Genomic DNA, 72,089 nt, shown 5'->3' on the forward strand with positions numbered 1-72,089 from the left:
TATAGCACATAAATAAAAGAAATTTACTAGCATTGATGATGAAAGTTATTTAATAAGATCATCTTTAATGTTGTGTATAATGTTAAGATAAATTTTTAATCTTTTAAAATTAGAAAAATGATCAAAAAACCCACAAAAAAGATAAATAGTTTTGGAGGCCTCTAAGACATGCCACATAGTATTGTCTAAAAGTCTCCTATATAAATATTTTTTAAAATATTCATATATATATATATATATATATATATATATATATATATATTGATAATACACTCACTTACTATCTATGTATACTACTATTGTTAAATCTCATACTATTATTTAACTGTTAAATTATACCTTATACATAAATATGTTACGTGCTAACATTGTGTACACAACCTGTTTTCTCAAACTTTAAAATGATATATTAAAAGTCCATAATTCACATAAATGTTTAATGAACCCTTATACATTAGTTTGTAGCATTAATGAAACTTTTTACTTAATCATTATTATATCAGATTTTGTACTTTATTCAAATTTAACATATATTAAAAATTAAATATGCTAACATTTTACATTAGCTGGATGATTATACATTGTCATAATAATGATCTTATACATCACCGCCTACAAATTTGTAACCTTACACATAAAACTGTATTGTATTAAGTGTAACACTGAAACATTTGATCAATACATACATTTCACTACATGTACATTAATATAGCATAAATCCTTATATATGCTACATTATACAATCATTTACTATCTATTTATACTACTATTGTTAAATCACATATTATTATTCAATTGTTAAATTATACCTTATACATAAATATGTTACTAACATTGTGTACAGTTAATACCTTACACAATCATTTTTATTTATCTTTACAATGATAGAGTGAAAAATCCATATTTATATCTAATGTATAATAAACACTTATACATTAAATTGTAAGATTAATAAAACTTACTCATTAAATATTATACAATTAAATCTCACTTACTAAATTTAATTATGTCCGTGGTGTGTGTATTCTCTTGTGATTTACTAACTTTGGTGTTGTAAATTCACTCACAAAAGCTGTTATAGCAACCATTTTTTTCAGAATTTTATCACTAACTCGACATGTATGTTCTGATCCAAATCGGCAAATTACGAAAACATCCGATTCATTCATACAAGATGTCTCGAGGATCCATTTGTAATCTTTATTACTACAATGAAGGATATAACTGTAACAAAAATAATCAAAACGCAAAGTATGAAAACATACTTTTAAAATCATTTTTGATTTACAGGATAATTATTCACGTTACAAGTACCCCTATACATAACATTACTACTATAATGGAAACATGTGTGCTTGAAGTCCATAAAATTCAATTCAAGGATATTTTTGTCATTCTCACTTGAGCTCAGTACATGTTACAAGGAAAAATGTGACGTATCAAAAGCTTAAGCTATTCCTTTTCCTTCCAAAGTCAAACTCCAGTCCTTTCTTTTCCTTCAACACACAAAAAGTAAAAACACCAGTTCCCTTTGATGTGGCTTTCATCCTCTTCTACACCTTCGTTCTTGAGTTGTGTCCTCCTTCAAGTATAGGTTTGTGATTCTTCTTCCTCTATCTTTTTTTTTAAGGATTTTGTGCTTTTCCTTTATGTCAAATCTAATGATGATGTTCAATTTTGATGTTGCTTTGGGTTTTCTCACGAATTTGAATCGCTAAAACTTTAATTATGATTTTTTTATTTTGTGTTTTTGGTGTCCGATTTTGCATTTTGAAGATGCTACTCTCTGTGTTTTTTCAGATTGTTTGGGACTGAAGACCAAGACTTCATATTGAGACAAGATAAGGGAAATTTAAGCTAAAACTTCGTAGGCTGGGAATCAGCGCCCTTAACCCCTACCATTAGGCTCATGAAAGAAGAGGTTCCTGCTTTTGGGGATAGAAGATGATTCTAAAAATGAAAATGAGATTTTTTATCTCTTGACAGAGGTATGTGTTATATCTTAACGTTAACCAGTTTTGGCGACACCTATAACATGAGATAGGACTATAGGGTTGTGCTTAATTTGATGACTAATAGCAGCTGATAATTTCCTTGAGAGAACTTAAAGTCGAACAGTTCTATAAGTTATGAACTTCTTTAAATATTTTGATGGTGGATCAGTTCACTGGTAATAGTGTTGCATAGCGCAAAATACTCCAACTAAATGGCTTAACTGGATGAAATTGGTCATATCTCAGATATTAGCAAGAGCTTTATTTCTTATTTTTCTTCAGATATTGCTCTTTTACAGCTTGCAAATGACAAAAGGTCTTCTTTCATCAAGGCATGAGAAAATAGCCAAAAAAAAAAAAGCAAAGCGGACAATAAGTAGGAATTTCAACTTTCTATATATACGTGTGTATTATGTTCTATTCAAGCATTGAACAATTGCCCTATTTTTTTGCTTGTGTATTAACTTAAGTAAATGATAGTTACCCGTACTTCCTTTCACTATATTGGAGATCCCATTGTTCTTAATTAAGTTTTTAGAAGTTTCAATTATTTTTATAATAAGACACAAAGTATTCTTTACAGATTTACCTGGTACCTATTACAGGTGACAGGTATACTGTGGATTGTGGAATTAGTTGAGGTGTGTACAAGCTAGTTCAGACACTACGGTTAATAAAAAAAAAACTAGCATCTTTTGCTGTTTCTATTTCTTTTCATTGACCTCAGTTGGTAGGATATCTTCTGTAAATTGTTTGGAGTTGCAGGGGTTCGAAAATATTTCCTACCTTTGTCTCAATTCTAAAGAGCAAAGATTCTAGTGACGGTACTGAGCAAGCTCTGCTAGATGAACTAAAGGCTTTGGAAAAGCATCTCAAGGCTTATGTATGTTGTTTTTCACAGAACTGTCTGATATGTTTAACTGTAGCTATGCGTCTCTCATTTTTACCACGATGTTAACTTCTATTGGTTGCGAATTTCATCAGGGACCATATGTCAAATGGGCAAAATATTTGTTCAGTTGATATGATCTTGGCACCAAAACTGTACCATCTCCAGGTGGCTCATGGCCACTTCAAGAAGTGTGGTATGACTGAAAGCTTGAGTCACATACATAATTACATGAAGGTATGCATTCTGTTTCTCTGTGTGAGCGTCAGTGGGCGCTGAAAATATTTTTTGTGCTGGAGTAGTGGTTATATGGAAATAATTGAGCATATTGTTATAATGGAAGTAGAGACTTAGTGGATTTGATTGTTTGAGATGGGGGTCCTTCAGAAATAACCTCTCTACCTGACAAATGTAGAGGTAAGGTGTGTATACAATCTATGCTCTCCAGACCTCAACGTGTGGGATTATACTATGTATGCCGTCGTTGCTGCTTTTAAGTGTGTGTTCTATAATAAGTGTGCAATTTGGTTCTCTGTTTTCTATTTTGTATATGAAAACTACTTATGTTGAATAAAATATCGATGATATTGAGTCCTCTTTGAAAACCTTCAGAAATAATTCATATAGAGGGAATCTATTTTGAAGTTTGTGAAATCCAATATATTGAAAAATCTAGAGCCAAAACATGTAGTAGCTTTTACTGCAGCTGGAGGTACTAAAAATACAACCAGCAAAAAGACGTAAAAAACGAGACGTGATAGTTATTTGAAGGATTCTAACTTCATGTTATGTGGAAAAAGAGTTCATCCAGCTTTAACTCAAAAAGGCAGGGTTGCGCAAGCTGCATGGATTGTCATGTCCTAAAAAGCTCATGTCATTGTTACTATTGAGGAAATCCAAGAGAAGTTGCAGTGCTAATTTAGAATCTTCTTCCAAATCATCTAAGCTACTACGTGGTTTGCAATTCTTCTACTCTACATCTCCATCTTGATTGCTCTCTTCAGCCGACGAACCAGTAAGAGTGTCTATTTCTGTTGTGATTCTTGAGATTGATTCGTATTTTGCAAATGAGGACATTTAAGAGGTTAGACTTTGACAAGCAGTATTGTCTACTTTATTCAACTTATTAAATGTTTCTCTTGTTTCTGAATTCCATATGCGTAAAAAGTAATCGCTTATGGAATTAGACCTTCATGATGGAATCAGTGCCAGCTTTTAGCTTAACACTCTCTCTTTGTGTCTTGTGATGGGCTGAAGGTGGTGCAGGCGAGCCCTGCACCAGTGCCATAGATGCAAGTGATGGCTCATGAGGGTGAGGATCAATACCTATGAAAAATAAGCGGTGTATCAGGTAAGTACTCTATAAGTTCTTAATCTCATTGTCCGTCCTTCCAGGAAGTTGTAACACGATTGTAGTCCATCTGGATAGAGGCCATTTATGAATATCTGAATTATTAGAAGTACATCAATACAGGCAAAGGATGGAAAGAGACTATATCTCACCTGATCCCTACTCATGGTCGCTCTACGGGAAATAACCACTAGGAGACGAAGCAAGTAGAGGATGCAGTGTGAATAATGTAGTCATAACTGTAAACAATTATTGCCATTTGCCAACCATACAATACCTATGTGTAAATTATAGTGTTTAGCTCACAAAAATCTTTCAATGTTGGGCCCGTGCGAGCACAGACCATCACTACATAGTTTTTATGTATAAGCAGTTATAATAAGTAACAATATTCATTACTGCATTATAAAAAAAGTGTGTAAGAAAAAATCAAAATTATAACTAACACATCCCTCATACATAACATACTTATGTATAAGCAATTTTAATACATTACTTCTGTCTACTTAAGTAAGAACATACAAAAAAACTATTAACGTATAGGAGAATTATATTAACATATACAAAATTTTAAAACTTTTAACTTACAGTTGTATTAACGTATAGGAACATTTGCAACAAATAACTTATAAACACTATTAGCGTATAAGAAATTTTACAACTATAATTTTTTCGTACCTTTGTTAGTCAGAATGTTTAGCTTTAATATTGAAGTCATTCACTAATGCATATTTGTCTATTAAAGCAACTAGAGTAGTTTTATCCTTGTAGAGCTGATCCACCTTTATTTCAATATTCTTGCAATCAGTAAAGAAGTTTTTTACTTCAAATTCTGGAACGTATAACGAATACGATTTTGAGTTTTAACTACTGTTAACGCGAGAGTGTTAGATTCAGTTCCTTCAATGCAAAGGACAACCCCAATTTCACGATCAAACTCTAACTCTTTACTTGACTTGTCTAAAGTCGAAATGCACAAAGAATAATTGACAAATCCTGAAAAACTCTTCTTCAACTCAACATACACCCTCACTCCATTATTGTTCCTTCTAATAATTGGTGAAGAATTATCTTCCACGATATAGTTTACTTCTATTTTTAAGACGTTTATCAGTATCTAGTTCTAAAGCAATCGTCGAGATTAACCTCGAGAATGGTATACTTTTCGAAACAACAATATCATCACTTTTGTATTGTTCATATACAGTTTCAAACTGCCAAATACCCAAATGCCTCAACAAAATTACGATGTTTATATTGAAGTTGGAGGTTGGAATAAATCAGATCTTCAAAAAAACAATCGCAGAGAATTGTTTGTGGGGGAAATTACAAGATCGATCAAATCAATTGTTGTGAAGTTTCAGATTTTTTTCAGTTTAAATTATTGTTACTGATTTTAAGGTTCCACTAAATCAGTAAATTAATAATTATCGTTAATTAAGTTAGAGAATAATGGTTGCTGATTTGATTTTCTTAAATATATGAAAATGATTTACCTTTTACATTCCGTTAATGTATAATGTGAGATCGACATGTATATGTACTTTTCCAAATTAGGAAGAGAGAAAAGAAATCTGGTATACAATGCAATTAAGTAGCCGTTTGGCCATGAAACTAATTTTTTTTGGAGTTGGAGTTGAAGTTGGAGTTGTGTTTGACCATGACTTTTTTGATTATTTTTTTTACTTTTGATTTTTTTTTTTAAAATATGATTTTATGCCCCAACTTTTACAAACTATCAAAATCACCCAACTAAAATTTACCTACTAACGAAAAAGGAACATAATTAGCCACTTTTATTAAAACTAGTCCATTGTACGTGCTTTGCACGTGTATATTGCGTCAGTTAGTATATAATAATAAAAATAACAATTTATTTTTAAAAAACTTAATAATGTTACATGAAATGCAATATTAGTTAAATAGTGGAAATTAATGTTATTATACAGATATAATGATTGGATTATCTTTTGAATGTGTAAACATGACATGTTTATCTTGGCATATAAGGTTTTATGCCCCCTTCTTTATAAAGTTTTTTCGTCGATTAGCAATATACTTTGAGATTTGGTGTCTCTAAAATTACCAAATTTAAAAGACACGTGAATGATAATAAATTAATAAAGTTGGTTTTGATTTATTTATATAGTAATAAGTCTTTTAGTTATTTTATTATTTTTTGGCCTTTTTGAACTTTACACAATGTTAACTTCTTCAAAAAGAATGTTTTTTCTTTGCCGAAAAAAGTGTATTATTAATTTTCTTAATAATTCTTACCATATCTTTTAGTACTCCTTAATTTATAAAACTTACCATAAGAACTCTTTACTTTAAATTATAATAAATATAATTAAAATAATAATTTTTAAAAAGTGAAAAGACGATTTTGTCTATTGCATAGTATTTTAGTGAAGGGCAAAAAATTCAAATCACTTTTCTAAGGGTCTTCACACTTTTAACATATTATAGATTATAGATAATTACATATACATGGCCATATTTAATGAATTTCAATTACATATATAATATTTACATTAATAGCCGTTTTCTCATATTTGAAGATTTTAAATATGGATGTTATATTAACAGATCACTGCTTCCTATGTTTTAGGTAACAAATATTATCTTTCAAACAAATTTATTTTTTTTAGAAATTTATTTAATTTATTTTCCGTTTCTAAAAAATAGGAAATTATGAGTTGTTATTAAGTTTTAGGATGCCACTAATTTATTTTTTTAATTTTCTTATACATGAAAGATTTTATTGTGTGTGAATAAATAATTTCTATGTAAAACATACTTTGCATATTTATGGTATATTATATCATACACCATAAATATATAAATATGCTTAGTATGTTTCTTTATACTTTGTATATTTATATATGTGTGTATATGGTATATACATGGTATGAACTTCATATATAACATACTTTGTATATTTATGTTATAAATATGCTTAGTATGTTTCTTAATACTTTGTATATTTATATATGTGTGTATATGGTATGTACATGGTATAAACTTTATATATAACATACTTTGTATATTTCTGTTATAAATATAATACTTTATATATTTATGGGTATAAATATAATACTTTGTGTATAAAGATACCAAGTATTATGTTATATAAAGGTAGCAGTTGCAGTTTAAGGTATAAATTTGTTAAATTAGACATTTTTTTTAATGAAAAATATGTATCACCGATTTATATTTTTAGCATATATATGGTATAAACTATTTATATTTGAATAGTATAATAAAGATGTATACAATATAATATATATAATCAAATTGAAAATGAGAATAATTTGTAGCAGCGGTAAACAATCTGCTACAATTTTATTAATTCCATAAATATAGAAAACGATTATCCATTATTAATTACACGACTATAATTCCTTAAACGTCCGTGTCACAACAGAAAAATTATTATTATTATTATATTATAGTAATTAGGATCATTAGCAGCAAAATAATGTCTTAAATAAGGGCGAAAATTAAATAAGGAGAAAAATAATGATGAGAGAGAAAAAGAGATATATATTAATTAGGATAACATTAAGTTTGAAATTATAATTATCTTATTCTTTAAAACTGCTATATACATAATATTGAAAAAGTAATGTATAAGGAGAGTTTTATGTAAAAATTTAAAAAATTGGAGTAATATGTAATAATAATAATAAAAGTTGGAATTGGAATTGGAAAATTGTGAAAACATCAAAAACTTGTTTTCCCTTTTTATAATTTTTTTTTGGAATTATTTTTCGAATTTTCATGGCCAAACACCATAATTTTCAACTTCGAAAAAAAATTCCTAAAAAAAGGAAAAATTTTTCATGCCAAACGGGTCCTAAGTTCATTAATCCTGAAATTTCTATTGTTTATACTAATATTTATACTCAAACATCACTATTTTCACTTTTATTATTAAAGTGAAATAATTTTTTTGAGTGAAAAAGTTTTTCATAGCCAAATGCCTACTAAGATCGAGAGAATAAATTTACACAACTATTTAGTAGTAGAGAGGCAAATATATATATTTTATATGATTTTTTAATTTAAAAATAAATTATTATTATATATGAACAAAATTGTTACAACTTATAATTAATTTCATAATCATACAGTAAAATATTTTTCAACTTAATACTATTAATTTACCAAAAGTACAATAAACACAACTTCATAACCAATCCATCACCACGTCTACAATTTTGCCTTTGAAATCCTACGTTCAAGATTTCACGGTCCCGGTTGGAAATTAGTCAATTACTACATTGACAAAGTAGCTGACTTCCCGTCCGGCAAACAAATTGATTGGTAATTACACATAGTATTTCACTGCTTCACTTCACTTCACTCATCCTCCCGCCAAACCCCATAACAAAGGTTTAAAGCATTTTCCCCAAATAAACCCTAGCCGGCTAGCCCCCAATTAACGGCTGCCGTAGAATCTTTAAGATGAGTTTCGCTGCGTGTAAGACAATGCATTGCCCTACCGGCATCGAGAATTGCGCGGCCGGCTTCATCACTCACTCAGCCGCCGATATCACCCCGCAAATTCAAACAGCTGACATCGACTCCGATTGGCCAGCCACTAAGCCACTTGGTCCCATCCCCAACCTTATTGTCTCTGCTGGAAACGTCCTTGAAGTTTACATGATTAGGGTTGAACGAGATGCTGCCGAAGTGAAACGTGGTGGCCTCATGGCTGGTATTTCTGCTGCTTCACTTGAGCTCGTTTGCAATTACAGGTATTTTTTCACTTTGAAATATCATTAAAAAGATGGTTTTTGGATATTTTCAAAAGGGCAGCCTTGTGCACTAAAGCTCTGGTTCAGGCCGGGTGAACCACAAGTGTTTATGCCACAACTATACTAGTTACCAGTTTTGGATATTTTTACTGTTTCAACAAAAGTTGTCTTTTTTGTTGTGTAACATGTGTGTAGGTTACATGGAAATATATATTCAGTGGGCGTGTTAACAGCAGGAGGAGTTGATGGTGGGAGAAGGAGAGATTCAATTATTTTATCTTTTGAAGATGCTAAAATATCCATTCTTGAGTTTGATGATGCCACACATGGGCTTCGGACGAGGTAAACAGCAGCTAATGCATTGAATAAGAGATGTGCCAAAACAACTGAAAAAGATGTCTAGTGGAATAGCCAAAACTGGCCAGGCACCACAGTTGTTAAATGAAAAAATTCGAACAAGAAAAGATAAAGTTATTGTTAATGTCTTGTCAAGGTGGTGAACTTTGTTAGCTTTAAGCAGTTATTGTGTTTTAGTAAACTCTGGGAGCTCCCCGATTTTCATGTCTATATGCATATCTTAATGGGCTCTTTAATAAAGATTCCAATCTCTGCAATTTTTCTATATTGCTACCTATAACTTGAGTTCATTGTTATACTTGCGCTTAAATTTTCTGCCTTTTTTTGGTTGGAGAAATTATAACTTTATTATTTTTATCAAAATTGTAATTTATGGGCTCTTTAATAAAAATTCCAAGCTCTGCAAATTTCTTATATTGCTACCTATAACTTGAGTTCAGTGTTATACTTGTTCTTTTCTGCAATTTTTAGTTGGAGAAATTATAAATTTATTATTTTATCAAAATTGTAATTAATACGTCTACCCTATGATTTCTCAAACCATTCAATTAAAAATGAAGTATGTTTGCCCATTATTTCCTGTTTCTTTACTATTTAAGCATGAAAAACTGAGAACTACATTGGAATTTCCTTTTCTTACCTTGTTCCAGCTCAATGCACTGTTTTGAAGGTCCAGACTGGTTCCATTTAAAAAGAGGACGAGAGTCATTTGACAAAGGTCCGATTATCAAAGTTGATCCACAGGGGAGATGTGCTGGTGTATTTGCTTATGAACAACAGATGATAATACTCAAGGCTGCTGAGGTTTTCTTTTGCTGTTTTCTCTCTCCTTTCCTTAGCTGACCTGAATGTTTTAAATTATCTAACATTTTGGATGATGCATCTATCCCATTTAATCCTCCTGAAACCCTAACTGTTCTGGATTAATCATGCTCACACCATTTACTTGCGGATATTGCTGGCATGCCTTCTTCCAATTTTCTTATTTGGAAGTTTCCATTATAGGCTAGTATGTCCAATCACCTGCTGAAATTTGAATCAAATTCCTGTATAATGTATTTTAACTGATTATTTTATTGGATTTTGCAAAGGGGCAGTTTGACCGATATTATTTATGAAGTTAGCTGTTTAATCTTCATACACAATACTAACAAAGAACTGTTTCAATCAAGTCAAAAAGAAACATATCTGGTGTTAGTTACTTTTGTTTTGTCAATGATCTGTATATTATTGATATTTGCTAGTAATTGAATGTATTGTTTTGTGTTTAGCATAGTCACCAAGGGGATGATGTAGTGGTTGAAGCATAAGAGTAATAATTTGGAGATCCCAAGTTTGAATACTATCTGCTATACTGGATGTGAGCCCATCTGCTCTAGTTTGGTGAGCAAGATTACTTGGGCAACCTGCTGCATGGTATTTAACTGAAAAGGGTAGAGGGGAGGGCCCATTATCCACCGCGTTTCGAACCGTGCTCCACGGCCCACGGGGATTTCTAGGCTTAAAGATAAGATCACTTGGGCAACTTGTGTTAGTTTATTGGACTTGTTGCCTGGTGGAGTAATCTTGGTGCACACAAGTTGGTCCAGATTCACCAATATAAAATTATGAATATCGTATTGAAGTGCTGTAATGTGCGGGAAATTTGTGGGTTCTTTTTGGTTAATTGAAAAGATCAAATCAATATGTCTGGATTATTCCTCTTTCTATCGTTGTGGTTTGGATTGTTGCAATTTGCTTATATTTTCGAGTGATGTATTCTGATTTCAGGTCAACTCTAGCTTAGTTGGTGAGGACAGTGCTTTTAGTGCTGGAGGGGCCTCAGCTCGCATTGAATCATCATATATCATCACCTTGCGAGATCTTGATGTGAGGCATGTCAAAGATTTCACATTTCTTCATGGTAGATATACCCTAGCTGCTTCTCCTGTATCATTTTGTATAATTGACTTTTTGGCTTCCCCATTGATTCTTATTGATGTGTAGAGAGCAATAGGGCAAAGTTGTGATTTTGCTAGCATTAAGAATAAAAATGAGTTTGAAAATTAGACAATCTTGGAGTTTTGTTTTTCCACAATGTATATAGTAATGCTCATTGTACATCTAATAAACTTTGTTATAACCTGTTGTAACTTCTTAACAGATACAGCAACTGGTCCAGCGTTTTTGTAATAGAATGATATATCTTGGCTGTGAAAGTTACTTCCATAGGCCCCTGGGTTTTGCTTAGTCATAAGAGTGCAACTTGTGATGTGTGGGTTAGGTGCATGTCACAAGAGTCTCAACCCTACTGCGAACCAAAAACATGGCATTTGAGTGGAAGAGGATAGAAGGGTGAATCCAATATCCTCTGAATTTAAAATTGTGTGCCAGCTGGCCATCGGAGATTACTTGGTCATAAGCTTTTTTCTTTTGATTGTTGTTGTCACAATGGAAATTGATTCAGATGAACTCTATTTGTCGAGAAGTAGAGTAATTGACTTCTATTTCTTTCATAATCTTGTTTTTTCCTATCTAATTATTTTATTGGCCAAATTCATTGCCCCCTAAACTTGTCCAGGTATTTCATTTAGACACCTCAACTAAAGACCCGACCTATTAAACACCTAAATTATACTCAAAATGTGCCAATCGAACACATATTTTCGAACTCTAAACAACATAAATTGCGTGAACGCCACTCACTATGATGTGGCAAAACCAACGAATAATAAAAGGCAGGTCAACAAAGGGAAAAAGTCAAAATTTGAAAAGAAAAAAAAAAAGGAAATGAGTTGAGCGAAAAAAAATCCGGTGCTCTTCCTTTCTGTCAAAGTTGCAGATCCGTAGAGATCAAAGGAACGTGTAAAGAAATTTTTGACAGTTAAGGCAGCAGCTAAAAATGGCTGAATAAAAAACTCTTGGTAAAATTCAGCCATTTTGAAACATGGGATGGTCCTCAAAACTCAAAATCTTCTTTGTCGACAAATTTCTTGTCGGAAAATTTGGCATGTTCAGCCATTCTGATAACAATGTGGGCCATACAATTCAAGCTCCACCATTTAATAACCCACCCACAAAACTCTATGTGCTTTCACAATGGAACATATTGAATCTTCAAAATCCTTTTTCCCAGCAGGCTTCGAGCAGATGATATGGCCAATCCAGTCATGCTGAGAAAACACCTCTTATTCATCTCTTTCTTACCCTCTCTACGACCCTCACCCATACAGTAAAATCATGTCTGAACTTAGGCCGGAATTTTGGAGAAGACCAGCAAAATTAAAATATTTTTAGCTAAATTTAAGTTTTCCTCAAGGTTATGCGCTCAAGCTCAGGTACATTACACGATATTTGCCATGTCACAGAAGTTTGCTCGATTGGTACAATTCAGGTGTTTAATAGGTCGAGTATTTCGTTGAGGTGTCTAAATGAAATATCTGAACAAGTTTGTGGAGCTGCCTATGTATTTGGCCTATTTTATTTTTCAACAGAAATCCATGTTGCCCTTCAAGTCTAAAGTTTGTCTTTTGTTTCCACCACCTTTAGTTACCCTTGTCGCCAGTTTGAACTTTGAAATGTGTCTTTATGCAGGTTATATTGAGCCTGTCATGGTTATCCTTCATGAACGGGAACTCACTTGGGCTGGGCGCGTCTCTTGGAAACACCATACTTGTATGGTCTCTGCCTTTAGTATTAGTACAACGTTGAAGCAACATCCCCTGATATGGTCAGCCGTTGTAAGTTGCAGTGATCTTGGTTTCCAGCATTGTTTATATATATTTTATTAGCTTGAAGTAGAGATAAAAGAGGCAACACAAAAAGGAGATTACTTCAGTAAGAGCTATTTCCCGATGATGACTGTATCAGAGTTCTTTCTTTTTGGGTTTTGGTGGGGGGGGAAATAAGGTCAATAATGCTGCTAAAAGATAAAAAGGCCTACCTCTTGTATTTCAGTGAGGTATCACTATAATTACACTTTGATGACGTTCTTCAACTCATAGTACTTATTTTGATATTGTTTGTCTTCCTCCTCCTTTATTTTGTTTTCTTTTTCTCCGTCTCCTTACATTTCCTTCCCTCAAAATATATTCCTCACATCAACAACTTAATAGAAGAGCTTTTGAGGGGACAAAGATGAACTTTGTAAAATCAGGAAGCAGTTTATTATCCCTTATTTCTTTTCGGCGCATCCATCAAGTACCAGTTTGTATAGAAGATTGGGTGAAGTTAGTAGGAAACCATTTTGTTTTGTAGTTTTCTATCTTTGGCGGTATACCTCTTGTATACAGATGCTTGTTTGTGCAAATGTTAATAAAACTTATTACCTTGTCAAAAGAAAAAGGGAAAAAACCTAAACCTGGGAGTAACTATGTTGTTGCCACCGATTAATCATTTTAACAACAACAACAAACCCAGCGTATGCCCACATAGTGGGGTTTGGGGAGGGTAAAATGTATGCTGTCCATACCACTACCTCCGAAGAAGTAGAGATGTTGTTTACGATAGACCCCTAGCTCAAGACAAAGGACAGTAAATAAAGTCGTAATAAAACATGAAACAAGATGGAATAACAGAAATAAGACACCACAAAGTAATACTATCCACTAACAAACCAAAGGCACCCACCACACTCAAACCCCCCTAACTAGAAGCTCCAACCTGTGGACACAACCCTAAGAGGCTAAGACTACTAACCCAGCTACACTAAAGCTTTCCTAACTACTGACTACTGACTACGACTCACCCACACACACTAGCCCTCTAATCTAATTCGCGTCCTCCTTCTAATCTAATTCGCGTCCTCCATACCTTCCTATGTAAGGTCATTTCCTCAGTAAGCTATAACTGCTCCATGTCACGTCTAATCACCTCCCTCTAGTATTTCTTCGGCCTGCCTCTACCTCTCCTGAAACCATCCAACTCTAACCTTTCACACCTACGAATTGGGGCATCTGTGCCCCTCCTCATCACATGCCCAAACCATCCCAGCCTCACTTCTTGCATCTTCTTCTCCGTCGAAGGCACTCCCACCTTCTCCCGGATAGTCTCATTCCTAACCCTATCTCCCCTAGTAAGTCCACACATCCAACACAACATCCTCAATTCCGCCACCTTTAATTTTTGATTTTTGAATATGGGAGTTCTTGATTGGCCAACACTCCGCTCCATACAGCATGGTTGGACGGACGACCACCCTGTAGAATTTGCCTTTAAGTTTGGGAGACACCTTCTTATCACACAAAACTTCCGAGGCGAGCCTTCAGTTTAACCATCCTGTCTTAATCTCGTCAATCTCTCCATTCCCTTGAATCATAGATCTAAGATACTTAAAATTATCCCTCTTACAAACAACCCGGGAATCCAACCTCATTACTACCTCATCCTCCCGCTTTAATTCATTAAACTTGCATTCCATGTACTCCGTCCTAGCCCTACTCAACCTGAACCCCTTGACTTAAGGGTTTGTCTCCAAACCTCCAATTTATCATCCCCCTCTCCATGTCTCATCAATCAGAACTACATCATCCGCAAACATCATACACCAAGGCACCTTTTCTTAAATACTCTGCGTCAACACATCCATCACCAAGGCAAACAAAGAGGGGCCAAGAGTCGATCCCTGATGCAACCCTGTTCCCTGAATCTCCTCCCACCGTCCTCACCCGAGTCTTTGCTCCCTCATACATGTCCTTAATCGATCTGATGTAAGCCACCGAGACCCCTCTCACCTCCCAGCATCTCCAAAGAACCTCCTTGGAGACTTTGTCGTATGCCTTCTCCAGGTCGATGAGCACCATGTTTAAGTCCTTCTTCCTCTCCCTATACTGCTCCACCAGTTTCCGCACTAGTTGAATTGCCTTTGTCGTCGATCGATCGAGCATAATCCAAATTGATTCTCAGAAATTAACATGATCCTTCTCAACCTTCGCTCGACCACCCTCTCCCAAATCTTTATAGTGTGACTCAACAACTTAATACCTCTGTAGTTGTTGCAACTCTGGATGTCACCTTTGTTCTTATATAAAGGAATCATAGTACTCCATCTCCAAGCCTCGGGCATTTTCCCCTTTTTGGAAATGCCGTTAAGCAATTCGGTCAACCACCTTAAACCCGCCCAGCCAATATACTTCCGAAAATCCACCAGAATCTTGTCAGGTCTCGTCACCCTACCTTTTCACATCCTGCGAATAGCCTCTCTAACCTCCTCAACCTTAAAATGTCTACAATCACTGAAATCCTGACACTCCTCTGTGTGCTCCAGCTCCCTAATACAATGTCGCTGCCTCATCATTCAAGAGTCTATGAAAATACTACTGCCATCTTCTCTTAATGTGAACGTCCTCCACCAGTACTCTGCCATCCTCCCCCTTAATGCACTTCACTTGGTCGAGGTCACGATCCTTCCGCTCCCTACCCTTAGCAAGCCTATACAACCTCTTTTCTCCGCCTCTCTCCTCTAATCTCGCATGCAAGCTCTCAAACGCTGCTAAATTAGCCACAAAAGTAAACCACATTTACGTAGCAATAGAACAATGAATTTGTTTTATTTTTGATTTGTTTCCCTTTATTTTAATTTTATTAAGTCTGTTAAACAGTAATTTTGAGATAAAGGTTCTACAGTGTGGACCACAAGATGATGCAACATGGCCTTGTAATGAAAATGTGATTCCAATATATCACGAGAGAGTTGATTTGGACAGAGGGTACTCAAAGGATGATGATTCAAATATATAACATGATACTTCACAAAAATATTTAAAGAGAATAATGCAAATGTACGTTACCTCTTTAAAGTGATTGTTTGGAATGTGGGATGGTATAAGCAAGGATATCCCATGAGATTATTTTATCCCACCTTCTATGTGGCACAGTAATCCCACCAATTTAGTACAAATGGTGGGATAAAATAATCCCAGGAGTAACAAATACCTCAAACCAAACATGGTTAAAGTCAATCCCCAAATTTTAATGTCCCGAAATTATTATCCTTTATCCCATGTACCAAATCATCCTTAACAGTACCATGGCATTTTTGTTCGGCAACTTTAGAAAATGTATAAAGGTGAACCTGCTGTTTCATTTTGTAAAGAGAACTTCAGCCTGCTGTTGGTTTCACAACATTTAATGCTGAGTTAAATGTCATATTAACTTTTAGTTTCTTTTATCGTTATTGCTTGCCATTTTCATTAAGTTTTTCTTCCCTCATGCAGTTTCAAAAAAAAAAAAAAAAAGAAGAAGGTTTTCCTCCCTCATTTTCTTCTTGCCTCTTCGACCCACACTGAACTTTGTCAATATGTTGTAATATCTCTTTTCAAAACTTTGAACATGCTCATTTTTGGTAACTGTCAAAGTTTGCTTGAACCTTACTCATTATAATTATATATTTCCTACAATGGACTTCATTTACTTTTTTTCTTCAGAATCTCCCTCATGATGCATATAAACTTCTTGCTGTGCCATCTCCTATTGGTGGAGTACTTGCAATTGGTGCAAACACTATCCATTATCATAGCCAGGTCTGTTATCTTCATGAGATTTATGCTCTGCTTATCCCTTCATGATATTTTTACAGCTTTTTTGGCTACTATGTTTCATGTTCTGACTTTGATCTGTCTATTTGCAGTCATCTTCTTGTTCGTTGGCATTGAACAATTTTGCCTTCATTGGTGATAGCAGGTTTTTCCTTGAGCTCTCACCTCTCAGTATCTATTCCCTCTCCCTCACTTTCCTTTTCCTTACAAAATCATCCACCCAAGCTTTCACTTCCCTTGGTGGTGAGGGGGGTTTGTCGTGGCCCATTCCATGCTTAAAATGAGAGGTTTTGAGTGGGAGTGGGACATAATGCCAAAATACCTCCATAACAAGGTGGCTTTATACAATGAAGATTCAAGATTTAATACTATACAAGCACCTCCCCCTCACCGCTTGCTGCAACTTCAGTCTATTCTAAAAATATATCCAGTTTTAGCTTCAGTTCTGTCTATTAGGGTCATAAATAACAGACAATCATGCATGATATATTTTGGTTGTTCATAAAAATGGAAAATAGAAAAAGGTTTTTCTTTCTGTCCATCTGAATACAATTGATATATGAGATTGTTAAGAAAATGGACTGTGGGCTAACTCGATCCCATAAAATAGCTCATGAGATGAGGGTTTTCACATGACCCAATTTCTGATCCTGTGCACCGGCACCTGTGCCTTAACTTGACCAAGCCGACCATCTTGGCTTTTCTTTCCTTCTTACATGTGAAACACTTTACACCCTAGTGTAGTTCTTAAAAAAACCTAAATATAATTTGATAAAATTATGTAATAATATAAAACTGCTTGTTCTTTCTCTTTTGAAATTGTAGCACTTTAGGTCAAAATATAAGTTATTCATATTCTATGCAACACTTCATGGAGAGCATAACCTAATTGACACTTGTCTATAAAGACTTTAACAAGAAACTGCCGGATTGCACAGTACTATGACTTCCTGTCTGAAAAGAATGCATCTTGGGCATAACTCAACCCCAAAAGCTAGCTCATGAGGGGGGATTGCCCAAGTCCATATAATGAGATGAAGGACCCTTTAACCCATTGATGTGGGACTCCAATACCCCCACACGTCCAGTATTGAACATTGAACATCTGGAGCTTGGACAATATAAAATGGGGGCCCAACATCGAAAACGATGAATTGGGTGGGGCCGATTCTGATACCATGTAAAGAATGGATCTTGGACCTAACTCAACCTCGAAACCTAGCTCATGATGGGAGAATTGCCCAAGTTCATATAAGGAGACCAAGGACCTTTAACCTACTAATGTGGGACTCCAATACTGTCTAATCTCCTCAAAATAAACAACAACATACCCCGTGTATTCCCACAAAGTGGGTTTTTCTTGGAGGGTAAAATGTACGTAGTCCATATCACTACCTCAAATGAAGTAGAGGCTGTTTTCGATATCACTACCTCAGTAAATAGATAAAAGAATATGAAGAAACATGAAATACTCCAACAAAAAAAGCAACACTCACCAACCAATATCTGCTGGAGTGAGGGAATGTCTTGACTTGTAGCCTGGTTGTTTGCAAATCCTGTATCTACATTGACATAAGCCAATGTAAGTCCCAAGTAAATGGTAAACATATACCGTCTGTTATACTTTGGGTACGTATATGCCCCCGCAGCCTATGTTTTGGGCTGCATATGTCCTTTACCCAAACAACGGGACACATGGCTTAATCATATGGATTTACCCTATTTTTATTTATTTTATTCGAATTTAAATAACCCACCCAATTTAGACCCGAAATTAAATTGGGTTTAAATTTAATTTAATGTATTAAGTTCGAATGCATAAATTTTGGATTAATGTATCCCTTTTACAAAAGAACAACCACCACCTACTTGAAAACCCATCTCCGGTAAAACCACACCCCTAATGCTAACCCATCTCCGGTGAAACCACACCCCCAACGCTGCCTTTCTCCCTCTTTCCGGTGAAACAACCAACTACCACCCCTCTCTTCTCCTTCTTTACGTCGGAGAGCCACCGTCTCCTCCGTTCATCGCCACCGGAGCTCCAAGCTCTGGTTAACAGTTGGCCAAACAGCTCCACCACCACCACCTCAAACAATAGCTCCGACGAGCTCGTTGAACCTCCAAACCACCACATTGCCTCCATCCTCCATCTTATCCCACAAACAAAAGCAATCAGATCCACAACAACAACCACCTGAAATTTAGACCCAATAGCTTAATTTAATGTATTAATTTCGGGTCTAAATTGGGTGGGTTATTTAAATTCGGATAAAATAAATAAAAATGGGGTAAATGCACATGATTAAGCCACGTGTCCTGCCGTTTGGATAAAGGGTATATACAACCCAAAACATAGACGCTAGGGGCATATACGTACCCAAAGTATAACGGAGGTATATCCGTACCATTTATGATAGTTCAGGGGTATATTTATCCTTTTTCCGTATCTATAAATCTCTTGTTCATCCTTCTTTACTCAAGAATCTCAAGTTTATTAATTCTGGGTTTCATGTAAGATTCTAACTTTGTAGTGTTTTTCATATCCTAACACAATTTATTATCTCAACTCATAACAACGTTTAAATATGGAGTGAGGACATTGCCTTTTGGTTCAAAATCCTAGCTTTGCTCCTTTTTCCAAGGATTCTAATGTTAGGGCTAGTATTAGAGCATTGTAATTACATCAAAACGCCATTAAAAACTTACCTCGATGATTGGAAAAGTTTTGGGATGAAAGAATGACTTCCAAATCGTGCCCTAACCCCAAAGTTTAGTTTTTGATCCAAAAATCCCGGTTCAACACTTATATATACTTTCCCAGGTGCGCTGTTGCACAGTTTTGGCAGAGAGCTGCCTCTGATGCTCTCTCTTGTGCGCTATAGCGGAGTCAGTGCGCAGAATGGTTAGTGTCTGGTAAAATAACCATAATTTTCATCGGAATGCCCAAATAATGAACGTTTTGAACCGTTGGAACTAAACTTCAAGGTCTATAATTTGCATATATCATCCATAGCCATATTCTTTCTATTATTAGAGTAGTACTAGTTTAAAGGTAGGTCGTATGCGATCTTGAACATTTTTTTTCCATATTTTGTTTCCGTTGACCTTCCTACCACTCCAAATGTCTTGCAACACACATAATATTGTTTTTCACATACTCCAAAGTCTTTGATACCCTTGTGTGGCTCTCATACACCTCCAGGCTTCCTTTATCACTTTATTAAAGTTATATTTAGCTTGAAAAACATCCAAAATTATGGGGCTTTACAAGGATTGCCAAAAACTATATAAGAAGACACCAATCCATGGTGTTGACCAATATGGTACTCTTTGACATACTCCATGCACTTATAGGCATGGAAATCTTCAGTATGGGCAACATAGCATAGGGGCCCAACATTGGGTCAACCAAGAACATGGATTTGTAGGGATGGGTCTAGCTTTGCCACCAAGTAATGAATTAAATCTTGAGCATAACTCAGCAATAAGCTAGCTCATCAGGTGATGATTGTCCAAAACCATTCGATCGTTGTATCCTCAACAGATGTGGGACTCTAAAAGATATAATGGTCTTGAAAATGGCGGTTTTTTGTTTATTTGCTGCACATAAGGCCTAATTCTCATAGCTAGTGTATGCATTGGTCACATTTGAATTAATCTTTGAATTGTTAAATAAATCAGATTCATTGTTTTGTTTGTCAGACATCCAAACTACCCATTTTACAACTTAACTTTATTTTCTATGTGCTTGCTGTTTTCTGATTCACAACTTTCTTTTTATAGTTAATTTGATTTCATTTGTACTCTATTATAAGTGTGATCTTTGATGCCATTTTCATCTTGTTTACCTTTTCTTTAGTAAAGGCGCACGGATCCACTCCCTTGATTGCTCAGTCAAGGCAGTATGTTGATTTGATTAGTTCCTACAATGAGAATGGGTCCCAAAACTGTATCTAATTTTTGTAATACGTCCTTATGATTACTTTCAGTCAAGACATGCCAAGATCATCTTTTAATGTGGAGTTAGATGCAGCTAATGCAAATTGGTTAACAAATGATGTGGCAATGCTGTCGACAAAAACAGGGGAACTACTTCTTCTAACGATTATATATGATGGGAGGTAATGTCTTTTCATCCAGTTATCCACTAATTTTAGGAGTGGGAAATCATGAATTCATCACTATTTTATTTTTCGAGTATAGTTTCTTTTGTTGATTTGAGAGTTGAGACGACATACTTTCTTATCCTGACACATTGAATCTAAGTGGTACTTTTGTTGAATATATACAGTTTGTTATTACCTATCGTCAGGAGTCTATAAATTTTCTGTCTTTCCAATATTTTTACATGGTTAATTTTCTATTACCTAGACTTTGAAGAGATGAACTCGGATTTTAATTTAATTTTACTGTTTCTGCAGAATCGTACAAAAGCTCGACCTTTCAAAATCAAAAGCTTCAGTACTTACATCGGTTGGCTACCTCTTGAATTCTAGATAATTTTAATTTTTGTTCATTGACAAAGCAAACTCTCTCTTATTTCTTTTTCTCTCTCTCTCTCTCTCTCTCTCTCTCTCTATATATATATATATATATCTAGTATCCATACATACATATATTATCTAGGGTGTTTAGATGTGTGTGTATATATATTTATTTATTTGAACGGTTTCCTCGTATTTTTAGGGAATTACAACAATTGGAGACTCATTATTCTTTTTGGGCAGTCGCCTTGGAGATAGTTTGCTCGTGCAATTTACTTGTGGTCTTGGAGAGTCAAATTTGCCTCCTGGGATGCAGGAAGAGGTTTGTGTACTGATTTTTGCTGAAGTAGCTTCCTGATCTTTTAGCTGGTATTTCACAGGTCTTTTTTTTTGTTTCTGCATCTTCCTTTTTTATGTGCACTCTGTTTTGTCATAATCTACATTATAAATATGTACCCCTTTGATTAGCTATCTCCGTTCATTGTTTTTTCCTGAATGCCTATACCTCAGCTTGAGCCCATGATCCCACTGCCGTCATAAAAAAGTAACAGGGATCATTAATCCTGCAGTTCCTACCTTTTACACACTCTCTCTTATTACTAGTTTAATAATGCTTGGTGCAAATTTGCTCCTCAGCCCATGGGGTATTAGCAGCCTTTTCCAGTTGTTCTTCCTCTACTAAGGGAAGGTTCTATGTGTTGCTTGCTTTTCTGCCTCTCTTCTTGTGGTACTGACTTTTCTTTCTGGAAACCTATTGCTATTTTACATGTGTAGGTTGGAGATATTGAAAATGATGCTCCTTCTGCAAAGAGGCTAAGAATATCATCCTCGGATGCATTGCAAGACATGATTAATGGCGAAGAGCTTTCTTTGTATGGTACAGCTCCAAATAATGCACAATCAGCACAGGTGAATTATATTCTGTGACGACTAGTTTGTTATGATATATGATTTTAGTTGAGAATAATTTGTAAAATGACAAGAACGTGCTTTTTGTGTCTAGTATATTTTTGCACTTCGTTGACATCATATGATATTTCGGCAAGGATAAGCTATAAAAAAGGATCTTTTGCAGATTTCATAGTATTGGTTGAAGAGACACTTGGTGGAGTTAATGATAAGCTGAAAGTTGCGAGAGAGGCCCTAGAGTCTAAAGGTTTCAGGTTAAGCAGGCCTAAGACAGAGTATCGGGATTACGAGTTCAATGAGGTGAAGCATGAGGCAGAGGTGGAAGTTAAGATCGATGCACTATTCATACCCAAGAGAGATCTTCAAGTATCTTGGGTTCATAATTCAAGGAGATGTGGCTATTGATAATGATGTCGCACTCCGTGTTCGAGTAGGTTTGGTGAAATGGAGGCTCGCCTCTGTGGTACTGTGCGATACGAATGTGTCGCCAAGGCTTAAAGGTATGTTCTACAGAGTAGTGGTTAGACCAGTACTATTGTATGAGGTAGAGTGCTGGTCAGTCAAGAATGCCCACATTCAAAAGAGGAGAGTAGCGGAGATGAGGATGCTCAAATGGATGTGTGGGTATTCTAAGAGAGACGATTAAGAATGAAGTTATACAGAACAAGGTGGGAGTGGCCTTTATGGTAGACAAGATGCGGGAAGTGAGAATGATATGGTTTAGACATGTGAGAGGAGGTGTGGCCAATGCGGAGGTGTGAGAGATTGACTGTGGCACGAGTTAGTAGAGGTAGAGATAGGCCGAAGAAGTATTGGGGGAGGTGAGTAGATAGGACATGACTTTAGATAGGAAGATATGGAGGTTGAGAATTAGGGTAGAAGGTTAGTAGGTAGTCGAGTGTTGTCGTACTTCTAGTAGTATGATTTAGGTATCGCGTAGTTTCTTTTTCTCCAATGTGTATTGTGAGTAAAGGGTCTATCAAAAACAACCTCTACCACACAAAGGTAGAGGTAAAATTTGCGTACGTCTTACCCTTCTAAGAACCCACTTGTGAGATTACATTGGATATGTTGTTGTTTGATAAGTTTAAAAAAAAGAAAAGTCTTGGACTATGCATGGTAAGGTTTTAGAGGCACTCAAGAGCTGGGAGAAAGTAGGTCTGCAGGCAAAGATAAAAGTAGATGGAGAATTGTCCCTACTTGCATTTGGTGGACAATCTAGAAAGAAAGGAACTACTCTAGATTTGAGAATGTAGAGAATAGTATGTAGAAAATCAAGCTAAATTGTCTCTTGATCCTGTGTTTTGGTCTAATCTGATATACTCAAATAATACTGTTTGATGTTTAGATTCCAATATTCAATTTAGTCATAACTCAATAGGACAGTAGAATTCGGGAGCTCTTTTGTACATATGGTTTCGGTATGACACATATACTACAACAACAACAACAAACCCAGTGTTTTCCCACATAGTGAGGTCTGGGGAGGGTAAGATGTACGCAGTCCATACCACTGCCTCCGGAGAAGTAGCAAGGTTACACATGTACTGTTTTAATTTTTTTTTTAATACACAGCAACAGACCCAGTGTATTCCCACAAAGTGAGGTCTGGGGAGGGTAAAATGTATGCAGTCCATACCGCTACCTCCGAAGAAGTAGAGAGGCTGTTTTCGATAGACCCCCGGCTCAAGAATGAGAATAGTATACCAAGGCCGTAATGAAACATGAGACATGATGGATAACATAACAGAGATAAGAGATAAGAAATAATAACAATAAATATCAGAGAAATCTGAAATAAGGGAAAATACGAGCAATTCAAAATAAAAATAAGAAAACGGATACTCACCTAGTAGTGACATACTCTCACAATACCTAAGACACCCACCACACCCAAACTCTTCTAACCCCTAGCCACAACCCATACACTCACACTAGACTTCTACCCTAATCCGCGACCTCCACACCTTCCTGTTTAGGGTCATGTCCTCAGTAAGCTTAAGCTGCTCCATGTCAAAAATGAAAAAGAAAAAGGGAGACATGTTCTGAAACATGGTGTCAGTTGATGGAAGTTTGTAATGTTGAATTATATTATTATATTATTATTACTACTTTGAGGATATACTATGCTGAAGTTGCATATAGCTTGTCTCTTCATGTCTGTGTATCCAATTTTTAGAGGTCTCTGCATGACTTGTTTTTGTTGCTTAACATGTCTATGTTTTCTTCATCATATCCATGTTTTCTTCATTTTCCTGTACTATCATGTATTAATGAGACAATGCCTACTAAAAAAGATCATGACGCCCTAGTATACTTTCCGAATTTTTGAAGCTTTGCGTCTAAATATGGGAGAACATGAAGTTGCCGGTATTTAAGTGGAGAAGGATAGAGGGGCAGTCCCATCCTCCGTTTGTTTAGAAGACTACGGTTGGTCCCATATGGATTTCTTGGTCATAAAATAAATTGTCTATGAAACTTTATTGTAACTCTTTTCTTGAAACTTTTGCTATTTCTCAGGATTTATGATTGCAGAATGGCTTGGCTATTTTGTTCCATCGTATGTATCACTAATATCATCCTTTGTTATTACTCATCATATTGCATGATTTCTGTGGTTGCAGAAGACATTCTCATTTGCAGTGAGGGATTCGCTGATCAATGTTGGCCCTCTAAAAGATTTCTCTTATGGTATGAGAATTAATGCTGACCTGACTGCTGCTGGAATCGCTAAGCAAAGTAATTATGAACTGGTTAGTTCTCTTGTTGACAGCACACCTAACTTGAATGCAGTTAATGGTGGAGGTTTAACTTGTTTTTTCTTTGCTTGGAGATATGCACTTACAAATGTTCTGCTAAACACTAAAATATCCTACCATCTTGTTGTCTCTCTACCATTTTGTATTACTAGCGGAAATCCGTCTTAAATGTAATGTTGAATGATCAGAAAACCAGCATAAACTTAAGCATTTGGTGGTATTCATGAATTGCGTTTTCATAGGGGAAAATATTGACTTCTTGTGGGTTTGAACAAAATTTTGAAAAATCTCTGTTTATAAGCTAGGATTACTTTTTGTTTAAAAGTAATAATTTCATTGATGGCAAGAGTGTTAGATCTTGATGGCATGATTGACCATCTCTATTCATTGTAGAACTTATAATGCTCGTAAACTTTCTGATGTGCTGTTAACCAGCACTTTCCTGGCATACATTAATAAGCTTTTATCTTACCTTTTAATTTAAGAGATTGGGAGAAAACCTAGATATACATTAGTTAGTCAAGTAGTAGTTACAAGATTGTAGGAGGTTTTACATTAGTAAGTTGTGTATAAGAAGTGCTAGAACCTTACAAAACATGATTCTCCACAAAATACCCAATCATCAGTACTCCCTGGAATCATGTGGATGCTCAAAAATTGACTCAAACCAGGAAATATGACCTGATATGTACAAGTTTATTCTCAACCTTCTCAAGAGATCTCTTGTTTCTCTCGTCACAAAGGATCCAAATCCGTGCCAAAGGAACGTTCTCACATGCTTTCTTTCTGTTTCTCCTACTTTTCCATTTGATGATCCTGCTGGTCAGGATATCGTTCACTATCCCCAGCGTAAGGTTTGAAACTGTTTTGAAACTGTTCACCATTAGTGGTTTGCTGCTTGATGATGGATCAGTAGTCATGTTATCTCCCGACTTTCTTACACATGTTGGTCCAAGTATGTGCAGACTTTGCCTCTTCTTGAGATAACCTATTGCGTGGATATATGCTAACTTCCAGCCACATGAAGAAACACATGTCTGTTGGAGCTTTGGTTATCCAAGTTGTGATATGCGGGAGCAATTCCCCTTCTTTCACAAGGAGCCTCAAATAAAAAGATATCATGGAAAAAACTCCTCTGATATGCCTGTTCCACCTCTAAGTGCACTTTAGGGAGGATTTATATCTATGTCATCCCTCAATTAATAAACAACTCTACCCTGAATATATATTTGATAAGTTTTGGTAATGATATTTGGAAGAAAATTATGATGAGATTAATGTTGTTCATTCCTCTAGAGCTCTTGGATAACAACTGATCGATCCTTGTTTATTTTTGATCAATTAAGTGAACAACTGATACTGGGTTTGTTGTTGTTGTTGTTGTTGAAGTGAACAACTGATCCTTGGTTGCTGTTATCTTTCTTCACACAGTAGACTTACACATTTGCTTTCATGTTGTGACATGTAAAAGAGGATTTTAAGAATTATATGTAAAATGTTTCTGTCTGATTCAAATAGAACAACAGAATCAAGTTGTGCTCACAATGCTCACAGTTGTGCTAAGCGCGCAGAACATGATGTGTGGATCGGACGCACTTCACAGGTTTAGATCTTGCCGCAACCAAAAGCCTTGTATCTAAGTGGAGAAAGGTAGAGGGATGGACCCATTATCCACCGAGTTCTGATCCTTGGGCCCCTGTCCTCAGGGATTTTCTCAGTTATAAAAGAATGAGAAATAGAAATTGAAATTATCTTGTGGTAATAGATTTTAGGTTTTGGAACTCATAACAGTTGATAATTGTTTTTTTTTTGTTGAAGTCCTTTTGCTGGAGTTCGTGGAACAATCAAATGTCCAGAATACAACAACAACAACAACAACAAACCCAGTGTATTCCCACCTAGTGGGGTCTGGGGGGAGTAAGATGTACGTAGTCCATACTTCTACCTCTGATGAAGTAGAAAGGCTGTTTCCGAAAGACCCCCGGCTCAAGGCACGAGATACCACACAAACACATAGTAAAGCAGATTAGCAGATAGAAGCAGATTACATAACATAAATACGGCACCCATAAGTAATATAAAACAGAGGAAAGCAGTGGAAAGCACACAGATTTGTAATAAAACATGGAACACGGAACACGGAATCATAACAGGAATAAAACCCCCACCACGTAATTCCCTACACTAGCGACCCAAACTGGCCCTAATCCTCTGCCGTAATTCGCGTCTTCCAGACCTTCCTATCTAGGGTCATGTCCTCGGTGAGCTGTAACTGTCCAGAATACAGAAAACCTAAAATATGATATCTTAAAATTTTATCAGCTTTGGATGCTCTATTACTTGTTTTCGGGTCCAGTGTGAATTCTTATTAATCTCTTTGGGACATTGTCAGGTGTGCTGTTCAGGGCATGGAAAGAATGGTTCTCTGTGTGTGCTTCAACAATCAATCCGCCCAGAAATGATCACCCAAGTATGTCTGCTCTCTACTCCTGTTTTTTTTCTGATTTTAAAGCTCCGTGAAACTTCGCTAGCACTTACATCACATCACATCATTGTGGAAAGTGATAATAAGTCTTGTCGTTGCATGTTATTTGCTCAACTTCAAAGCTTGTATTTAACTTTATAATTTCTTCCCTTTTTTGTTATGCTCATTTACCATGAGCTTCGAATGTTTCTCGTGCATTCAGCTATATGGTAAGAATGGCTATGTGGATGCCGTTTGTATCTTATGGTGTGTTTTTCTTTTGCTAAAATGCTAAGACATCCTCTGTTTCTGCCATCCACACACACTCATTTACATTTGTTTATTGTTCTTTGAAGAGTTAATGATCTGAGTCTAGTCGCATACTTTGTGAAGTAAGCTTTGTAATATGGTGTATTTAGCTTGAACAGTTAAGAGGTTCATATATACTAGAAACAACTAGTAAGACCTTCTTTTGTTATCTACATGGCAGCTTCTTTCCATTATTTCCTATTTCTGTAGAGAGTTAGTTTTACTTGCTGATGTAAAAATAGAAGAAAGAAAAATACTTTTACTATTGAATGACAATGTAAAAGAAGAGCTCCTTATATATATTCTCTTTCTCTCTCTTATCTTCTCTTTGGCGTGGCCTCTCTGTGGCTCAACAATCCTTTAGAATGGGAGCTAAAGTGGTTAATTCTTCGAGCAACAAATCTTTTGAGATGAACATTATCAGTGAAGGCCAAAGGCAGTTTTTTTTTAATTTAAAGAATCAAGCAGGTGTCTCTCCAACAAAATTAAAATTGAAGAAGACAGGTTGCAATGGGTCTGCAATGTAATGAAACAAGCTTCCAGGGGCACAGGGGATCTTTACAAAAGCTGGGGAAAATTACAGTATGACTACTTGTATAGTGACGCAGGTGCCTTTACCTAGGGTCTTTTCTGATCATAGGCACTTAACCTTGGAAAATGGTGACTGGACTTCTGACCCTTCATCCATCAAGTTTGAAAATATGCGGTTACAACAGGGTGGATTTCAGGATATGAGAAGGGTACTGGGAATGGTAAGCTAAGTTGAGCAGACTCTTCGCTTTCAATGCTGCACCCATGTTGGATTCTCCAAAAATACTCTACTTTTGGAGAATCCGACACACACACACACCCGCTGACATTTTCAAAGAGTTGGAGCAACATAGATGGTAAGTGGTAGACAATACCACTGGAAAGGTTTGACACCTACTATGGTGAAATGCTTCACATGATTAGTTATCAGAAGAGCATGTCTCAGTCAAGAAGTGTTGCAGAAAAAAGGAAGGACATTAGTCCCCAGGTGTTTTTGGTGTAACTTGACAGGAGAAACAAACAAACACCCCTTCTTACACTGTAAGTACACAAGTCAATTATGGGAGCTTTTCCTAAACATTTCTGCTCAGCTGGACCATGCCAGAACGTACTTCTAACCTATTAAGTTGCTGGATTAGAAGAGGGGGCAGCAGGACTCAAAAGAGATTGTGGAAATTGATTCCTTCATGTATTTGGTGATCTGTCTGGAGAGAAAGGAACAGTAGATGTTTTGAAGGTAGGTCCAATTCTATTCACTAAGTAAATGGAATTGTGTAGTATCTTTACTTTTTTGGTGTAAACAATTGTGTATAGAAGATGTAGATCAGATCATAGACTTGATAGGAAGCTTGTAAATTTTTGTTGGAATGTGGCTGTAACCCCTTTTTTTGATGGTGGCTAGCATCTCCTTAATGCTGAAGAATACTATTTACCAATTGTCCAAAAAAATAGTAAGGACCACAAATTCCACCTTATGAAATGGGCCAAAGTCACCATGCCAAACCAGTTTGGAGGCTTAGGGATTAAAGATTTGGCATTACATAACAAGTGTATGCTAATGTAATGGCACTGGAAGTACAATCAGGAGACAATTGGTTTATGGAAGGAGGTCCAAGCAAAATTTGGTAGCACTAGTCACTGGTGCTCTAATGAAGTCACAACCCCTTATGGCATAGGTTGTGGGAGGTCTTCTCTAGCAATGCTTCTCTCAAGGTGGGAATTGGGGAGCATATCAAGTTCTGGAAATACACTTGGCTAGGAAACATTCCTCTTATGAATGTATTTCCAAGAATCTTTCCGATTGCATCCAATCCAGGCTCAACCATCTTTCAGTGTAGGGAAGATAATGTTTGGAACATGATTCTGAGGAGAAATCTAAATGACTGGAGTTGGAAGAATTTATAGCTCTGAGGCCACCATTTAGGTTAGCCCAGTCCACAGTCAAGGCATGGACAGACTCACTTGCGGAAGTGACAGGGATGTCTCCTATTAGGTCAAAGAAGGCTACTTGCTTCTAAGCTCAAGGACGACACTTATTAATCTGTGGCCTAGAAACTTATGTGGAGAACTAAGATGCCTCCAAAAATCATCTGTTTCAGTTGTGTTACTGTTAAAAATTCTTTCTTAAACTCAGGGTAATCTTATGAGGAGGAAGTTCCATTTATCCAACAGATGCTACATGTGCTTGTGAAACTCAGAATCTATCAATAATCTATTTCTTCCTTCCGCTATTGCCACAGACCTTTAGAGCTTGTTCTTTTCTCTTTTTGGACTGTCTTGGGTCATGCCAGGCGCTATGAGAGAGGCTTTTGTGTGTTGGAGCTCCTGGAAAGTTGGGAAGTCTATTAAAAAGATCTGGTCTTTGGTTCCTGCTTGTATTTTGTGGTGCTTCTGGATAGAGATGAGCAAAAGGTGTTTTGATGGCATCCCAACTCCCATCCCTTCTCAAGGCTAGATGTTTGATTAATATTTTTAGTTGGGTCAATCACTCTTCTGTAATTACTGTTGAATCTTCCTAGAATTTATCAGCTCCATAGAGCTATGTTGATAGCTGTGATAGCTTCTTTTGCCTTCTTGGGAGCTGATAATTTCTTTCTTTGTAATGCCTGCATCTTCTTGATTCCTTTTATTAATGAAATCCTTATTATTTCATCAAAGAAAAAAAAAATACAACATCTATGGACGTTGTCTACGTATAGAAAAATCGTGGGAAGAAAGAAAATCAACGATTATCATTCCAGTGGTGGACTACAATCTAGGTGTGCAAATTTGCTGAAAAAAATCATCAGTTTCTTGGATGAAGCTTCTAACTCAGCTTTCCAGTGAATAGCAATTCATTTCATCAGGGAGGTCCTTGCAACTACTATCCAAAAGTGGTCGGAATGAATTCCCAGGCATATAACAAACCGGAGGATCTAGATAGGTGACTTTCGTCCCGTCTTGTTGGCACCTTCAATGATCCTCTTAGTTTGATCCCAAAATGAAATATCATCCATGAATGGTTTCTGAATAGATGGATGATGACAGCGGGGATAAGAGTTACCTCTCTCTCAGAATCAATTTTTGTTTGAATTCCCCTCAAAGCAGGAGGCAATGAGGGTATTTGTGCGTGAGTGATTCTGGAATGGGAGGCGGGTCACCCTAGAATGATGGTCTCCGGAACTGATTTTGCAGCACCAAAATTGAACCGTCCTTGGACAAAGGCTTTTGACATACCCTTACATGCATGGTGGGAGATGTTGCTTAAATTCAAAAGTGACAGATGCAGGGGATTCATTGATATAGATTAGGACACGGAGAAAAGGAAGCATCTTTGGACTCTCATCTGTGTTACTGAATCGATTTGGGATCCTCCAAGCAAGGTTAATCTGGTGGTGGGAGAGTGGTTTTTTGAAATTTTAATCGTCGAGACACCCACACAAAAACCACAGCTGCTGGGAAAGCTGTTATGACACAGTTTAATGTTGAACAGTCCAACCACTTCTCCGGACCGAGGCAGACACCAGCTGTATCTTCTCAGTTCTAATTGCATTAGGCCTTGGGCATGGCCCATCTACTGTCTTTTCTTTTCGTTCTTATTTCTTGTTTAATTAGTTACATTAGTTTCGAAGAGCCTTGCCCTTTTTCCTTTTTATTAGCACATGCATATTCTCAACCCAACTTTTGTGCACCAACCAGAAAATTTTACTCCCAATTTCATGTGAACCACCTGCTAATTTTGCAATACATGACACTTTTTTTTTGATTTATTCAAATATGTTGAGAATGAAAAGAAGTCAAACATTGGTGATTAATAATTAATGAGATGGACGGTCACTTTATAAGGCTTGGGCAGTCCTTCCTTTGAGCTAGCTTTTTGGGGTGTGAGTTAGGCCTAATACCTAATTTTACATGGTATTAGTACAGGTTCCATCTCACTCGATGTTGGTCCCCCAAATTAAAATTTAAAAATTGCCTACGCACCAGTGGTGGTCGTGAGGTGGGGTGTTGAGAATGAAAAGAAGTCCCACATTGGTGATTAATGAAATGAGTGGTCTCTTTATAAGGCTTGGGCAATCCTCTTCCCTTTGAGCTATCTTTTGGGGTGTGAGCAGTGTTCAAGGATGCTTGATGCGGAAAAAAGCGACAAGGCTTTGCATCACGCATTAAGCGATGCGTGAAGCGAAGCGATCACATCATTGATGTGAAGTAATGTGAAGCGCAGTTTAAAAGAAAAAAGACCTAATAGAGCCATCCAAAGCAGTAAATCATAAGTGAAAAGACCACAACAACTATATAATCAACAATAAAGACAATATTTATAAGCAAAAGTATAGATGAAACACCAAAATCAAAGGTTTGAGCACTGAAACACAATAGCAAATAAAAAAGTTCAACAAATTAGCAAACCAAATCAGGAAAACGAAGAAAAAGCAAATCTAAATTAATAATGTTTCAATTTAAATTCTAGTTCATCAAGGTTGTCCAAATCTTGTATTCCTTTATTATCATCATAATGCTCATCATCTTCAACTTCCTCATCTCCTTCATCTTCTTTTGAAGTGGCAACTTCTTTTCTCTTGTTATATGAGCTTGAAGTACTCTCCTTTAAACCATAACGACGCTCGTCAACTGCACTTGCCTTAGCAACAACACCCTAAGTGAAATTAGTATCTCCATAAAAAATTGATTCATCGTCAGCATTCTCAATCCCAGTTAGCCATTCATTGGCATCATCAATATTCAAGCTAATTGGATCAAATCCATTGCGAGTGTTGTAACAATGCCTCAATAATCTGTTGTATTTTATGAACACCAAGTCAGTGAGACGCTTTAGAGTTAGTTTATTCCTCTTCTGGGTATGGATATGCAAATAAATATTGCAAGTATAAAGTCAAGACGTTTGAGATATAATATACTTATCTCAATATACTAAAACTTTTCCTTTAACTCTTACGTGTTCGAACATGCTCCAGTTTCTTTCACACCCAAATGAGCTACAAGTTAGACCCAAAGTTCTGATGGCAAACTTTTGTAACTCTGGAGTTTCTGAACCATAAAGCCTCCATCATTCAACTATTAAAGTAAAGTAATTATTCAAAATTAGCAACGATAATGAAATAACTTAAAAAGTGATAATTTAATAGAAACATAAAAGCAGTCACCCAGTGACTTCTTGTCTTTGTCTTATGGCAGTTGGTATTCCAAAAGTTCCTCGGCACTTTGGTAAATACTAATTTGATTAGTTATTTTATCTTGCAAATCTCTATCAATAACCATCTTTCCAATGCACGTATGGAATCCCACCATCACCTGACTCTTATTCAATAAATCATCTCACAACTATAATTGACGGATAGGTTCAAGATATTACCAGCCGCAGCAACGGTTTGTGGAGTTGATCACTCCACCTTTTATCGATGATCTCAAAGACCTTTGTGTATTTATGCTCCTCAGTAAAAAAAGCTTTTAATAACCTCCTTAGCCTTACTCATCGCTTCATAATGTAATCCATTGATGGTTTTGCTTCGAACTATAACCAAGGGACCACATACTTTAAGTGCAAAAACAACATTGTTCCAAAAGCGGTAAGAAAGCATTATCCGTGCAACTTCTTTTGCAAATTTACTGTTATTCCATTCCTCTGAAATGAACATGGTTCTCAAAATTTTCTTTTGTTTGAACATTCTCTGCAAGGTCAAGAAAGCAGTAGCAAATCTAGTCTTGCTTGGTTTCACTAAGTTTCTTTGATTAGTGAATCTTCTCATCATATTAAACAACAAATGCCTTTGAACAATGTAAGAATGCACCTTAACTGCCTTAGTGAAGACACCTTGAAAAGTCTTTCCTTGAAAATATCCCCGAACATCAAATTTATACAATAGGTTGCACACAGAGTCCAATATATGTGCGGGAACACTCCTATCATCATAGCACCTGCCTTAACATTTTCAGCTGTGTTATCTGTAACCACTCGAACAACATTCTCTGGTCCAATCTTTTTTATGGTACTCTTAAACAAAGAGAATATTTTGATGAAATCACTGGATGAGTTGCTCGCATTGATGTACTCAAGAAATAAGCTTCCTTTCAGAGAATTCACCAACACATTAATGATCATTTTTCAGTTGTTGCTGTCCACTTATCCATCAAAATGGAACATCCGAACTTGTTTCATTCTACTTGATGATCCTCCACAATTTTTTGTCTCTTACACTTCTTTATTTATATAAGTGACACTAACCTCATGATAAGTGGGTGACTTCATCCTTGGGCCATATTGGCCTATGGCCTCGATCAAGTCTCCAGAAGTGTCAAAATTGACACAATTGAAGGGCAGCCTTGCATCATACAACCACCATGAAAAGGCCACAACTGCATGATCCCTCAAAATTCCCTCTGCCACAACCAACAACCAACAGATTCTTACCACTTTTCCCTACCACTCTTCCTTGCATCATTTCTTGGCTTCAACGGAAAGTAATAATCTATCATTCCTTTCGTACCGGTTGATTTATAACTTGAAGAGACTGATGCATTTTGTGATTGTTTTGTGATTTTGAAGTGACAAATCAGGAGCTTCTCCATCTTCCATTTCATCATCATCATCATCAAGATTAGTAACTTGTCGTGGAGATTACATTTGACGTTTTAGGTTCTTTTTTTGCTCAACATACTCGTTAATTTCTTTTCACAGCATCCGGACACTTTTTACATTGTTGCACATCACTACAATTACCAATAAGATGTTTATGGCGAAAAGCTCCGCCATAAATGTCGGGCCACAAAAAATACACGTGACTTTGTTCCTATTGGTTTCACTTGCCCTTTTACCATATTTCCAAGCCGGATCACACATTTAAAATTGCTGTAAAGAAAGCATAAGAAACAAATCAAACATAAATCGCAACAAAAAGAAAAAAAATAGAGCAGCAGAAAACTAAAAGTAAAATAGAGAAAAAGAAAGAGAAAAAAAAGAACTGCAGAAAAAATAAAAGCGGAGCAGCAGAAAACTAAAAGTAAAACTGTGAAAAAGAAAGAGAAAAAAAGAGGGATAAAAACAGAGCTGCAGTAAAGAAGGAAGAAGAGCAGAATTTTTTTAAAAAGAAAGAAGAAAAGAAATTGAAACAGAGAAGGAGGAGGACTTTGTCAAAAAGAGAAGGAGAAGAAGGAAGAAGAAATAAGAAAGGAGGAAGAAAAATTACCTTAAAGAAGAGAAGTCGCAGCAACAATGGAGATTGGGGAAGAAGAGAAGAAGTCGCGCTCTCACGTCGCAGCAGCCAGAAAAACTGAAGAGAAGTCGCGATTGCTAAACCTACAAAATTGCGATTTTTCTTTCATTAAATTGACCCTTTTTTTTTTTAAATTTAAAAATGGCCCAACAATTTAAATAAACACGATCCAAGTGCATCAGTACGCATCACACATCAGAGGGTGATGTACCCGCTTTCTGTAGATTGCCTCGCAGCTAACACTCGAAGCGCAAACACCCTGCATTGCATCGCCTTTGTGCATTATGTGCTGATGCGCGCACATCAAGAACAGTGGATGTGAGTTATGCCCAAGACCTAATTTACAAAATGATTCTCCATGTGACTGCAAGTTGAAGAAAATCCCGTGACCGTTCTAGTTTTATGAGTAATGAGCAACCCAACTGGTGGTGACTTGAAGGAGTAACTACTAATTACTTGATTATGAGGGCCTTACCAGAGTTAAATTTTAATAAAAATTTGCTGAATAGGATTGCACTGTGTTATGATTTGTACCATGGCACTATAGTTTACATGTTGATGTATGTGCTTGTTCTCTTTGCTTTTCTGATTGCACTATGTTATGAGTTGTACCATGTTACTATAGATTTCATGTTGAATGATGTGCTTGTTCTCTTTGCTTTTCTGTGTTCATATCTTGATATCAAGGAGATGACTTTGGAGTTTTTTGGAAGTGCTAAGCATTAAGGAATTTCTTGTTTATCTGCTTTCTAGTTACACAACCTTGATTGGTATCTTAACTTGGAGTAATGGAACATGTTTTATAATTTCATCTTAGATATTCAGTATATCGTGATATTGCCTGTTGGTGAATAGTATATCTAGCCAAAGAGTAATTTTGATGCGTAATTTTACTTCGTGAAGGAAGCTTTACCAGGTTGCAAGGGAATTTGGACTGTCTACCACAAGAATACGCGTACTCACCTCAACGAGTCCTCAAGAGTAGCAGATGAAGAAGATGAATATCATGCATATTTGATTATTAGTTTGGAGACTCGTACGATGGTACTCTTTTCACTTGAGCATAGTTCCAAATGTAAAATATCTGAGAAGAAAAATTGCCTATCTATGCTCTATAGCTGGAATTGAAATCTTATGTCAAGACACTTGTAACTTGATTTTTTGGAACTGGGACACCTGTAACTTGATTTTCTTATCTTCTTCTGGCAGGTTCTGCAGACTGCAAGTAATTTGGAGGAGGTGACAGAGAATGTCGATTACTATGTCCAAGGAACTACTCTTGCTGCTGGAAATCTATTTGGGAGGTGATTTTATTAGCTCAATCATTATGTTCATATTCCTTTTGTGTTTCCAATGTCTTCTGGCATATAGTATTTCATGTCTTCTTTAACTTCCTTACGCTGCTAAACTTGATGTTTGGGAATTAGAGAGTGCACACATAGTTCATGGTTCAATACAATGTGCAAAAGTGTCCCTGCAATGATTTACTTCCTTCTTGGCCTGTTTGATTTAGACTATTTTGCTTTGTTTGATTGCTACCTCAGTTCCATCTTATGTGACGGTATTATTTCAGACACAAAAATAAGGGAGCTTTTGAGGGTGTAAAAATGAATTTTTTAAAACAAAGGAGTAGCCTTGTGTCCCTTATTTCCCTTTGGCGCACCCATGATATTCCATTTTGTATAGAAGAATGATTGGGGGTAACCATTTCATATTCTAGGTTTCCTACTTTTTGGTATACTTCTTGTATGCTGACGCTTTGCCCACACATCTAAAAAAGTTTCAAGTGATGTTGTCATATATATTAGATTAGTGATAGCAGAGTAGTATATTAAAGCAGTATAAGTTTTTTGATAGAGAAAATATCACACGAAATTTAAAGTTTGAATAAGTCGATGAATTTTAATTCTTGAAATCTATAAAGATGGAGTCGTCTCAAACATTTCTTGGCATACTAAAGTAGAAAGTCACTGCATAAATTGAAATTTATACATCAATTTGTTAGTCATAACTGGTTTTCGTATTTTGTAATAATAACCGTCTTAGTCATTGATGACTTATTTTCAATGCAAATCATTTTCTAATGACCTGTTATTTACATAATCAAAACCTAAGTTGCTTTGAGTCGCCAAAATTGTTGTCTTACCCATGTCGGATCCTTCAAACATACACCATTTTTAGAGGATCCTACATGCACCTGTTGACATTTTTAAAGAGTCCGAGCAACACAGATCAAAACCAGTGATTCCTTCATTTGTTAATTTGTTCTAGCTTCATTAAGAGTTTTCTTGATGTAAAAAGTTCTTTAACATAGAGATATTTGGTTTCTGTGTTCACTGTTTTTCTTTTGTTTAATTTTTGACTTGGTTTACTAGATAGCTGAAAATTTGTCCCCCCGAAAAAAAAGAAATATGTTTCCCTTATTTGATTATTCAAGAGGGTGTGCAATAATTTGGAGCCTTGAGGTTACCTATTACTGATTTAAAAGAAAGAGTTTGATGAAGGTCTGTTTTGTTTGTGGTTTAAGTGATGATATATTATACCGTATAAAAAATGAGAATGCATCATATTCTATCTTTTGTTTATGGTTGTTATGAATGAAAAAGTAGGAATTTAGTTCCCTGATCTGGAATTCTGTTTTGCCTATGCCAGACCTTTTTTTTTTTTTTTCAAAATTGACCATTAGACTTATGTCTTGAATTTTGTATTCTTTTCTTTGTTGAGTAGTTGGGTGGGTTTTATTTTTACAATGCTCTTCACGTTTCTGTGTAGACGCCGAGTTATCCAAGTGTTTGCTCATGGTGCTCGAATTCTTGATGGTGCATTTATGACTCAAGAATTGAGTTTTAAGGCTTCAATTGTGGAATCTGGCTTGAGTTCAGATAGTTCTACTGTAGCTTCTGTTTCAATAGCTGATCCTTACGTTCTACTAAGAATGACAAATGGAAGTCTTCAGCTACTTGTTGGAGGTATGTTGCCAAGATAAACTATGTTTGCTTTTGTAGGTTTTTACGTCTCTTCTTGCGGCGGTAACCTACAAGAAAGCCTTTCTTCATTGCTTAATTTGATTGCGGTCTTTATGGAATATGCTTATTTGTTTCAACTTCACAGAAAATTTATTATTTGTTTTTTGCAGGTTCTTACATTATATACTTGAACTGCCGATTAAAAAAAACTATCAGAATGCCCCTTAGTGCTTTAGTCTGAAAACTTAAATTGATACTAAAAGCATATTGATCTAGTCCGTTTGAATGACAATACAAATAAAATATGACTTCAACTGAGTCTAAAATAAACTTGAAACAAACTAATACATGTACTGCAATTCCAAAGGGACTTACCACTGGCCTGAATCACTATCTTATTACTCCCTCTATCCTATTTTATGTGGCATCCTTTCCTTTTTACTTTTAAGTCTGTCCCAAAATGAATGTCACCTTACTATAATTAGAAACAATTTAACTTTAAGATCCCCTATTACCCTTTCAATGAAACTTTTTACAACCACAAATATTTAAGGATTGTTTAGTTTTAGACCACTAGTTTCGAAAGTCTTCCTTGTGCTAAGTAAAATGGTGCCACATAAAATGGGACGGAGGGAGTACTAATTTGAATCATAATCTGCATTAATGACAAAACATGCTGTAGTTATTTACATTTTGATAAAAGATGGTGTAATTTTCTTAAAAGTCTGGCCTGATTCATAAAAACTGCATAGTGCACAGTTTAATTCTTTCCCTTTTCTGTTTTGCACCATATCTTTTTAAGCTCAAATTTTCCATTAATCCTGTGTTTCACTTCCATACTGACTTCATTATTTCTTTCAGATCCGTCATCATGCTCTGTTTCTATTACTGTTCCATCAATATTTGAAAGCTCACAAAAGTCGATATCTGCTTGTACACTATATCATGATAAAGGCCCTGAACCTTGGCTCAGGAAGACTAGTACTGATGCTTGGCTTTCTTCTGGTATGGGGGAGGCAATCGATGGTGCCGATGGGGTAACCCAGGATCAGGGTGATGTATATTGCGTTGTTTGTTATGAAAATGACATTCTTGAAATATTTGATGTTCCCAATTTTAGTTGTGTTTTCTCCGTTGATAAATTTGTTTCTGGGAGGACCTACCTTGTTGACACCTACATCCAAGATTCAGTCAATGGTCTTCATACACATTCGAAGAATACTGAGAATGTAATCGGACCTGGACAGAAAGAGAACAGTAAGGACATGAAGATAAACTTGGTGGAGTTGATGATGCATAGATGGATAGGGAAACATTCCCGTCCTTTCCTTTTTGGGATATTGGCTGATGGGACGGTTCTAAGTTACCATGCATATGTTTTTGAAGGTTCAGAGAATTCTTCTAGAGTTGAGGGATCTGTTTCATCACAGAATTCGGTTAGTCTTAGCAGTACAAATGTATCTAGGCTCAGAAATTTAAGATTTGTTCGGGTTCCAGTAGATAATTATGCGAGGGAAGAGATGCCGTCTGGAACCCCATTAGAGCGAATGAATGTTTATAAGAATATCGGTGGTTCTCAAGGAATATTTCTCACCGGGTCAAGGCCATCTTGGTTCATGGTGTTCCGTGAACGACTTAGAATACATCCACAGGTTATTGTTAACTTACCTCCATATGTATTTCACATAGTCTTGTTGGTGAAATTAGATTAAGCTGATGCCCCTTACACTGGCTGTTTGTGGTGCCTGGGCGAGCAATGAACCAGGAAATCATGGTCTCGTCTTGAAGCAACTCTCCTGGCACCACAAAACCATTTCATGTACCTGTAAACCTTGTTGTCTAAGCTAAAAACTTTCATTTTGGATCATTTATCCCTCACGTACTCTTCTTGATAAGTACTGCTTTGTTGCTGCAGCTGTGTGACGGACCTATTGTTGCCTTCACTGTTCTTCACAATGTTAACTGTAATCACGGACTTATATATGTAACTGCCCAGGTATGGTTTGGAATTGAGCTTCTTCCGGCTTTCATGTGTATGTGCTTATGTATTCCTGAATTGGTTTTTGTCATTGCAGGGAACTTTAAAGATTTGCCAACTTCCATCTTTCCTATCCTTTGACAACTACTGGCCAGTGCAAAAGGTCTGAATTCATTTTTCTGCTCTAGTTTCTTGTTTGTAGTATTCTGATGTTTTTAGTGATCTCGAATAGATAGTTTATAGTATTGCTCTGTCAGTGTTTTGTTTTTTTTATAATCTAGCGGTGTGTTATCCCATTTTGTTGTTTATTTTTATGTTTTTTGTTTGTTATACTGCTATCTGTCCTAAGCTGGCGGTCTATTGGAAGCAACCTCTCTACTTAATCTGAGGTAATGGTATGGACTGCGTACACTTTACCCTCCCTAGACCCCATTTTGTGGGAATACACTGGGTATGTTGTTGTTGTTACTCCTTCCTTTCCTATTTATGTGACAATTTGACTCAACTCGGAGTCTAAGAAGGAAATGAGGACTTCTGGCCTTAAATATGCTATAACACTTTTGTGATTTGAAGACTTTTGAAACGTGTGGTCTTGAACATGCTATAACATTGACTATAAAAGGTTCTTATTAAGGATAAAATGAGAAGTTTAAAGTTGAATTGATTCTAAATATAGAAACATGAAATTCTTTTTGGAATAGACTAATACAGAAATAGTGTCATATTACTTTTAAGCACTCTTTTAGATTTTTTTAGTTTACACATGCAAACATTGTAATCGAATATCATTTTCTTGGTTTCCAATGCTCTTCCTATCTTTTTCTGTTTTATACAACTGCAAAAAACAAATATTACAAAGGAAATTCGAAGGTGTTTTCTAACTTATATCTTATTATATTGCTCTTCCGGATATATTACAATTGATTTGCTTTTGATGAGTTAAGACATCACAATAACTGTGCTTATGTAAAGTATATTTATGGATATCCAATTGTGGACGGAGGTTAGAAATTTTGGCATATCCCATGAGAGCTTCAACAAAGATGATATGATTGTATAATTGCTAACTAATTGATTGATGAAAGTGATTACTAACTGGAGGAAGTTGACAGTGGCTAACTAGTTGATTAATTAGAGGGTTTTATTAGTATAAATTTCAAAGCTAGGGACAATTGCATCTAGAGCAGTTGAAGTACTGATCAAGGGATGTGAATTATCCTATTATAAGTATGACATGGTGTTTAACTTTTTCAATAACATGAAGAGCGTTCCCTGCGAAAATAATAAAAGTATTGTATATGAAGTGCTGCTAATGTTTTCCAATTAATTAGAGTACAAAATCATTGGTACAGAAAGTTTGATGTTTATTTCTCCCAATGAATATCTGAATTTTAACATTTTCTCTGTGTGTCTTCTCTTCTATTTTTCGGACTGGGTTGCAGATACCATTGAAGGGAACACCACATCAAGTTACTTATTCTGCTGAGAAGAGTCTTTACTCGGTTATAGTTTCAGTTCCAGTGAGTATACGTTCCGTCTTCTGTTATCTGTTTTTGGTTTGACATTAATGGATTAACATATGTTTCAAGGCTGGTAATACACATGCTGAGAGATGAGTCATAAAACATACACTAAATGTGTATACTACAGGACTTTCCTACGCATGAATGCACAACATAGAATTGTTAGTTGACTACTGTTATGGTCAGCGGTCAGTATGATCTCACAGGATAGGTTCCCCCCACCCCCACCCACCAAAACCCCAGCATAAAGAAAAGGAAGAACACACAAACACACAAAAAGAAAGAAGAACTAAAATAGAAGGAAAATGTAAATCATTGGTTGAAAAAAACAGAGAGGTTAGCATTAATATTTACTGGCTTCATTTCATACAGTTTTACTTATTTCTGACAGGTTCTTAAGCCATTGAATCAAGTCCTATCAACTATAGCTGATCAAGAAGTTGGCCATCAGTTTGATCCTGAAAATATAAATTATGAAGGAAGCTACCCTATAGAAGAATTTGAGGTGCGAATTTTGGAACCAGAAAAATCTGGTGGGCCCTGGCAAACGAGGGCAAGTATTCCCATGCAAAATTCTGAAAATGCTCTGACTGTGAGGACGGTTACTTTACTTGTGAGTTCTATTTTATTCTTCTTCTTCCTCTTCCTCTTTTTATCATTTGTATCCCACAGAAACTAAACTATTTAAAGAAGGGAACATTTTAATATTGAGTACAAGCTCTCCCAGAGAATTTCAAACTTCGAAGTTTTTTCTTTTTTTTTACTAAAGTCAATGTTTATTTCGCCTCTCAAACTCAATTGATACAATTCTTGAAGGTTTGTTAAGATAAAACTGCAACTTTCGAAACTCCAATTTGGAAAATACAAGATTCTGTTTCTAGTGGTCTATACATTCAACTCTTCTTTGCATTTTCTCTGTTGAATGTTACAATTCCTTAAAGTTACAATTCCTTAAAGTGGAGTGTTCGAAGCTCCAGTTGCCCTTTGAAAAGCTTTTCTTGAAATGATCTGTTTAAAAATCCATGAAGATATTTCTCACTCTAAAATATGAAGTGTAAACGATTATACCATGACCAAGAATGTTGTTGATTCCAAAAAAAAAAAAAAACTGCGCATTAAAAAAAAGAAAATAAAACAAACCCAGGAGCACTGCTTGGACACTCCACTCTAATAGGAACATGAAGAGGAGACTATTAAACACCTTATAAAAAAGGAATTATGTGGATACTTTCAAAAATTAACCGTTTCCTCTTTCTTTCAATTTGTTTAAACAGAATACAACAACTAGAGAGAGTGAAACACTTTTGGCAGTTGGGACTGCTTACGTGCAAGGGGAAGATGTTGCTGCAAGGGGTCGTGTGCTTTTGTTTTCTATAGATCGAACTGCTGATAATTCTCGAACTTTGGTATCTTCCACCACATGGCCTTGGCTTACATATTTCTCTCTTTTGTTGGCAAAATGAGATGTTTTACTCTCTTCTTTGAAATGGTTTCAGGTCTCAGAAGTCTACTCAAAGGAAATAAAGGGTGCTATATCTGCTTTAGCTTCACTTCAAGGTCACTTGTTAGTAGCTTCTGGTCCTAAAATTACCTTGCACAAATGGACGGGTTCTGAATTGAATGGAGTTGCCTTTTGTGATCTTCCTCCACTTCATGTTGTGAGCCTAAATATTGTAAGTACAATTTGCAGTGGCTTTTCCTGTACTTCTAGGAACATTATCAGCTCAAACTCCAGTTAAGATTTTGTACTTGGGTGTTTAATTCGGTACATTTCTTTCATCTAAGGAGTTACGTAAATTATGGTTTCCTTTAATTTGTGATTATTGAAATTTAAGAAAGTTGGTCAAAGGTAGCCAATAGCCCACCCTCTCTTGAATCTGCATTGAGGATAAATAAGCTTATGAATATAATCTGAGACTTAAATCATATAAATACATGAGGGATATCATGAATTAAAATTTTAAAGAGTACTGAATTCAACATTATAAATGAAATACCCTTTTCAGCACTCCCAGATTCTGCTTTTGCTTTATATACAAAGATGTTACTTTTATAAAAAAACCATCATAAAAGAAATGCCTAGTGAATATCCCATTTTTGCACACCAGGGTTGTGAAAATTCACGAGAAGCGACTGGCTGTGCCTAGATTGAGGAGTTCCAATCGCAATCCTGTAAAAAGTGCATATATGTAGTCATAATTTCGTGAATCCAAGTGGTGCAGTTCCTATTTTTCTGCATTGTTGGTAACAGTTACAGAATTTAATGTGATAAATCATTTTGCAACATCTCAATCTGCTTTAAAATAGTGTCCCCTTCACCCAACCCCTGAGTATATGCATAGACACTAATCAAAGTAGAAAGCAACATGAATAAAATGTGGTGAAAGGAGCAAAACACGGCCAGTAGTTTGTTTTGTCTATTGATTATTATTAAGATAGGTTGTCCTATATCTATTACTTGTAGTTAGACATGTAATATTTGGTGGCTCAAGCTACAAGGAGAATCAAATAGACTGTTGGGAGGAGCACATAATTTATGTTTTATTGTTTAGAACCTTGTCAGTTTCCATAAATGAAGGATCTAATAGTACAATCCTTTTCATTCTTGGACAAAAGATATCAAACCGTGATACTATTCGGAGTTCTTTGTTTAATTTCCCTAAGTTTCTCAGAAAAATTTATTCTGAACTTTTCTCATGCCTTTTTACCTTCAATGTTGTAAATGTCATAGGTGAAGAACTTTATTCTTCTTGGAGACATTCATAAGAGTATATACTTCATCAGTTGGAAAGAGCCTCAACTTACTTTATTGGCTAAAGATTTTGGTGCTCTTGATTGTTTAGCAACAGAGTTTTTGATTGATGGTAGCACTCTCAGTCTTGTAGTTTCAGATGATCAAAAGAATGTTCAGGTAACTTGTATCTTTATAATTATTTCTATTTTGTCTGTTGTGTTTTCATTTTACTCTGTGATAAAATAAGGTCCTTGAGCCTAATTCAATCCCAAAAGCTAGTTCATGAGGTGAGGTTGTCCAAGACCATATAATGACAATCCATTTCCTCCACACGCCAGACTTACCAACTAGAGTGTGGACAACATAACATGGAGGCCCAACATTGAGACGTCAGAATATGGATGCTCCTAGCTTTGGTACCATGATAAGAAATGAATCTTAGGCCATTACACAAGATTAAAATGAACTGCATTATCACTTTTTGCTATTGGTGTAGTTCTGAGCGTATAGATGATCCTGTGGCTATTGTAGACATACTAGGATCCTTATAAGATGTAGGAGGATCTAGGGATAGCTTTTCTTTTTCCCTTTTTCTCTTTTGCTGTTACTCCACCTCTGGATGCAGGATATGTTGTAAATTTTTTGGATAACAGCCCCCCCACCAAAAAAAAATAAAAAATCTTAGGCCTAACTCAATCCCAAAAGCTAGCTCACGAGGTGAGGGTTGTCCATGACCATATAAGGAGACAATCTTATTTCCTCTACCAATGTGGGACATTTAAACTTTGAAGGCTATTGCTCTTCTGTCTGGGAAACTTTAAGTTCGCAAAATAATAACAACCACCGCAACATACCCAGTGTAATCCCACAAGTGGGGTCTGGGAAGGATGGTGTGTACACAAATCTTACCACTACCTTGTAAGGTAGAGAGACTGTTTTTGAGAGAGAAGAAGTCATGACAAAAATGCTAAAGATGACATGACAAAGCACACTAAAAAATAATCACTACAACAAAATAAATGATACTTGAAGTGCACGAAACATCAAATAATCACAGAAATGGAATAACAAGAAACTCTCAAAGTAATACTACGAGTCTATGATTACTAGTATGAAGGAATAAGCGAGACAACTCTCAACTACCTAACAAGCCATTTGCCCTAACTCGTCTTCTGTAACTTCCTATCTAAGACCATGTCTTTGGTAAGATGAAGTTGCGTCATTTCCTATCTAATCACCTCTGTCCAGTACTTCTTCGACCTACCTCTACCTCTCCTAGAACCATCCGTAGTCAACCTCTCACACCTTAGCACTGGGGCATCCGTGCATCGCCTCTTCACATGCCCGAATCACCTCAATCTCGCTTTCTTCATCTTGTCTACCAGAGAGATTATTCCTAAATTGTCCCGAATATCTTTGGTCCTAATCTTGTTTCTCCTTGTATGCCCACACATCCACCGCAATATCCTCATCCTAAGTTGGCTAGACGAGTTCACTCTAATAGCATTTCTACGTCCAATGTCTAGGATCAGTTGAAAACCCACAAGACTTTCTGATGTAGGTTCACTATAACTTTTCCATCTGATACAAAATTGGATACCTTCAACCTGAGTGTTTGGATTTTGTTTTCTCTATTCAGCTCCCCCCACCTTATTGGTGTTATTATTAAATTTTTTGGTGCTTTCTTTCCTTTGGGTTGGAGAAAGGTGGATGAGTTTGCTACGATATGACTATTCTAATGCATGAAAAAGATGCAAATCAGCATTTGCCACTGAGCATGTCGTTAGCAAATTCAGTTTTGAGTCACAGAAATTTATACTTTCCAAGAATGATCTATAGAGAAGTTTGTGACTGCAATGTAGTCATGGAAAGTATATAGCTGTTCGTACTTGCAATAGTTATTCAGATATATGTTGGCCTGTATCATCAATCTTGCATATAGCATTCTGATTAGGTATCTAGCACAAGGGGCTAATGTCTTTTGTTACTTCCCACTGCTATTATCTTTAGCTATGGCTTGAAGACCTGTAATGTTGTTCAAATTTAATCATTGGATATCTGACTCTAATTTGTTAATATTGCTTAAATGTAGATATTCTACTATGCTCCAAAGGTGTCAGAAAGTTGGAAAGGGCAGAAACTTCTGTCCAGGGCTGAGTTCCATGTTGGTTCTCGCATTACAAAGTTCTTACGCTTGCAGTTGCTTCCCACTACATCTGAGCGAACTGCTACTGCTCCGGGGTCTGATAAAACAAATCGCTTTGCTTCAGTGTTTGGCACGCTAGATGGCAGCCTCGGCTGTATAGCCCCTCTTGATGAACTTACTTTTCGTAGGCTTCAGTCCCTGCAAAAAAAGCTTGTCAGTGCTGTTTCCCATGTTGCTGGACTAAATCCTAGATCTTTCCGCCAGTTCCATTCAAATGGAAAAGCTCATCGGCCTGGTCCAGACAACATAGTTGACTGTGAGCTGCTATCCCAGTAAGTAGTCTCTGGAACCATGAACTATCTAGCACTTCTTTATAGTTTACTCAAAAGTTGTTTTATGTGTTGCCACTTCCCTGTTTAGACAGTTGAGTATGTACCATATTATGTTTGGTGGTACCTTCTCAGAAAAGAAATTATTTTTGATGTTGAGTGAAGAGAAGTATCTTTTCTTCGGATGAGATCGAAGAGCTCCATGCCTACAATAAGTTGTCCTTGAAGACTGATTGGGGGTACTCTAAATCTCACACTCGTTCCTACACGGACATACAAGTCTCGGACAAGATTAAAAGGTCTGGCTAATACATGACCTAATATACTTTCAGGAAAATAGATGACTTAATAATCGTGTAACAACACTAAAATTACCAGTTTCAAAAAAAATAAAAATAAATGTGTAACAACACCTAGGCATTGATTCTAACTGTCTAGTTTAATTTTCCTCTATATGATTTTTAAGTCTATCTTGTCATCTTCCATTCTCATAGTATCATAGGGAGGCCTATGGAGGACATGACTAAATCTACTCTTCTGACCTTCTCCAAGGCTCACCAACGAGACTCGTGGTCTTGATGTTGTGATGAAGTGGAATATATATGAACTGTTATTTGTGAAATTTTTGATATGCGCAGTCTCGCAAAATCTTTTTAACAACGTTGGTCAGCTATAGACTTATAGTAGCATCTGAATTTGTATCATTAGTGTATATATCTTGTTCATTTTGCAGCTATGAGATGCTCCCATTGGAGGAACAGCTTGAGATAGCTCAGCAGATCGGAACCACACGGATGCAAATAATGTCAAACTTTAATGACTTGATCTTGGGTACAAGCTTCTTATAATGTAGCTCTAACGAGGACGTATAGATCAGAAACTAATGTTGCTAATTGAGGCAGTGGGGAACTGGAGCAGTTTAGAAGTCATCTTCGACCAGTTAAAAGTCTTCAGTAATCATCCTCATGGAACTAAGGCGGCTTTAACACCTAACAGCTGTTTCCTCCTGTATCATGAATCCGAAGAACGTTAAAGGAATCATCATTCTTGTCAAGAGCAGCAGCTGCTTCTTAATGGGATTACCCAGAATTCTTGGTTCGCTGTTGTTACCGATGGGTGTACATTAATTAGGCGTATCAACCCGAGGACCATTTATTATGTACTGCTTAAGATGTTAGGTGATGCTTGATCTTCTATAACCCATCATTGCTAACATTGTAGATTATATTATGATGTGTAAGGTTAGTAATACAAAGGGGATGCAGAGCAGAGAGGAAGCCGTTCCAGGTTGATCTTAGATGAAACGAGGTGGTGTACTTGAGGTGATTTTTTGCTCATCAAAACCTGAAATGTAAGCAGTCGAAAATTCTAATTTGTTGATTCTGCTGGTTAACAGTTTGGACCTATGTATAATTTCTAACACGTAGGATATTTTGAATCATCAAGAATATCACTTTCTATTCCAGTTTTTCCTCATTTTCCTTGAAGCATCCTGTGTTTGTAATTAATTGTACGACTACATACAGATTTTACACCGCAGAAAACTGACGTGTGATGGATGGATTAGTGAGAAAGCGCTTGAATCCAAGAAGGAACCCTTGTCCCTTGTTTTGTTCTGTATCCCTTCCTAACTAATGATTGTTAAAGTAGTTCGAAGTTTGGGTTACAGTGTTGGTCGTGTGTGCGCTCAAGATGGTGATGATGGAGGTGAACATTTGGAAACAGTTGGCCTATGGCCAGTCTTAAAGAAGAAAAACATTAGTCTTTATTGCCATGACATCTTAAAAGAGGAGTGGGGTTTAATAGACGCATTACCAAATACTTCTTAGATTGACTCCAACCATACTGAGGTAAAATGGTTCTGCCTGAATATTTATAGGACACGCAGTACTTTTTTCCAAAACAGAAAAAGATGTAATGCAATTGTCTATGAACCTAATAGATACCTGATTATTCATGGTATTTTTACCTAAATCTTACACAAACCTTAAAGCAACATTAAGCTACCAAAATAGATACAGCTAAAAGCCACGACTCCCCACCACTTTTTCCATGAAAGAAAAAAAAAGGAAAAGGAAACGACTAGAAATAAAAAGAAGTCAATATCCATTCATGTAGTTTGGGACAAATGCTTTTGGAAATGTCTAGAAAAAGAGAGACAAAATGCGATGGAGATGAGTGAACTTATAGATAGCATATGGCCTCGTGGTCTCTTCTCCCATGATTAGTTTCTTCCTCTTTTTCCACATTGGAGTCCCATTCATATTACATTATTGTATATAGTCCCAAGTCACTAGATATTGTTGTTATATCTCTTTCAAATGCTACCAAAATAGCCCATCACGAAGTGGACTCTCTAACTCTGAAAAGATCTTAAATTTTGGTCCCATCAAAGGGATATGTGTGGGAAGCAAGATTATCCAGTTGTACTTGAGATAGAGAGAAGGGAGAATTCTATGTTTTAGGATGTACGTGCAATTAGGAATCCTTAATATAGTTTACTAGCATGTACGTGTGTTTTTCAAAATCAGTCGAATTCAGCAAAAACATCAAAATATATAAAGAACTAACAAAAAGTGCATTAGGTACCTTGGTGGATAATACCATGAAACTAGTTATCGTCTATCTTTTTTTCCCCCCTCTTTTCTTTTGTTAACGCTATTTTCAACGACTTAAGCAATTAGCACATTTATTTTAAAAAAAAAAAAAACATATTTACGCATATCATCAAGTAATTCCCTAAGTATAAAGCTTAATGAAAAATTTCAGCCGTTGTCATATTTGCTGCAGACGATATCAAAACTTTTCATGTCGTGAAATGTCATGATGATTGGGTACTTAGTCCTTACAATAGGGAAAGGGCAATTGGTGTTTTTCTAAACCTAGTTAAAACAGAAGTGGAGTGTTAAGTTTTACAAGTAGGTCACCCCAATTGTGGTGGGATGAATAGGATCTCTCCATTATCAATCAGAGGCTCTCTCCATTATCAATCAGAGGCCTCGAGTTTGAACTGGAGAATGAGGATTTTTCTTTGGTAGAAAGCATTTTCCTATTTAATAGGCTCTATGCAATGCGAATCCGAATTAGTTGAAAACTCTGAAGCAGATACAAACACTTGATCGTATATAAAGAAAGTTCCACATTGATTAGTGGAACATGCATTATGGTTTCTTTACGTGGTCTTGGGCTATTTTTCCTCATTAGCTAATTTTCTTAAGTTGCATTAGGCGTACAATCAATTTTTTTGACATAGAAAAATACAATTGACAGTCATTGACAAAGAAGTTATATATATTAGGATTCAAAGTCGTGACACTGAGATTTGACAAGGAAAATAAAAAGAAGACGTTATTATTACACTGTTCCATTGAAGAAGAAAGATAGTAATGCATGCTGCTTATGGAAAATTTTATGCCTTCCTATATGACTCACACGCCAAAATCAATTTATGTCAAAAGTAGTTTTTGCTTTTACGCATGCCCTTTGTCTTCACTTTATTTATTTATTTGTACCTAAAGGGAGAATATAACATTTTGGTCAATGTCCTTTTCTGGATACATTTCACATGCAATTTATTTCTTTTCTATCTTTTTTAAGTTTATTTTCATAAAGGTCAGATATTTGCCTAATTTCTTTTGTATAAAACCCATTTTAACTTTGAATCCTTCATCCCTCCTAAATGTTTGATTGGGATTTGACAATGGTGTGATCGACAAAATTATCACTTTGGATCCTCCCAACAATTTGGTGCTATTTGTAATTCCCCCTATATAATTTTGAGAAAGAATTTTTATTTTATTTTGATGAGTTATACATGTGTGTGAGTTGGTAAGTATATTTTTGGTTGATAATCCATGGGTAATTTGTCGCTACAAATTAAATGATACCTTTACTAAAAAGGTTTACTTATGTATATTACGAGTTAAAAATAATAAAATGCATGATAAATACATGAGTTTAACCCCCTTGACTTTTATCGGAGCGTGATCTACAACCTATTTTTACAAAAGTCAAACGGAATAGTTTCATAACTCGATCTCCTTTTAGGTTTGACTTAATAATATTAACTTTCTCTTGTGGTTTATGATATTACTCTTATCTTCGTAGTCTCTGGTGGTGGTACCTAGCTTTTCCGCTGTATCAAAATACAGGTTGGTAAGTTTGATCGGCAATCCACTAGTAATCTGTTTGCTAAATTCTTGATAGAAAATCTTTTGACTTGCCAATTTTGGTTGTTGTCATGGGTAATTCGCGATTTCTGGCAGTGTATATAAATAATAAAGTATCACAATCGAATTTAATGAAATTGAACTTTGAATTATTTTTCATAAATCCGTAAGTTTCACACGTATAAATAATAATTATGATACGTGCTAATTTGTTTTCATTCCAGCAAAATACCGACCAGACCTACTTATTAGTAATATAATATATATATGTATGTATGTATGAATATGTATATGTATGTATATATATATGTATACTAGTTTATGTGTACGCGCCTTGCACGTGTACCTCACTTTAATGAGTTCAAACATTACATACATTAAATAGGATATTTGCTTAGATAATAAAGATGAATATAATAATTAAATTTAATATCTTTTGAGTATGTAAAGATGGAGAATTTATTTATTAAACCTAATCTTTACTAAAAATATTTTTAAAAGTCGATCGACATTCATCTATACCATCTGTAAATTGCAACAAAACAATACAATGATAGAGACATCAAAATAATACAATTAAATCTAATCTTCACACACAATTTTTTTCTCAAAATTGTCCGACACTCATCTACCATCCGTAAACAATAACAAAATACTACGATAATAGAGATATCAAAATAATACAACTAAATCTAACCTTTACATAAAAAAATTTCTCAAAGCCGACCAACATTTATCTATCACCTGCAAACTGCAATAAAATAATACGATAAAAGTGATATCAAAATAATACAATTAAACTTAAATTTTACACACAAAAAATTCTCAAAGCCGATCGAGATTCATCTACAAACTGTAAAATACCACAAAATAAACAACTAATAGAGATATTACGATAATAAAATCAAACCTAATCTTTATCTAAAAATTTTTTTCAAAGCCGACCTACATTCATCTAGCATCTGCAAATTAAAATAAAACAATAAGATAATAAAGATATTAAAACAATACAATTAAACCAAACCTTTATACAAGAAATTCTTCAAAGTAAACCGATATTCATCTACGACCTGTAAACTATAAATATATATATATAATAGTGATCGCAAAGCTTCGATTTTGATTCAACTAATTCTTGTCTAAGCGAAAATTTTGACTCTAAAGAATGATTTTGAATGAAAACAAAGAAGATATCTATCTATCTATCTATCTATCTCTCTCTCTCTATATATATATATATACATGTTGAATTCTATTATGCTGACAAAAACAGTAAAAAAGTTGAGGGTTAGAAAATCAAGCATCCAACAATCTAGACATTCAATCGAATCAAGTTAGATGAGCATCAATCATATTCTACCAATAGTCAAACTAGTTTGTTCTCTAGTTTAACGTACATCTCAGTATTTATAGAAGTATTTTCTTAATAGAGTCCTATTTTAGGAGTATTTTTCTAATTGAACAGTAGAAAGAAAAATATTAATTAATTCTCCTACCATATATTTTAGGAGTCCCATATATTTTAGAAAGTCTAGTAGAAAGGAAAATATTAATTAATTCTCCTACCATATATTTTAGAAAGTCCAGTTAATATAATAAAAAATAATTAAATAATGAATTTAAAAATAGTGAAAAGATAGTTTTGTCTAAAGAAGAGTTTTTTAATTAAGGGTAAAAAGTTCAAATCACTTTTTTAAAAGTTTCACACTTTTAATATATTATATATCATAGATTATAGATTAAACATGAAGAATAAACATATAAAAAATACTCTGAATGCCTCCCGTGGTTCTTTTATGTTTTTCTGTTGTTCCGCACTTGCATGCAAAGAAATAACAGTGGATATAATTCCACAATTTTAAAAGAGAAACAAAAATAATAAAGGTTATTCGAAATGAAAATTTATTTTACAACTGACATTTTAGTATTTATGTTGTCTTTGCTCTATAATATAACCTTTTTTTTTCGAATTTCTGACTAGCTTTTCCATATATATAATTTCAAATTGCCTCTCGTCACGAGGGTGAATAAAAATAATTAGCGTGTTCAAAGTTCATTTCACTATTGATTTTTAGAAGTTCTTGATTTTTGTTCATTCACTTAATTACTTTTAGTTTTGATTTGCTTTAATATACAATCAATTGAACAATTACCAAAGAGAAGTCAAGATGCAGTATTCACTACTTAAAAAAAAAAAGAAAGATGTGGTCGGTTTTCCTCAAATTCCGACCACAAAATCGACCAAAGTGCGTGGTCGATAAAATTGTGGTAGCTTTTTACAAAACCGACCACTTGTGGTAGGTTTTTTAAAAAATATATTTATATTTTTAAAATTCATTATTATTTTATTAAAATAGAAAAAAATAATTTTAAAAATAAAAAAATTCAAAATAAACCGACCACTTTTTTAAAATTAATTAATTAATTTTAATAAAATGGACTACTTGTGGTCGATTTTTCTGAGAATCTTTTAAAAAAAACAAAAAGCAACAAATGAAATAATACAATACAATAACAACAAACCAAATGTATTCCCACTCAACATATAAAATGGCACTACAATACATACAAAATGTCCAACAAAAGTGTAAAAGTGTAACAACTACAACAATACATACAAAAGTGTAAAAACTACAACAAAATGTCCAAATCCAAAGTAAAACATATACTAAAGTCAAAAAACTAAAACTCATCTTCATCATCAACGTCCTCGTCTTCCGCATACTCATCTGAGCTGATATCATCCAGTGGGCCTAGACCTTTTGCAGCCCGAACTGCATCACTAGGACATAGAAGAATAACCCCTGCAGACTGAATGAATGAGCTGAACTGCTGCTGTAGCATCCTGACTTGTGATGTTGTTTCATCCTCCCTCTTCTGCACCCCCTCTCTCTCTGCAGCAAGTGCTTCAGTGAGTTTAGAAATCGTATTTTATAGTTTTTCAACGGTTTCTCAATCAACTGAAGAGTTATAGTATGTAGGGTCGGATGAAGACCTAACATTCTCGCCAAATTTTTTTTTGTGGTATCCGTAGTAATGGCCTCTAACTGCAGGACCCACAACTTTTCCCCATAACTCCTCCTCTACATGTTGGGGTAGTGGGTCACCCTGACTTTCAGAAGACCGAGTACTACGATACCCACTAATGAGCTGCGTATATTTATCCTATATTCAAAGTAAAGTTAAAATTAAAAGTCAAAAAATATTAAAGTACTTATACTTGAATAATATCAACTTTGAGAAAAAGATTCATAAATTTAAAATTTGATTCTTACATGGGCAGCTTTTGCACGAGGTTCAACCTAGATATCTTCATCAGTCGGGTTCTTTTTTTTTTCAGATGCGTCTCTTCGAATAACTCATCGTGTGATATCTTCCTACCTTTTTTTTTCCTGCATATAAAAAAATTATCAATCTTCAATAATTAAAAATTAAATAGAAACAAACAATTAAAACTGTAAAAGTTACATACCATTTTTTCCTCCACAACAATTACACTTTTGGCACTCGCAGTATGTTGGGACCCACCCTTGAATGATGCCCGGGCTTTCTTTCTTCCTTTGTCTCTCAATAATTGGTATTCTTTTCTATTCCAATAGCGAATATACTGTTGCCATAAGGATTCACTTATCCAGTCAGGTCGTTCCAATTTGATTCGGTCATAATCCAACAGATCGTTAAATCTGGATCTACATCTTCTGAAAATGTTCCTCTTTATAAGACATGCATTCACATCATCCCACCAGTAAAATTTCTACAACAAAAATAAAAATATAATATTCAATCTTTTGTTCTAACAATGTGTTTAGTAGTTGATAAATTAAATCCTTACATGAAATTCTTAAAACATTCTTTCCCTGACAATTTCTGAAACCTTTTGCCAACTGGTCCAGTCGCCGTTGAAGTTATGACAAATGCATTTTCTCGCAGTTTGTCCAATTCCAGCATCTGGCCTAAACCTACAACATAAGATCAAACAATAATTTCATAGAGCATAATAATATAGTAATGAAAAAATAAATAATGTTATTATATTTAGAAATCTTACCCTGTCCCATATGAAATAAGATAATGCCTCCCATAATCATCACTGTCTTTGGGTCGCGGAGAAAGGGATGGTGGATGAACTGGCGTGGGCGGATCTGAAGCACCGGATAGAGTGTCGCCAAGATGAAGATCCGACAACCTAATAGATCCAGCAGAATCACTGTGTGAACCTGGGTGACTGCTACAGGAGGATACTGACGATGGTAGATGTCTGGATGTGCCAGCGGTTGTTTGATAGCACTGTAGTGGTGGTGGTACGGTGATAGGAGCAGAATGAGTCAGTGTAGACTCATGTAGTGGCCCCACATACGCAGGAGCATGAACCAAATGCTAAGACGACCTAGAATATGAGGGTCGTCCTGTCGCGTCAGCAAATCGACCCTCAGACATATGAATACCTATCGGTTGTCTATAAGGTGGAGGTTATTTTTTCTTTTTTATTTTTGTAGGATTAATTTTTCCCTTACCTTTGTCACTTCTACTTGACATCTAAATTATGTAAAGTTAACAAGTAGTTAGTTCCTATAAAATAAATATATAAGAAAACATTCCAAGTAACTAATTTCAAGTTACTAATTCACATTTCAAATCTCTCCAACTACACGAGATAGAAAAGAATATTTTTATTTCTATATAAATTATGAAAAAGTGAAAACAACAATCTTAAACAGTATATTACATATAAATCTTAAAAAAGAAACATAGTACAAAGCATAAAGACATCAATACATAATAAATACAACCTACATAACTAATCCTCATCTTCTGAAGACTCTCCACTAAACCATTCACCCTCTTCGAAAGTTTCCTCATCTCCTACCCACTCACTCTCTTCTTTCGTAATATTAACTTCTTTAAATATATTTTTGGGTGATTCAAACTATCCACTAAGCCAACGTCCACTAGCTGGTGATCAATCTGTATTTTATTTTGATACGCCGTCTCCAACACATTCTCAACTTCCATCTGTACTATAGGCTTTATTTTTATTACATCCCACCAATCAGACTTATCACTGCACAACGGGTAAGGAGTATAATACACTTGTTTAGCATTTTGCGCTAGAACAAATGGATCGTAAACAGGATACGACCTATTGTGCTTCACTTCAATGATGTTATGCTCCTTGTGTAATCTTGTGCCTCTTGTTCTTGGATCAAACCACTTACATCGAAAGAGGACAATTTTTTTATTGGGAAACCAGCATACTCCAGTTCTAAGATCTCATGTATGATTCCAAAGTAATCAACATCATCATCATCCTTAACCAAAACACCACTATTGTTTGTTTTCTTTGTTCTGGAGTGTTGTTCGGTGAAAAATTTAAACTTATTTACTGTGTAATGGGACATTGCATAAGCTTCAACTGGACCCAAAGAAATATCTCTCAAGAGTTGATTGTATGCGGCTGCATTTGGTAACTGGTGTACCTAAAAATATTATACATATATATATATATATATATATATATATTATATTTTAGTTGAGGAATGTGCAAATATTTAAAATTTGTAGAAATATTAATATACTTACGAACTTCATATGTAAACCATGTTACAAAGGATGCATACACTTGATTTTTGTGGAATTAAGTCTTAAATGAACTGAAGATCCAACATGCGAAACACAATTTGTTTCTTTAAGGAAATGAGTAAGCAAATAAAATATGTTAAAATTTTAATCTCCTTCTTCAGAAAGGGCTCAAATTTCGGGCAATTCAGCAAGACATACAAAGTTGTTGATTTGTGCTCCGTGTGAATGAGCCGGCGATGTATGGTTAGATTGATTGAAAATTAATATAGGTTGCAAATGAGGCTCATTCACATCGTCCTGATGACGATTCGGTCGGTTTCTTGAACAAGCAACTTCATCACGAAAGTAGTATGAACAAAATTGACAAAATTGAGACGTTTCTCTTGCAAGATATGCCTCAACTATAGAGCCTTCCACCCTATGTTTGTTTTTGGGACCCCTTTTAAATTTTTCAATTGTCCTGCACAATCTTAAGATTAGGTGTTTAATATTAAAAAAATATATGTATGAATTTAAATATGTTGTAATTGCTTACCGTTCGAATGGATACATCCACCTAGTTTGAACTGGACCGCTTAGCCGAGCTTCGTGCAGAACGCTGGCAGAAAAATCTTCTCCATCTTGTTGATGATAACAACAATATTACTTTCCATTCGCGCCAGATTTTCTTCTTTTAATATGGTGGCACATAAGTCTTTGAAGAACAAACTGATCTCTGCTATTGGTTTTCATATGTTTTCAGGTAAACCAATAAAAGCAATTGGAAGTAATTGCTTCATGAAAATATGACAATCTTGGCTTTTCATTCCATGCAAGATTTCTTGTGTCATATCAACCCTCTTTCCCAAATTTAAGGCATATTCATCGGGCATCTTCAAACTTTGAACCTGCTCACATATTTGACGCTTTGGTCCAACTTGAATGTAAAATTAGCCTTGGGCTTAAGAACGTTGCCAAATTTGAAGAATATTCTTATTTAACGTTTCTAAAATAAAATATCAAAATACTTAATTGAACTGTAATTAAAACTAAAAAGAAATTGAAAAACAGTTAGAACAGTTGAAAAACTTAACTCTAGTTGTCTAGAGATAAAGTAATCCAAATATTAATTAATAATTGATCGCTAATTCGTCACTAAAAAATTAGAATAATCGGTTAGGTAAAAAATTTATTCATCACTAATTTCTATTTTTTTTTTATAGTGGAATATAGTAAGTCGAACATCCCTTGTGCTTCTTTTCCAGTCCATCTCAAAACTATAAAAAGATTTGATATTATCACTTGAACCATCATAATTCATGTACAATATATTGTTTGACTGCTAACAGAACAATCAATCAATATATTTCAACGAAGAAAAAGTTGTGCCACGTATCTTTCTCATTCATTATTCTAGAATTTGAGAGCATAGAGTTTTTGTGTCATAATTTTGGCATACTAGCATTAAGAAATTCAATCATGGTCTCCAAACGTGTAATATGACTAATCACATTAAAATGACCAAATCTAAGAAGTCAAATGGCACATAATTAAAATCTACATATGCATGCCCTAATGAGTCTAGTCTATATATATACACCGTCAATATAATTTTTTTTACACTATCATATCAATCGCCTTTATCTATTACAACTCAAGATCACAAATTTCAAAAGTAGGAGTATCATGTAGATATCCCTTTGAATAATCTGATAGTAATAACCAAAAAAATCTTTATACAGGTGGTGTATATAACTTAAACTTGCCCCAAATGCTTCTAGCAGATAATATTCTCTCATTGTTATTATTTTCTTTCTCTAATCAAGTACTGCCTGAATTTGTATGTGGACCAGAAATGTTAAACTATCGATCTCTATACAGTATCTCCACCATAGATAAGAGTAATTGATATATTCAGTGTTTTGACTATATCTCTCTCAAATGAGAAAAGGGAGAGACGTGATGGTCACTGGTGGTTATGTCATAATGCACTCTTAAAGATAAAATGAATAATTACAGAAATTCCTAAATGTTTCTTACTATTGGAACAGACAATCCATAAATTTTTTTATTTGACTTCTTTAAGTAGTGATTGCTAAAATGCACCCTTCCTAAAACCAAAAGATTTATGGTGTCTTCCACACATGAACTTTTTTTTTCCTCTTCATTGAAAAATAATTTGTTGTGTGACGTTTCTTTGCATTGAATAATCATTATCTTTTCTTTTACTCATGAGTAGCAATGGTAGAGCTATTTACTCAACCATAGATATTTATGAAATAATTCTAACAGATTAAAATATGGGCAAATAGTTTAGTTTTAAAGAACTTACTGCTATCAACCTAACTATTTTTTTTTTAAATATTCATAATGGAAAATCTGGATCAGTATAATAGTTTCATTCAACCCAAACTTTAGTTTGATTCACACTCCATATTATGAGCAATATTAATCTTCTGCAGATAGTAAAAATAATGGAGTCTAATGGTCTGGAAAAAAATATAAAATTGAAACTTCCATGTAGACACGTAATATTTATTGGATCAAATTCATATAAAATTTAAATTTGATCCATATTTTACTGGGTCTAAAATTATTTTGGGCTTCAAAAAATAATAACCCTATTTTATTCCTTGTCAAGGTTCATCTCATCTTGAAAACCAAACTCATGCCACGTGTCAAGTGACGTGGCATCCTAGTAAAATTCAAGACCAACGAGACAACGCCACATGTACAAATGATGTAAAAATATCATTCAAATTCAAGAACCAGTCAAAAGTCACCAAGTGTCAAAGTGACATATTTCGGGCAATCACAAGCAACCAGGTCTACTCCCTATAACTATCAATAGGGGGTAACATAACATTCTAAAGGACATTCGGAAAAGAGGACTTTGACAAGCATTGGCAACATCGGCATTGACTATATTAAGTACTTGCAAGGAGAAATCAACAGAATTTTTTTCGGAGATTATTCCAAAGAGACAAAATATTTTTCGACTTTCTCGGTGATTGAAATACATCTCTAGGAGTCCAAATCGTCCAACGATTCGAGAAACACGCTACTGAAGGTCCTCAGATCATTTCTAAGTTTAGCAGAGAAGAATCAAGAGAGTTATAGAATTGTACTCACAAGATTATCAATAAAAATTACCTTTTTTCTTTTATTTATCTTTGGTTGCAGTTAATTTTTGACGTATTAAAAATTTGTTGCGCAAAAATTTTGGCAGGCCCAGTGGGACCAATTCTGTTTTTCATCTCTTCCTTCTACAAATTGAAAAATCACAAATTCAATTACTGTAATGGACTTTCAAAAAATTAATGACGTTCCGTGCAAGTAGTCTACTACTGCCATATCTACTGATCAAACTTGTTGGCCCCATCAATCAGCACAATCTCACGCTTGTGCTTTGGATGGATCTCAATACTTTACCTTTTTGAAGATGACAAAAAAAAATTACAAATTTTTGTTGTAACTACAACCTCTAGGGAAAACTTTGCATCTATGTTGTCAGATGAAATGTCTGCAACTTTGGAGAATCTGAGGACTTAACGAATTCTCCAACTTCAACGAAAGTCAACATCTTCATAGTTGATGAGGTTGACATGGATAAGAAGTTTGCAATGATGGAGCAAACTATTGAAGCCTTGAAGTAATCTGTTGATGAGAAAGATCGTCAAATCACTCGACTTATGAGCAAGTTAGATCTCTACAATCTCGGAGAGTCAAATTATAATCTAACATCACAAGAAAAAGTTGATTGTGAATCAATCATCAAGTCAAGTGACAATGAATGCGCTGATCGATCCGGTTCCGTGGCCACTCTAATAGTTCAACAACTGCAAGATATGATTGCAAACACTATCAAGACTCAATATATTAGTAAGTCACAAAGTTTTGTAGGATACTCAAAGTCGTATTCTAAGCGAATCGAGGGCTTACCGATGTGAATTGGATATCAACCGCTAAAGTTTCAACAATTTGATAGAAAGGAAAATCCAAGGCAACACATCGCTCATCTAGTTGAAACTTATAGTAGTGCTGGAACACATGGTGATCTTCTTGTCAAATAGTTTGTTCGCTCTTTGAAATAAAGGCAACGCCTTTGATTGGTACACGGACTTGGAGTCTGAATCAATTGATTATTGGGAGTAACTAGAAAGTCAATTCCTAAAGTGTTTCTACAAAACGCATCATACGGTCAGCATGATAGAGTTGACAAATACAAGACAAAGTAACGATGAGCCTTTAGTGGACTACATAAATAGCTGGCGAACATTGAGCTTCGATTGCAAAGATCAACTTTTTGAAACTTTCGCAATTGAAGTTTGCATTCAAGAGATGTGTTGGGGCCTAGTGTATATCCTCCAAGGAATTAAGCCTTGAACTTTAGAAGAATTATCTATGCATGCTCATGACATGGAGCTAAGTAATGCAAGTCATAGAATGGAGTCACCTATTTTATTATCCTAGAAAAGAAATCACGAAATTTAAAGACTTATCAGAAGATCAAATTGGGGAATCTATGATGACAATTATGAGTTTTACGAAGGCCTCCACAACACAATAGTTAAAGGAGGAAGCTCCAAAGCAACAAATGCGAGAGGTGAAAAATCAACCAACCTTGAAGGAGTTACAAGCAAGGGTATATTATTTTTCCGACTTTGATGTTCCAAAGATTCTTGACGAGTTGCTAGCCAAAGAAGTCATTGTACTTCCTAAGTCAAAGCAACCTGAAAAATCAAACAAAAGTCGACGATCCTAAACACCGCAAATTTCACTACATTGTTAGTAATCACACCACAAAATACTTCATCCTGAATGAAAAAAATCATGAAATTAATGCAAGAGGGAGAGATCATCATTGGTGATGGAGATACAGTTGATGTAAATCATGTTAGTTTCAAATTGCACCATATGAAAGGTTCAATTTCAAAAGCTCTATAACTCATGCGCTTTATAGAATCACCAAAAGTTGAAGAAATCATCATGCTACAATTTGGGAGCTTTGACCTAATTGGGGTCCATCCTTAAAGAAAACATTAAGCAAATCCATAGCAGATAACTTCTCAAATAGCAAAAAGTGATAATTGGACATGGATCGCTCACAAAAGAAAAAAATGTCAAGGAACTTCAAAACTCCAACTTTCAAAAGTCGACATAAGATTAAGTGCAAATCTGCTTCAACCAGTGGGGGCAATAAATACCAAACTGAAGTACAATAATACTTCATCACAAAAGGTTGGGAAGAATGTTACATTGCAAGAATTCTTCCTGAAAATGCTCCTCGACGTACGAGCCTAAACTGCAAGTCAAACTATTCCTCGATGCACGAGCCTAAACTGCAAGTTAAAATACTCCTCGATGCACGAGCCTAAACTATAAATCAAAATATTCCTTGATGTACGAGCTTAGAATGCAAGTCAAATCACTCCTAGCCCGCATGAGTCTAAACTATGAACAGCTCTACAAGAAAATATAATAAAAAAAAAGAAGAAATAAAAGAGCAAAAGAAAAAAAAGTATGAAGCTTGAATACGTTGTCAGAGTCCTTTACAAATGTCATCTTGAAATCAAAATAATTCTTCATTATCACCCAAGCAATGAAGTCTTCTCGATGAGGAAAAGACTTGTAATACTTCGAATATTGCTCGAGTCAAGCCTTCAACATATTGCAGAAGTAATGTGATCCAAAAATTAATGTAGAAGATGAAATTCATGAAGTAACCAAATCTGATGAGAAATAGAGTATCTCAAGATCTGGGCTACAACTTCAAAAAAGAACCTGCGAAAATATAAAAGTTTCCTGATGGTGATTTCCATGCATGACGTAGATCTGCAAGTCTACTTTCCAATGCAAAAAATCACTTTTAATTCTGATACTCGTATGTCAAGATACGGAATTCATCAGGAAGTTGCGCAATGCTGATAAAACTAGCAAACCAAAATTAAAAGACTGGTTTTGAAGCAATAACTAGAATGATTTAGGTATAATCCGATTATGATTTCAGTGTGAGATATAGATCTATGAATCTACTTTCCAACGCAAAAAGGCACCTGATTCTGATACTCCTACGTTGAGATATGGAATTTATCGTGACACTACGGAAAGTTGATAAAACTAGCGAACCAAGATTAGAAGATCGGATTTGGAGAAAAATTTGGGATGATTCGGATGCAATCTGATTGTGATTTCTGTGAGAGGCGTAGCCTTACAAGTACAGTTACCAACGCAGAAAACGACTCCTAATTAGGAAATGCCTAAGTTAGGATATGAGAATTTTCGTGAGTCTACACAAAACAAATAAAAAGTGATGAAATAGAACTGAAAGTTTGATTTCGGAAGGATACCTGAGCAGATCTAGCGAGAGTATGAGTGTGATTTTCACATAGAACGTATCCTCATGAGTCTTCTTTCCAACACTATAAGTTGTTCGTGATTTGTCCACTCCAAGCTCACGATACAAACATTTTAGCAAGGGTACATAAAGTTGTAAAATCAACAAGCCAGACTGGGAGACGAACTTTAAAAAGTGATTTTCGTCAATATAGAAGAAGTTTGACATTGATTTTTGGATATGACACAACAATAAAAGTTTAGTCTTTTAAGAACCAAGTCACTCATTATTTGGATGCTCCTACAACAATAAAAGTTTAGTCTTTTAAGAACCAAGTCACTCATTATTTGGATGCTCATACGTCAAGAAAAGGGTATTTTGGTGAGACAGCTCAAATTTGTGAGAAGACCAGTCAAATCTGAAGACAAACTTCAAAAATTAATTTTCGTTAATTCTGAAGGCATTTACCATTGATTTTTGGATATGACAGAGTGACATGAGTGTAGTTTCTTCATAACTCAATCGTTTAATATTTGGACATTTCTATAGCCAGATATGATTTTTACTTTGCGAGTGTTTGAAGTTGAAAATCAGGAAAGATACTCCATGTACCACTTCCACCGATGTTGCAAGGAGGTTGTATACTTTGCGTGGCATCTACTAGTGTGTAAAAAAGGTTGATGTGCACCATCAGTGTTTCCCAAATACATGGTCACAAAGAGGCCAAGGGATGTCTTTGGAAGGGCTACGAATTTGAAAAGATTGAGGTTGATATGATTTCATAACATCTCTTTATATAGAGACTCCTATGAATAATTTTCAGTTCATTCACAAGGAATGTTGTAGTGAAATTAGAAGATGATAATCCCTGAGAACTTTAAATTTCCAATTAGTTGGAAAATTACCATATTGAGGAGATTTCTTTGGAGGAGACTAATTCTTTTTTGAAACCAAAAGGAAAGTTAATATTTTTTTTCTTTGGTACATGAAACCAAAAGGTAAGCTGATATTTTTCCTTGGTACATGAAACCAAAAAGAAAGTTAATATTTTCCTTTGGTATAAAAATTCAGGTCAACTTTTTTACTTCATACGTGCAATATGTCATGTGAGGGTATTGTATTGATCCTTTTAATTCAAATACATTGAGAGGGTCACATTGTTGTGTTAGTAAGAATTACTTAAATAAATATTAAGGCGGTGATTTCTCATGTTCATACTTATCCAAGAAGAGTAAAAAAAATCTAGTTGGTCATTTATTTTTTTAATACTCTAGAAATAATATCAAGTTTGTACTCGATTGTGGGCGAAAAATGAGGATCGCCACAAATAATTTATTGGTTGCTTTGACGAAACCTTTCACGACATGAAAGTTCATAGAGGAAACTTTAGTTAGACCACTCACAAGTATTGGTCTGACTAAGATGGACCGATGAGAAACAAATGCCTTTGAAGTCATGAAAATGAAAACACATTCATGAGTACTTCAAGTCTCACCACCAAGTGTTGGCAAGACTACACGTCGACAAGCCTTGAAGTAGGGGGTATCTATAGATGCGTAAAATTTATTGGATCAAATTCATATAAAATTTGAATTTGATCTAAATTTTATTGGGTCTAAAATTATTTTGGGATTCAAAAAATAATAAGCCCATTTTATCCCTCATCAAGATCTATCTTACCTTAAAGACCAAACCCATGCCACATGTCAAGTGACATGGTATTTCATTTAAATCCAAGACCAACGAGATAATGCCACGTGTATAAATAATGTGGAAATCTCATTCAAGTTCAAGAATCAGTCAAAAATTGCCAAGTGTCAAAGTGACATATTTCGGCCAATCACAAGCAACCAGGCCTACTCCCTATAACTATCAATAGGGAGTAACATAACATTCTAAAGGACATTTGAAAAAGAGGATTTTGACAAGCATTGGCAACATCGACATTGACTATCAATTTCTTGTAAGGAGTAATTAACAGAGTTCTTCCTGGAGATTATTTCAAAGCGATAAAATATTTTTCGATATTCTCGACGATTGAAATACATCTCTAGAACTTCAAATCATCCAACGATTCAAGAAACATACTACTGAAGACCCTCAGATCATTTCTAAGTTTAGGAGAGAAGAATCAAGAGAGTTACAAAATTGTACTCACAAGATTCATTAATAAAAAATACTTTGTTTCTTTTATTTATCTTTGATTGCAGTTAATTTTTGACGCATTGAAAATTTGTTGCGAACACTCCAAATTAATTAGTTTGATTTGAAAGATTCTTTTTTTGATATTAGGGATGGGATATTCTGTACATTTTAATAATAGATTAAAAGTGCTAATATGATTGAAGTATCATCTATGAAAATTAAACATGACCATTTTCATATATTTAATTCAGTTCAAAATTTATACTATATTATTCAATTTATGGAATTATATAGTAGGGGTACGTATGTTGTGAAATTGATATTACAACTTGTTACCAACACCAGTTATGATGTGATGGATAATATTCTTTCATCCTTAATTAGAACTTTCAGGCTTTAAATATAAAAAGATTTATGTCATGCAAGAAACGTTTCTTCTGTAAATGATCTTTCTATTAGTAAATTCAAATTAATCAAAATTTCAAATCAAATAGTATTAATTAGATTGGATTAAAAAAAAGAAAGATGTTACAATTTGTTAGCTTGCACTTATATCTGTGCTTGCATCTATATCTATTTTTGTCAGTTTCAAGATCCCAATACGAGCTGCAAGTACAACTTTGTTGCCTTAGATCAGTCTGTGTCATCCCACTTTTAAATGAGAATATATATATATATATATATATATATATATATATATATATATATATATATATATATATATATATATATATGTATGTATGTATAAATGTATGTATATATTCATTTTACTTTAAAATATCACTATTTTATCAACTGTAAATACATAATTGTATAAGTTAATACTTGAAAAATAAAGTGATCAATAACATGTTATAAAATTTCACATGTTTTATTCAGAATTGTCTAGCTAGTTCCTTTTACATAGGGACTGACTTTCATATGATGGATCTTCATGATATATGGCTGAAAGAAAAAAATAAAGAAAATAAAAGAAAGACTCGACAGCAAAATAAGCTAGGCATGTAGAGGGTGTTTGGGTAAGCTTATAATTTTAAAAATTGCTTAAGAAAAGTCAATTTTGACTTTTTAAAAGCCAAAAGCTAGAAGCCAGAAGTAACCATTCCCTTGTTTTTTTTTGGGCTCATAAGCCATTAAAGTTGACCAAACAAATGATAGTTGTATCCTTTATAATTGTCCCTTATTCCAAGTTTACTCTCTTGTAGCCCTAATTCTCTTTCACTAGACAACATACTTCTTTTTGCTCTTAAAAATTACTCCCTGTTCTTTCTCAACATCGTTGTCTCTCAAATTATTGCATTTCCTTCAAGATTCTCTCTCAAATTGCTGTATTTCCTTCAAGATTCTGCAGTAACTTCTCTCAATTTTTATGTCTTTTTCTTTATTTTTGATTTTTTGTCTCATTTTTTTCATAGCCAAACCTTTGATGTTGACTTTAGAAGCTTTGATACCATATAATAGAGAGAATCTGTGTAAATTTATGAAGAAAAGTTATTTACCTTTAGCTGTCTTTACTTTTTTCTGTCAAGAAATTTTAGTGAAAAGTAAATACCAGACAAGTTAGTTGTTTTTGCTTCTTTCTGAACATGCAACTGTCTAGTTGTACAATAGATTTCAAAGTTAAGCCAATTGGATTCTTAATTCACTTCTTGTCAATTTCGACAGTCCTAATGGATCACTTTATTGAGGACACAAAGCTACTCATTAAACTATTGGAATAATGTACTTGTCAACTTCGACAGTCCTAATGGATTACTTTATTGAGGACACAAAGTTACTCATTAAAATATTGGAATAGTTAAGATTGGATCACTTGATCAATACTTGTTTTCAATCTTTGATATGCTAGCATTAGTGTATTACTAATTGAGTTGGGAGTGTAATATATAATTACTTTTTTAGGATTGAGCATTTGGCTGGAGAAAAAATGATCTCTTTTGACTTAGTTGTGAACTACAGAACTAACATTTAAAATCTTTTCTTCAATCCCTGTCTGCTTTGTTGTCTCTATCATTTTATCTACTAGCATCTCTGTCAGTAGAAAATGAACTATCCAATACCATATATACCCAATTTAACTTCAGTCCTATACAATATTCCAAGTATTTCTACACAACCATAAATGCAAACGAAGTTTTGTGCTATTATATCACCTAAAAGATAATTACAGGTCTATAAAAGTGGAATTAGTGACTTGAAAAATAAGGCAAATTATATGTTACAATAGGTTAAAGTACACTTATCGTGTAAGCGTTCTTTTTTTTTAAAAAATTTCAGTGTAGATAAGATAATCTGACTGCCTTCTTCAAGTCCCTTGCAGGAATAACTAATCTTACACCCCTCTTTGTTCTTATGTGTTTTATAGATATTGAACAAAACAGGATCATGAATTTGTTTCTTATTCTTATAATATTTCTTTTTCTTTTATTATATATTTGTTCTTACTTATCATAGTATTCACTCACATCTTAAGATCATTTATATTCCATTATGTCGAAAACTAGTTTGGTACGAAGTAACGCTAAGTGGGACGATGATGCTCATATTTCTTTTATAGAGGTGTGTGAAATAGAAATTAGAAAAGGAAATAGGCTGAACTCATTTGAATAAAGATGGATGAAAAATATGGTTGATGAGTTCAATAATAAGACGAGAAGAAACTATACTAGAAAATAATTAAAAAATAAGTGGGATAACATGAAACAGGACTAGGCTTTTTTTAAGCAGATGATGAGAGAGAATACAAGTTTAGGTTGGGATACTACAAAAAATAAAATCATTGCAGATGACGATTGGTGGGAGCAAAAGATTAAGGTACGTATCTCGCATTATTTTATATTTCTTTGTTATTTCTCTCATTATTTAATTTACTTAAGTAGTTTTTTTTGTTTCAGATGGATCATTGATATAGGAAGTTTAGGAATAGTGGTCTTTCTCTCATATGTTATCACTGTGATGAATTATTTTTAGATATTATTGCTACGGGGGAAAGAGCATGTGCCTCCAATCAAGAATAAATTTTTGGAATTAAAGTAGATTTGGACGAAAAAAACAAATGATGTTGATGATTTTGACAAAGAACACTTTGTTAATATCAATGATGAAGAAAGTGATAACCCACATGTTATGAATTCTCTTATGTTTTCCAAACCATTATTAAAAAGACAACTTTCAACTGATGATATAGAAACGAGCAGTCGAGTAAAAAAGAGTAAGACAAAATCTGCTAGAGAGGAACTACACTCTATATTTGAGTTAATGTCAAGCAAAAGTACTGCTACATCTCATGCAGTAGAGGATCCCACCATTGATAAGTGTATGGACTTTTTGGCAAGTATACCTGAAATTGTTATCCCGTCTGAAATCTACAACTATGCAGTGAACTTGTTTCTAAAGAAAGACGTCCGTAAAATATTTCTTAAGATGACTACTGATGAAGCTCAGAAGTCTTGGTTGGCATATAACTATGAGTTATACCTCTTTAAGAAAATGTGAAGGATGTATTCGTTTGATTTTAGTATTTTTGTTGTTTGATGCTTGTTATTATGATTGTACGCGTGAACTTTATACGCTATGGTTGTATGGTTAAAATCCTTTTAAAATTGAGTTGAATTTATATGTATTATTGTATGATACGGGTGTACCAAGCTCTCCAATAAGTTCTACAAGATATTCAACAAGTTCACGATCATTCACACGTAGCCAAGCTCGGGAGTTACAAAAACTCCAAGCTATGTTCATGAAAATGGTCGTGTGTGAGTTGGTACTTGAGCCTTCCAATGGATTAAATATTTTTAAGTGTGAAGAGAAGCCTTGAATTGTAATAAACTTACACTCCAAGGGCACCCTTTGGCAAGGGTAGGATGGTTATTTGTTATCTCACTTTGTGGACTAATATAAATAGATAGTGTTACGGTTATTTTTGAGTTAGTTCATTCATATTTTGGAAGAAAAAAAACACTTTGTAATATTTGGAACTTCTCTCTTCATTAGGAGAAGCCCCAATTCTGAAAACTCACTAGTAAAGTGATACTAGTGTTGTTTCTTGGATAGAAACTAGGGTCTTGGGGTTCTTTGAGTTCCTATTGGTCCAAGTAAGATCTTGGTATTAATATTCATTAATCTTAGGGTCCTTTCTCTTGTTAGGGTTCTTAGATCATTGAATATTGTGTGTCAAGTTACTATCCCTCTTGTAATCTTGTTAATCTTGTGTTGTTAGAATCTTGAAGTCTAGTGAAGCCGTGTGAGGCTCTTTCGATTCACTAGCATTATTATTGACTTGCTTGTTCTTTGTTGTTAGTATCATCTTCTTATTCTAAAAATGTGACTCTTGAAGACTAGTGAAGCCGTGTGTGGCCTATTTTGATTCACTAGCACTTGTTGTTCATCTTGTTGTTCTTCTTGTTGTTTGTTTCTTGTGTTGTGATCTTGGGCTCGTATCATTTGGTATCAAATCAAGACTGGTTTTTGTTCCCACAAATCCAATCTTGGGTTTGATTAGTAAAAAAAAAAGTTGATAAAAACTGAAAAATTCCAGAAAATAGCAATCTGTCCATTTTTGTGTTCTTGGCCAAAAATTGTGTTGTGTTGTTGTCTTGGCCGAGATTTTCTTATTTTTCTTGACTATATCTTGTAGTTCTTTTGTTTGTCTAGTGTGTTTCTAGTGTTGGTTCTTTCTCACCAACACTAAAAGTGTCTAGATCTAAAGGTTGAGCTTATAATATTGACATTGTTGTTGTGAATTTGAATTGGCCATGTGTTGATCCTTATTGTTGAAGGTTGGTGTTGTTGTTGTTGAGTTCTTGAGCTTTACCTTGTGTTATTGTTATGAATTGGTGGCTTAAGAACTTCTTGTTGAAGTTGCTGTTGAAAGATGGAACTTGACAAAGTGTTGATTGAAGTTTGAGACCAACTTGAACCTTAGACTCCAAGATTCAAAAGTTTGTGTTCTTGGTGTTCTTGGTGATCTTGGTTTTCTTCACCAATCTTCATCTTTTATTGAAAAAAAATTAGATGTTAGATCTAAGAGGGTGAAGGAAGGAGGTGTAGTATTTGTTAGTCAACAAAGACTTTTACCACTACTTCCAACCACTCAAAGACTTTACAACCCTTTTCCAACCAACTTCCATGTTTTGAGGGGCCTTATTTTAAGGGAAAATACTACAAAAGTCCAAGTCTTGAAACTTGAGTTGAAAAAGAGTTCTAATACTTATTCTTTCCCTTCTTAAATAATTCCATCAATCCAGATCACAAATTGGTCAAGACTTGAACCTTGGACAATAAAACTTGACAAAACCGTGACCAATTGAGGGTTGCCACATCATCATATTTTTACTATTCACCGATAATTTTTAAGCTCAAATTTTAGATTTCTCAGTTTCATTTTATTGTTTCTTTAGTTTCGTTTGTTGATTCCATTACTAACTTACAAGCTAGTACTAGAATGTAAGTTAGTTTTGAAACTGTTCTTCGTGTATATGTTCCTTTGTGTGTCTTATTCTTTTGACTCGTTGTAATACTTGGTCCACCTCTCAATGCCTCATGGAGTACAAGCAAAGTTACGACACTTGTGAGATCAAAGTGTGAAAAATCCGAGAGACAAAACAATAGAGAGGGAGTGTGAGGACTATACTTGTACAACTAACTTGTTTGTTGTTTTGTAGGTAACTTTTGGCCATAATGGAAACCCTTTTGGCCCTTCTTGATGCTTTGTCCCAAGACCTTGCTAGGGAAAATGTGGGTCTTGAAAAATTTCACTCGGATGTGGTAACTATGAGTGAGAGGTTGGATCGAATGGAGAGTCAAAGGAACTCTCGTGCTTTTACTCCCAAAAATTTACTTCCAATGACCAATCCTCCAAGACTACAACATAATGCCACAATCCAAGCTCCAAATAGCCCTCAAAACCGAGAACAAGATAGACCACTTCCCCCGCAAGTTGATAAAGTCCAACAAGGAGGACTTGGAAGCCAATTTCCTCCCATCTAAACTCCACAACCGAAACCCCACTTAACCAAATCAAGCCTCTCAACCGAATGTCCACTACGCCAAACCCGACATGTCCATATAGAGAAGAATGGTAGAAAGGAACATGAAGGATATGGGGTTTAAGACAATGCTTGTATGATGGTAGGAGACTTATTTCGGATGATATTAAAGACAAGGCTCAAGATAGAGAGGAAGCTGAGGTTCAAAATAAAGATGTTAGCCGAGACTTATTCTCATTGTATCCTCGGGTTCCCTTTGTTTTTTTTTTGTGGACTATTTTGTGCACTTCTTGATGTTTTGCGGACTATTTTGGGTGGGTTTTTTTGGAAGGCCAATTGCATGAGGTGAAGCCGTGAATTTGTGGTCAAATTCCTCTCAAGATGGAGAGGATGATATGAGTACGATCACGATCATGGATACTTTTTGAGTATTTTGAAGATCACCTAAAGAGTGCACAAGTCTAAGTGTGAAGGATGCCCAAAACCGTCCCAAGCACACTCTATGGGCTATTTTTGGAGCCCTTTCATTAAAGGGTCTTTTAGTCTTTTGTCTTTTATTTTGTCATGTAATATAAATTGAACATTGTAGGGTTTTAGTTGGTAGTTTTTATGAATTTTGAATAAAGAGCATTCCTCTTAGAGAGAGAGTCCACAACTGAAACTAGGGCATAAAATAAGGGTGGATTCTCTTGTGTGTTGCATTTTGCTTGATACGTTGGTGCTTGGGCGGTGGATGCCTCTCTTGTGTCAATTGTAAGAGTTAGGTGTTTGTTGTGTGAAGTGTTAAAGGTCTAAGAGTGGAATATGCTCTTGGATTGTTAAGATTATATCAACACTTGTCTAACTATCTATCTTGTATCTTATTTTAGTTTTGGATTCTTGTGTTGTTAATGTAACCCATTTGTTCTTGTTGTAATTTTAATATTGTGGAGCTTCATCTTGGTTGCTAAACTTATTTTTGGCTGTCTGTTTTGGGGTATTAACACCTTATATCCTCTTCTTTCTTGTTCTAGATAGTGAATTCGAGAGAGGTACCCATTTGGTCTACGATTTGTTGTGATTTATGGACTATTTTGGGGTGTGATTTCATGTTTCCTTATTTGTTCCGTATCATTTGGTATCAAATCTGAGTTGACTTAACATGTTGACATTGCTATTGTGGACTTGAAGTGGTAGTAT

General features: G+C 35.0%; 1 protein-coding gene and 1 pseudogene across 2 annotated transcripts; both read left to right on the forward strand.

Annotated features, from left to right (window-relative positions):
* Positions 1-8,427: 8,427 nt before the first annotated feature.
* Positions 8,428-48,178, forward strand: LOC107863382 (cleavage and polyadenylation specificity factor subunit 1). 2 transcript variants are annotated; one of them, XM_016709275.2, is made up of 26 exons: positions 8,428-8,997; positions 9,193-9,339; positions 10,005-10,158; positions 11,125-11,257; positions 12,928-13,073; positions 16,758-16,853; positions 16,961-17,013; positions 20,861-20,992; positions 21,293-21,344; positions 21,558-21,677; positions 22,130-22,264; positions 24,889-25,017; positions 27,416-27,493; positions 35,941-36,081; positions 36,247-36,341; positions 37,810-38,006; positions 38,865-39,655; positions 39,919-39,999; positions 40,079-40,144; positions 41,424-41,501; positions 41,896-42,117; positions 42,779-42,910; positions 43,001-43,177; positions 44,236-44,415; positions 46,331-46,716; positions 47,447-48,178. In XM_016709275.2, exons 1-26 carry the CDS (start codon positions 8,705-8,707, stop codon positions 47,559-47,561), a joined length of 4,329 nt encoding a protein of 1,442 aa, XP_016564761.2. In that variant the 5' UTR covers positions 8,428-8,704; the 3' UTR covers positions 47,562-48,178. The 2 variants fall into 2 exon arrangements, with proteins under 2 accessions (XP_016564761.2, XP_047264477.1); XM_047408521.1 differs by lacking the exons at positions 8,428-8,997; positions 9,193-9,339; positions 10,005-10,158 and having other exon boundaries at positions 11,125-11,228.
* A 19,235-nt stretch (positions 48,179-67,413) lies between these two features.
* On the forward strand, positions 67,414-68,418 carry LOC124897304 (annotated as a pseudogene).
* The last annotated feature ends 3,671 nt before the right edge of the window (positions 68,419-72,089 follow it).

This window comes from Capsicum annuum, chromosome 3 (genome assembly GCF_002878395.1).
Source record: "Capsicum annuum cultivar UCD-10X-F1 chromosome 3, UCD10Xv1.1, whole genome shotgun sequence".
NCBI lineage: Eukaryota > Viridiplantae > Streptophyta > Magnoliopsida > Solanales > Solanaceae > Capsicum > Capsicum annuum.

What these genes read in the sequence shown, in the direction of transcription:
- LOC107863382 (XM_016709275.2), top strand. Translation starts at nt 8,705, where the DNA reads ATGAGTTTCGCTGCGTGTAAGACAATGCATTGCCCTACCGGCATCGAG. An exon ending in GCCCAGAAATGATCACCCAA is followed by an intron (nt 27,494 to 35,940) that starts GTATGTCTGCTC and finishes TACTTCGTGAAG; the next exon opens with GAAGCTTTACCAGGTTGCAA. An exon ending in GACTTAGAATACATCCACAG is followed by an intron (nt 39,656 to 39,918) that starts GTTATTGTTAAC and finishes TTGTTGCTGCAG; the next exon opens with CTGTGTGACGGACCTATTGT.